The 72,089-nt window shown below is 43.7% G+C and overlaps 1 long non-coding RNA gene across 1 annotated transcript; it reads left to right on the top strand.

The window, feature by feature from the left end:
- The first annotated feature begins 25,814 nt into the window (after positions 1-25,814).
- On the top strand, positions 25,815-53,949 carry LOC128339933 (uncharacterized). Its single transcript, XR_008313342.1, has 3 exons — positions 25,815-26,270; positions 36,855-37,112; positions 52,827-53,949. It is a non-coding gene; the product is annotated as an uncharacterized LOC128339933 (long non-coding RNA).
- Positions 53,950-72,089: the final 18,140 nt, after the last annotated feature.

Below are 72,089 nucleotides of genomic sequence, written 5' to 3'. Positions count from 1 at the left end.
GGAAATAGAAAGAATATAATTGTCAGTCCCAGGATGTAACTTTTTGTTAGCATGAAGTTTTTATATTGAAAAATAAAAACATATTTTATTTGAAAAATAAAAACAAGAAGAAAATATATTACCATAACATAACTGTAGAGCAAAAGAAAAAAGAAGAAGATGGGGAACCCTTGTGTTGTACCCCAACAAAGGGAGGTTCTTTTCTGGGTCAGTAGCCAAAACACTTCACCAGCTGAGAAGGATGTAAAAGGCTTTATTTTGCTCTATAGTAGCAAAGGTCTTGGCAGCTATCGCTCAAGTCCAAGACCCCGACCAAGACCCCGATCATTTACAAGCATGATATATTTATAGCCTAGGAGATGGTGCATAGGTACTGCCCCTTTCCTTTGTCTGGACTTTCTGTAAATTTCCATCTAACTTCTGCGCATGTATTCTTTTAGGTGAATACCTCATCACCTTCTTATCTAGTCTCTCCTGGCCCTCCTTGGCACAGAAAAGCAACTCCTTATAAGGAATCCCCTAGGGCCCCCTTACACAGACAGAATATATGAAAGGTAACATGGCTTCGGTCTGGTTCAGGCCTACACCACTTGCTTATTCTATATTACAAAAATCCTATTGATGGACACAAAACATAAACATAAAACAGACTGAAAGAAAAGCTACTAACTGTTTAAAAAAGAAAATAAATGTATACGCAATCAAACAAACAAAAACCCTCCAGGGAATGAAAGCAATTGCATTAAAGCATAATCAGAGATAATATTCACATTTGTATTTGATTAGAATTATTTAGGTTCTTCACGACCTTTAGTATAAGAAGTAAATAAAAGGCTGACAATTCATGAGGATAATCACAATAGGTAAACTAACATGACGTGTTAAAAATTTCATCCTAGACAACTTGGAATTTAAGAGTATGATGCCATTGTCATTTTCTTTTAATACAATGAATTTACTGCATCCCTACAGCATAAATAGTTACGCAAGTCTGATAATACTGGTCATTTGTAATAGGAAACATGTGTCTTATAAAGTCAATAGAATATTTCCAGCTATGCTGTGTGTGGCAGAAAGACAACACAAAACATGCAAGATATAATGGAGATTCTCTCTCTAGCTTTTTCAACTCATCTTTTATTAATAGCTTCTATTTATATGGCATTTCAAAGATTTATTGAAGGACAAAAACAGGCTAAAACATTTTGAAACTATCATAAGACATACCCTTGAGGCAATAAGATTTAATTTGGAAGTAAGCTCTATTAGTGATCTTATTCAGCAACACAATTTTAAAAATAGGTTACACACACACACACACACACACACACACACACACACACACACACAGACAGTTGCCTGTCAAAATGACTTTTGATGAAACTCTAGGGCAACTAATGATTCACGAGCTAGTGATATCAGTTTTATTTTGGCCATGACATTTGCACATGTTGAATACTATCATAACATTTGCTTTTGTACAATTCTCATTGACAAATAGTTCCTACTGACTTTGAAAGGATCCCTGCCAAATCACAAGGGACTTATGCATTAGGCCTGGTCCAGTAATACTGAGCTCAAGTCGCAGGGCCAGCCTTATCATGAAGTGGGCCACATCAGGTGGTGGACTGTGGGCCATTTTTCAGGGACAGCCCAGCATAAGAACAGCCTTGCTGGATCAGGCCCAAGGCCTGACTAGTCTAGCATCCTGTTTTGCACAGTGACCCACCAGATGCCCCTGGGAAACTTACAGACAAGAGAAGAAGGCATGCCCATTCACCTGCTTTTGCTCCTCTGCAACTGGTAGTCAGATGCATCCTCCCTCTGAGCCTGGAGGTGGCCTATAGCCACCAGACTAGTAGTCCTCCATGAATTTGTCTAAGTTCCTTTTAATACCATCCACACCGGTGGCCATCACCACATCCCGTGGCAGAGGATTCCATAGATTAACTATGCACAATGTGAAAAAGTACTTCTTTTTGTTGCTCCACTCCTAAATTTCCTGGCAATCCATTTCATGGGATGACCCCTGGTTGTGAGAGAGGGAGGAAAAATGACCTCTTTCCACTCTCTCCACACCAAGCATAATTTTAGAGATCTCTATCATGTCCCCTGAAGTTCCCTTTTTTCCACCCAGCACCCTTCCTGTGAGTGGCTTGTAGAGGAAGGAGGGTTGGATGTTTGGCAGTGCAGAATAACCAACAGCATCACATCAGAAGCCGGATAATTGACAGCATCACATCAGTACCATGTGGCTCACTCTACAAAGGACTGTGCAGAACCCCAGACTGCACAGAGATAGCTGAGAAGGTATGCAGGGAATGGCAGGAGTCTACCCCTCCCAGCATTGAGGTGGTTTCCAGACTGTGAGCGCTATAGTGGATGGAGTTGGTGTAAAATGCTTCGGCTTAGCAGGATCGTATTCAAAATGTGAATAAAGGGTGGAAACCCTTTGTTGCATAATTCATGGTACCGCTGTGGCCATTCGTATTGCCACCCGTCACTGCCAGCAGGGATCATTCATATTGTTTGTAAGATATGCTCTCTGTGCCCTCCTACCACCCCTTTTTGGGCCAATGGAGTTGCAGAGGAGGTGGGGGATGATGACGTGATGAAGCTTTCTTTTAAAACTTTTTTTGTTCTTGGTGGCTTTGCACAAAGGAACAGTCTTTTCTAGCTTGGGCAAACTTAACGCAGGGGGAAGAGTCTTTTCTAACTTGGGCAAACTTAACTATTCCTTGCCATGGCTAACAATTAGTTTTTAAAACTAATTAAAAAAACTCACTAGCGGAGGCTGAAAGAGGAAAGGAAGAACAGAAAGAAACATTTTCACAGACATATACAAAGAAAAATAATCACAATAGGTTTAATATTAGCAGAGGAGGGAGAGGAGCGAAGAGCAGAAAAAGGAAAGGAAATTGCACTGTTGCACAAGAACACTCAGGATTTTTTTTTTTTAAGGATCATTTCAAAAGTTGAGAGGAGATTAAGATATTGAATCGTCAAATTGCTGAATGAACCCTCCACATTCTTACTTCGTAATTAGGAAAGGGGAAAGATTTGGGAGGGGTGATTGGGAAGGTATGGGAGGGAAGGTATGGGAAGGTATGGGAGGAGTGATTTTAATAGCGAAAACAAGGAGCCCCTATTTGGTGTTCCACTTCAGGCAGCAAAACGTCATGGTTCGGCAAAATGTCATGGTACAGAATAGGACCTAGAAGAAGGTAGGATGGACGCTACCTAGCATCCAGCCATATGGAGTGCTCCTTTAAAAGGTTCCCTTTTTAGGGAAGCAGATTTTAAATGGATTAATTGGTTAGGTCAATTGATCAAAACACCTTTAATCAGGGAAAAAGATGCCGCTGATTCAATGGGCAGCAGACATGTGTGTGTGTATACACACACAAACTATAATTTCTAAAACCATGTAGGCAGATGTCAAGCACCATCTTGAAGGAAGCATTTTCCCTTTTTTCACCCATGTAGGCATCATCTAAAAACAAAGAAAATATGCCTCTTGCTTCAGAGCTAATTTTTTTTTACTCATATGCAAGTGTATGCAAATTTAATCAATAGTTCAATTGAGAATCAAGTAGATTAATTGGATACGTTTTAGTCAATTAATTAATTACCCTATTGATTAAATGTCCTTAATTGGGTGACAGCCCTACTTTTTCTTTTTCTTTTCTTTTTTCTTTTTTTTTCTTCATTGGGTGAAAGCCCATACCCTACAATCCATCCTTACCACACTTATGTGGCTTTGCTTACTTTTTTGGCCTCCTTCCCTTCCACACTTTGTGTGTGTATTTTCCAGAGACAGAGGACTCTGGATGGAGGTTCACATTTCCCCAGCTAGAGGAGGATACCATGTCAAACACAATACTCACAGGGGTAGAACACCTGACTCTCCCATTGCTTGCCAGTGATGAGGTCAGTTCCTGTTATCTTAGGCATGTGCCTAACCCACTCAAGTTTTCAAATTGGGCACTGCTAGGAATGTCATACAGTGTAACCATGAGCAAGGTGCAGAAGGAGGGGGAGAGAATGTGGAGAGGAGATAGTTAGGAAAAGATAGAACTTTGTTGTTTCAATCTTCAAGCTTGTTTGCCATGGTTAAGTCAGCTGTTTGCAGGTGTCTATGTATCTCATTAGATGAAGGCCTAGTTTCAAGGATATGTGCATGCAGGTTTCCTAACATCATCACCTCACTCCTTTCTCTAGAAAAAGAAACTTTTTTTGTGTGGTTATAGGACATGTCCATATATTCATTATCATTGTGAGACTCCGAGGTTCAGTGTAAAAGATACTGAGGCCAGAAAAGCCCCTTTTAAAAAGAGAGAGGGGTGGGTGGGGGAAGCAACTCTCCTTGATAGATACGGTAGTTACACATGGCCTTCAGCTAGTGAGTTACATAGACACCTGCAAACAGCTGACTTGCTAATTCCATTGACATCTCCTCCCCCTCCCCCTCCCCCTTTCTGTTTGGGAAGAATCTGTCCGCTCAAAAAGTACAAAGCGGTGGGAATTCTGTTAGAGACCCCTCTTCAGAATTTCTGGTGCTCCTTTGTACAGCCGAGCTTATTTTAATGTAAACCACCCTGAGCCTTTTGGAAGGGCGGTATAAAAGTTTTAATAATAAATAAATATTTTTCAACCCATCCTTTTGATCCTGTTTTTCCAGCATGCATCTCTAGATACTCCCTTGCTCGAAACGATCTTCTGCATATGCAAAGAGCTATGCAGAGTATGCAGAAAGGGCACTGCAGGTATCCAGCTCTCAGATGCATACTGGCACACACTGCATAACCGGCAGGGGCAGGGACATGGGGGGAGAGATTGGCCTATTTATGTTAGTTGCACTTTTCTTCACCTAGAATCCTTAAGGAAGAAGGATGTATTTATAGTGTGGATAATAGAAAAGACACCTGCTCCCACTTCCTTAGAGCAGAGAGCCAATTCAGACGATACCATCTGCCAGCCTCTTCCACCATTTGATTATAAATGAAGAGATGCATGTCTTGCCTCCCCATGTGGTGTGCCATTCCACTCAGCATATCCACGTGGGGTGGTGGGGGTGGTGCAGAATGTCTGACCTGCCCCTGATCATGTGGTTCTGTTACTACTTTAAAGTAGTGTCAGAACCATGCGGTCTGGAGTGGTTTGAATGACCCCTCCCCCACGAGAGAGGTGTGCCAGTGGGATGTGGATCTAGTGGCAGCTTTTCTATAGGAACCTAGGAACATAGGAAGCTGCCATATACTGAGTCAGACCATTGGTCTATCTAGCTCAGTATTGTCTTCACAGACTGGCAGTGGCTTCTCCAAGGTTGCAGGCAGGAGTCTCTCTCAGCCCTATCTTGGAGAAGCCAGGGAGGGAACTTGAAACCTTCTGCTCTTCCCAGAGTGGCTTCATCCCCTGAGGGGAATATCTTGCAGTGCTCACACATCAAGTCTCCCATTCAAATGCAACCAGGGCAGACCCTGCTTAGCTATGGGGACAAATCATGCTTGCTACCACAAGACCACACTCTGGAAAGGGCCAGTATCAGAGTTGGTCAATCCGCCAGCATTCTGATTGCAGGAAGAATCTCCCCACAAATACAGTGTTTGTTTCTGCAGACAAACATAACCATGGGGAGTGGGGCAGGGGACAGGGTCCCAGAACTCATCGGCACGGGGTGGGGCTTGCAGGAATGCTCTTGGGAATGCTGTATGTGAGTATAGAGCCCCCAGATGCCATAATGACTGAACAGGGCTATTGTCTCCAGCAAACCTCACAAACAGCTAACACGATCCCTTTAGAGATACAGAAAAATATGTTTATATAACTTCCCTCAAACACAAGCTACATCTTAGCCTCAGCATTTTCCTCATTATAAGGGGCTTTCAGCCTTGGCTAGGGCCTCCTGACTTCCAGGCCCAGATAGAGTGCTCCCTTCCCTTCTCCCCAAGCTTTGGTCCTGAGGATACAAGAGCTGCTACACATTTGGTGACTTTGTCATTGATATAGGTAAGAATAGGGGCTCATATTCTTTAATCAGGCCAGCTTCACAGTCATGGCAAATAATGAGACTATCCTTTATTAGATCAGCCCTCTGAAGAGAGTTGTGTGGGGACCTAGTGAGGGAGTTAGGTTACAGAATCAGTATGAGTGCTGGGAGAACAGAGATTATAGAAATAGCATGTTGCTAAATAAAGCACGTAGCGAGAGAAGGGGCTTTTCAGCTGACAACAGGGGAAAGAAGCAAACAAACGAGCCAACTCCTAGAGAAGCAGGTGCTTGACTCCCTTAACGGGAAATAAACTCCAGCACAAAAACAGGGGAGAACAAGGGATGATGATGATGATGATGATGTGAACACTCTTTTATCTCCTTAGTTTTAAACCCAAAACTGAGTCAGAAGAATTCCATACACACAGTGACCCAGTTCAGATATAACTCAGAGCCAGGATTGAATGCAGGCTTCACGCAATGTCACCTAGCCTAGGATGCAATGTGCATCCCCCTCTTTTGTTGTCTTTTTTTGGACCAGGCCACACATATTCTGCAAATATGTTTCAACTTGTAACCAATATTGTAGTGAATTAAAAACTAATTTAGTTTGATAACTTATTTAATCTTGTGTTGTGCTCCTGTGTAAAGGCTATTTCATTGGAAATGAAATTTTAAAGTTGAGAAAAACAAGGAAAAGCTTCAACAAATGCATAGTTTTCTCTGTATAAATATATGCAATGTACTCAACTTGTGCAAAACAACAAAAAACCCAAACTTGCTCGTGTGAGTGTAGAACTGAGTGTAGAGCTGAGAGCTGTGTAGCATCTGACCTATGAATTTAAGTGAGATTGTGGCTCTGATATTACACTCCTCCTGCAAGCTGTGTTGAGGATCATGGTATTATCTCTTTAGTGATGTCAGTCAGGAGAATAGTTTGACAGGTGCTTAGGATGAATCAAGTGGAGTCTGTTGGGGTCTTTCCAGGTCTAGAAATTTATTTATTTATTTATCTGAAATATTTATACCCTGCCCCTTCAGTACATTACTGCTCAGGGCAGCTCACAACATTTATAAAACAGTTACAATATAAAATCAGACTAATAAAATTAATGAAATTAAACAAGTTAAAAATCCACATTAAAACCACAATCATAATTAGCTTTTAAAATTCCAAATTAAATTCTTAAAACTAAAAATGAAGAATTATAAAAGCTAAAAACTAAAGAACAGGTAAAACATTAAAAAGCCTCTTTAAAAAGATAGTTTTTTGGTTGTTTTTTAAAAACACTGAGAGAGGGAGCATGGTTAAGCTCTTCAGGGAGGGTGTTCCAAAGCTGAGGGGCCACAACCGAAAAGGCCCTATCTCTAGTCCCCACCAATCGGATCTCTGTTAGTGGTGGGGCCATGAGCAGGGCCTGAGATGACGAGTGGAGGGCCCTGGCAGGTTCATATGGGTGAATGCAGTCCGACAGGTACCCCGGCCCCAAGCTGTATAGGGCTTTAAAGGTCAACACCAGCACCTTGAATCTAGCCCAGAAGTGGATTGGTAGCCAATGAAGCTGACGCAGGATGGGTATATACCCATGAAATGACTTGTACCCACAAGCATCCTTGCAGCAACATTCTGAACCAGCTGAAGCTTCTGAACCATCTTCAAGGGTAGCCCCACTTAGAGCACATTGCAGTAGTCTAATCTGGACATTACCAAAGCATGAGTGACTGAGGTCAGGTCCGACTTCTCCAAGCCGGGTCGCAGCGGGCGCACCAGCTGTAGCTGGAAAAAGGCATTCCTGCACACTGCTGCCACCTGTGCCTCCAAGGGCAGTGTTGGGTCCAGTAGCATCCCCAAGCTGCGGACTTTGTCTTTCAGAGGGAGTGTGACCCTGTCCAAGACCAGATTTAGCTCACTACTTGGATAATCAGTTTTACCAACCCAGAGCACTTCCGTCTTATCTGGATTAAGTGTCAGCTTGTTTGCCCCCATCCAGTCTAGAACAGCCTCCGAACCATGGTTCAGAGCATCCACTGCCTCCCTGGTTTCTGCTGACTTAAAAGATAGGTAGAACTGGGTGTCATCAGTGTACTGATGGCACTGCAGCCCACACCTATGGATAACCTCTCCCAGAGGTTTCATGTAGATGTTAAACAACATGGGGGACAGAATAGATCCCTGTGGCACCCCATAGGCCAAAGGCCAGGGGGTGGAACAGGCATCCCCCAGCACCACCTTCTGAGTACGACCCCCAAGGTAGGAACGGAGCCACTGTATAACCGTGTCCCCAAGTCCCAACCCAGAGAGACGTCCCAGAAGGATATCATGATTGATAGTATCGAAAGCGGCTGAGAGGTCCAGGAGAATCAACAGAGTCACACTCTGTCTGTCTATCTCCCAGCGTAGGTCATCCACCAGGGCAACCAAGGCAGTTTCCGTCCCATATCCAGGTTGGAAGCCAGACTGGAAAGGATCTAAGTAATCAGATTCATCCAGGGCAGCCTGGAGCTGAGATGCCACCACACTCTCCAACACCTTGCCCAAGAAAGGGAGGTTGGAAACTGGTCAGAAGTTATTCAGGTCATCTGGGTCCAATGAGGGCTTTTAAAGGAGGGGCCTTATGACTGCCTCCTTCAGCTGAGGGGGCACCACCCCCTGCCTTAGAGAGGATTTCACCAGCCCCAACACCAGTGGACCCAGCCCCATCCTAAAAACCTTCACCAACCATGAAGGGCAAGGTTCAAGCATGCACATGGTAGGCCTCAGCCTTCCAAGCAGCCTGTCCACCTTCTCAGGCAACCTCATTTTAAAACAGAAGCTCCTCAGAAATACTCCTCAGAAATACTCATTTTAAAACAGAAGCTCTTACTGCTCCCTTCCAGGTGGTGTCCTTAGTTACCATGCAATTTTGCAGTGCCATCTTCTGGCCATTTGCTACTTTAAAAGTAATCTCAAAAACCTTGATTCTCATCACAGGTTGGCAGCAAATGGCTGGCAGATGGAGCTGTGGAATTGCATAATGGCGGAGGATGTCATTTGGACGCTGAGAAAAGAAGCAGTAAGAACTCTTGTCTTCAAGCAAGTATCTCTCCATCTGGAAACACCACTCTGGGAGTGCCCTTGGTGACAGCAGCAGGCCCTAGAGGTTGTCTAGGAAACAGGAGGAAGTGAATGGTGTTTAGTTTCCCATGATCATCTTACTAGGAGAGTTTTGCCTGAGGTTCCTGCTAGTGCCTGCAGTTCCCCAGTGGTGCGGCAATGAATAAGGTACGGGAATCTGGCTCTTGGAGCTCTCTGTCTGAGCTCTGTAGCACTTGATAGGAAACTGTCTCAAAAGAAAGAAAAACCATCCAGAAAAGCCATAGTATATGTATGCTTATGTTCAGCATGCCCAAAGAGGCTTTTTGGATCTCAGCCAAAGATCAAGGTCTCCACTTGTTTGTCACCAATTCATCTCTCCAAGTTTTATATTATATAACATGTTTCAAAATATCTTGCTGCTGGGCTACAATTCATTTTTTATTTTACATTGAAATTTCTTTTTTAGTGAAGAAAAATCAAAAAGAAGAATGGGTGGCAAAAGCAGAAAGAATACTGAATGGATAATAAAACATTTAGTGCTTTTCAATTAACTGTTCTGATGATTAGTACACTAGTATATTATAGCATAAAAATCATGTCTATTAATTTTTTGAAGCCATTATCTTGACTGTGATTTACTTGCCTCAAATAATTAACATTGCTATTAAAAAGGCGGATGTAGGTGAATGTCCTGAAGAGTACAGGGAGAGGGAAAAATTAATTCTGAGGTCATGGATAGGGCTGAAGAGGGACAGACTGAAGGGGGGGAAGTACTAAGGATGGGAGTGAAGAATAGATTGAGAAGGACAGGAAAGGAAGCAGAAGGAATATCACAGAAACCAAGGCAGCTTGAAATTAAATAGCTAAGGCTCGCTTTGGTACTGACTGCAAGTAGTTTTGGCTTCCCTGTAGTTTAATCTTAATACTGGTTAAACCTGACTTCTCTGTAAATAGCAGACTTTTGGATACCATCAGCTTTGCCTCATGGTGGAATTCTGTGTTTGTGTGCTGGAGATGATAAATATGTGTATGAACAGAAGTCCCTTGGGGTCCATTCTGAAGCAGCAAAGCATCCTTATTTCAGGTTGCAATGGCAGCTTGAGGGCAGCATTTCCATCCTGACGAAAATGGCTATGACTCCTCATAAAAACACAGGTCTTCCTACGAGAGTGAGAGAACTGCAGAGCCATACATATAATAATCAAGAGAAACAGCAGTAAGGAAGGAAGAAACATGGAAGGACCACTTAGGGATCAGGCTGGAAAGGTTACAGCATGAAAAGATAGGGGAAAGTATGGTGGGTAGTTACTCCCATTCTTTTTAGTTAGGGCTCTCCAAAACTTTGTACCAACCCAAAACAATGCATTCTCTTTCACTTCCCTTAATACCTCTCACTCTTCACATTGTGCAGCCTCGTTTTCTGTTGGCTAGGAATGTGCAGAACACTCCAACGGCAAAACATTTTGAGTCAAAATGGGCCATTTTGAGTGTTTTGAGCTCTAAACAAAATGCCCTCTAAATAAAGGTTTATGTTTCAAGCTTGGAGCAGAACAACCCCGTTTTGATTGAAACATTTTGACATTTCTAGCGCCATTTTGGAGGCCGGTTTTCCCCTTGCTGATTGGTTTCCTGGTACTGGCTTTTGTTGTGAACTATACCTGGTTTCGCACTCTGTACATGATCAGAGGGAAAGAGGCAAAGTCACATCATACACAAACTGAATTGGTTCTTGGAGATGGTGATCATGTAGGATCTGGGCGCGCAAACAGAGATAGAGAGAGACACACTCAGAAAGTTCAATGGGCTTTATTATAAAAAGTTGCTCATCAGGACAAAATAAAAACATGTTTCTGATTCAAAGTGTAGTGTAATGTGCCTAACTAACATATGTGTGCGCAATCAGTAATTACAGCTATCTAACAATCTAACAAATCCTAAATAAAACATTTAGAGAGAAGCAGAGAAAGAAGGGGGGGGCTTGGGGGGGTAGCAGTGATTAGTAAGGAGGAGGAAAGTAGGGATCCAAGGCTTGTGAAGGCAGCATATTACCAGGATCAGAGGCTTGAGAATGGTGGATCTATCAGCTGAAGGAGAGACGCTTTTGGCTGGAGACAGGAGCTCTTGGATCAAGCATGCAGTTTGCTCAGAGCACGGCTGAGAGTCAGAGCACCATGGCTGGGGAAGTCTTGACTTCTCACTGCACAGTAGAAGTCACAGACAGTTCCTGTCCATGGACAGAGTTCCTGCTTGTTGCCCCGCGGCTTAGCAGCAAACTCTGGGATTGCTAGTGAGCAGATCTGGCTTGTAGGCACAAGATTGCTCATCTGCCATGTCCAGAGACTCCTTTTTATAGTGGTTCCATCCTTTGATGTCCATTTGAGTCTTCTGGATCACAAAAGGCTATCCTGCTATCCTCTGAATATTGTCTTTTAATTACCAAAATTAGCTCAGGATATTTGGTCAGTCCAGAGAGATCTTAATCCCATCTTCTGTTAGCTGCTATCTTGAGGAGGGGACATTGCCCAAGGCAAATCTGCCTCTCTGAGCTGCAAATGGGCATCTTCTCTTGTCCCCAGATTTTGCTAGCCTGGTCCCAGAAGGTGTTAGTAAAAGGACTAAATCTACAGGTGTTCTCCTAGGGTGGAATTTCTATAGACTGAGTAATCCCCTTTGGGCATAGCAGAGCAATCATTGACAAAGATTAACATAGACTTCTTGCAACAGGAAAGGGGAGATCAGCCCCTGGCCTCTTCCACAGACATTATCTGATAGTGAGTTACATTTTAGCATTTGGATTGTTCGGGCCTGGCTTATGTGCTTCCTTGAGTACCCATTTCACAATACAATGCTGGATTGCCTCTTCCCTCAAAGACCAGTTGAGATCTGGCGTGTCAATTCACCTTGAGTTCAGGCATTAATTCCTGTCTTAATAAAATGGAACCAGACACAGGCCTGAATTCCACATACTTTGGGGTTGGTACCTTTAAGTCTAAGGTTGTGGTGCCCAACACTTTGGATAGGCTTGCTATCTCCTTGCTTCTTGGTTGGCTTGTTATCATACAAATCAAGTGTTGTCATGGACAACTATGGCCCCATTGGCTGGGGGAAGGGAGGGGGGAACACAAAAGGAGGGAATTTAAAAATGTATTCAGAGGGACTGGGAGGCAGAGAAAGACCTTATGTCACCATTGAAGAGGATAGTTCAAGAAAGGAGGAAAGGGAGGAAGATAAATTTGATTTCATGGTTTTCTTTTCTCAGCACTGAGTATAATACGCTGTGCTTTTGCTGCTATAACTATCAGGTTTTGCTGGATCATGGAGCCTGCCTCCCTTGACTTGTGGTTTGGTGTGTGTGTGTGTGTGTGTGTGTGTGTGTGTGTGTGTGTGTGTGAGAGAGAGAGAGAGAGAGAGAGAGAGAGAGAGAGGCATATTTCTTGGTGATTGCTTTATGAGCTCCATGTCTGGCCTTGAGACTAACCCGTGCTCCACTCAGTGCTCTGATCTGCTCTGGAATCTGCATTACAAGCTTCACTTAGTCAAAATGTGGCTGAAGTTGCTCTAGATGAGGTTATAACTATGCTTGCTGCTAAGGGTGCTGCTGTTGCTACTGTTGCATGCTGTTGCATGCTGTTGCATGCTAGGAATGTAAGGAGTCATAACTGTGTGTGAGAGAGCAACTTGTGCCATGATATGTCTACAGTGCAGGCACTGTGGCTGGCAATGAATTCTGGGTTAGTGATTCTCTTTTGTTGGTTTTTGGACTGTGTTTGAAATGTGTGTTCTATGTTGGGAGGGACAGATCCCTTTTACTGTGTGCGTCTGCAGTATTTTTCAAGGCATGTTGCAAAATGCATTGCACTCTGTGAGTACAGCTTGTTCCAGCCATAGGGAACAGTGGGGAAACTCAAAACACCTCATTGTTCCCCATGGGTAGTTCCTAGGGACACCAAAATGGGTTGTCCCCACTTTTACCCTTTCTCCTTGGATCCTATGGGGTTTTTTTGGGGGGGGGGAAGGTTAAACATTTGTTTAAAATTGCCCACTTGCTCATTTCTTTTGTGGGTTGGGTGGTAGGTAGCAGCCATCATGCCTTACAACACAACCTACTTTTGTGTCCCTAGGAGCTACCATGGGGAACAATGGGGTGTTTCAAGTTTCCCCATTGTTCCCTGAGGCCAAAACACTCAAAACATTTCGAGTTGTTTTGCTGAAACAGCCTGCTCGACCACTGTTTTGATGAAACATGTTGGCCCTGGTTATCAGTGACCCCAGGATAGTAGGGCCGTTGTTCTGCGCAAAAATAAAGTTGGATATGTTCTGATGGGTGGCTGGACTGGTAGAGGGCCTGCTTGGGCTGCTTCCTCTGGCAGTTGCCAAGACAGGGAGAAGTGTTGCTGGGGTACCATCGCTGCCGCTTGCTTGTGCCGAGCAACTAGGCTGGGCAGAATCTGCCATCCGGCCCACATGCATGTCTCTATGGCCTAACACTACCATGAGATTGCGGTCTGTGGGAGAAGGGATATCATTGAACATTATTAGCGATTCTGCCCAATTCCCCTTGTTCCCCAGACAGTTCTCCTCATGAGTTGTGAATCAGCATCTCTATGACCTTCAAATCTCATGAGAGAGTGGTCTGCTCTGGAGCACCATCCATCATCATCACAGAGGAGGAATCTCCCCTGTCACTTGAGGTAATGCTGCTCCTTCTGGATGGTTCTTCACATGAGTAAGCTTAGGGACCACACTCGTTAACCCAAGGGGAAGGGGCTGGACCCCCCTTTCTCAACTTCATTGTGCAAAAAATAGAGCAGAGCCATTCAAGGATTCCTGGGTGGGGCTGCCTTTTAAACCTGTCCCCAGGTATCGCTGCCTTTCCATATGTTATCTTCCCAGTGATGTAACTGGGTTGTGCGGTTTATGGTGCCACCACGACAGCATGTCCTTGTGAACAGACTTCTTTATCAATTCATTTTTGGAGAGCAAAGCACATATTGCCTGTCTTGCCATCCTGTCCCCTTTCTCTCCTGATTGCCAGGAGAAGGGAACCAGGGACACAGTGAGACTTTTCTCTTTGAAGCCTGGGATGGTCTTAGAAGCTTGGGATGGGATGTAGTGGTTTCCGTGTTGCCATTGCCAGGCAACTGCTTGAGTGGCTCTGAGACAGGAGGGAGGGCAAGTGCTCAGGAAGGTGGCCATCAAGAAGCATGGCAGGCATGGAGCGGGCACATTCCTGAGCGGGATTGGGCTGCCCTCTCTATGATTTCAATTCCAGAAACAGCATGAAACCGTGGTTATGGCAGCATCTGCGTTCATACATAACACTGTTGCCTCCAAACCTCAGGTTGGAGTGGTGAAACTCACTACAAACTGAAGGTTCAAATTGGAGTTTGGTGAGGGAAACTGCAGATTGTTTTTGCTACAAAACCGCAGTTTCACACATTTGGACATACAGGATTTCCAACCTCTGTCCCATTTAACTGCGGTTTTATGTTATGTGTGAATGCGGCCTATATATCTTTGATTATACAAAACCATATTATTATTATTTGTATATGTTAACAGGCATGTTTTAACAAACATGCAACTCTGGCACTGTTCTTCCAGGTCATGGACCACTTTAAACATCTGTACTTGAAAACCCCATGACTAATGTTTAATCTATTAATGGCTTCCCAATTAGATGTGGATGTTGCCACTAGCTCCTTAAACACATATGTGAAGCCACATTAAAGACATCTATAGTATACAGGGTACCATCTAGTTCTGTTATATGTCTTTTCACAAACTGGAACAATCAACAGAATTGGGTGGGGGAAAGTATTGCTTCTTGTTTTATTTTTATGCCCAGAAGGGCTGGCAGGAATATTAATGAAAAGGTATGGTAGGATTTATTCAACCCAAGGAGTAAGATAAACTGCTTTAGGCCAGATTGTGCTCCTGAATGTCTTCAAAGCAATTTAGTCAATGGATGCTGCTTTAGTATTGAAACAGCCAATACAAACAAGAGGAGAAGGGAGCTGGGCAGCCGGGGGGGGAGGGGAGGGGAGGAAGGGAAGGAAATGAGCTCATAAATTCAGAAACTTTCCTTGTTGCCAGCATAACTCTGTACTGGTCTGTATTAAAAGGACATGCCTATGTAAGGTTGCCATGTCATAACCTGGGGATTAGAATCACCCATACCTTCAGATTCACCTCTGATTTGGGAGGTGAAGTAGCAGGAGCTTCTCCCAACTAGTTCCTCTTCCACTGCCAAATCTTTTTTTTGCTAAGATTGCCTTGCCTACTGTATGGTGTCACATCTGGGGTCCTGCTCCCAACAACAGACAGGGGAAATTACTTGGGGAAAATGAGCAGCAAAAACATTTTATTCCTCACTTCAGCTATGAATTTAAAGGTACAACTCCAGGCTGCAACTTGACAGCCCTAACCTTATTCTTGAGTTCTATATCTTCTAGATAGATAGATAGATAGTTTTAACAGAAAAATAAACAAAGAAGAATAAGATAGGAAAAGCAAGTATATTGATTCTCGTTGCAATCTGTATACATTGACCTGAATTATTTTGACCAGTATATCTCTCCCTTCCTTCCCTTCCTCTAATCACTATATCTTTTGGGGCTCTTCCAGATGGTGATACTTTCCAACTTGAGGTCAAATTTTGATTAAAAAAATTAATGGGAAATCCACACTACATTCATGGATATCATATAATATTCTTAGCATCATCTGCTGGCAATCTCTGGCAATCAGTGAAACAACTGTGTGTTTTTCAAGTTACATTAAAAGGAATTCAAAAAACATCTTGTGGTAGCAAGCATGACTTGTCCCATAGCTAAGCAGGGTCTGCCCTGCTTGCATATTAATGGGAGACTTGATGTTTGAGCACTGTAAGTTATTCTCCTCAGGGGATGAAGCCACTCTGGGAAGAGCAGAAGGTTTCAAGTTTCCTCCTTGGCTTCTCCAAGATAGGGCTGAGAGAGATTCCTGCCTGCAACCTTGGAGAAGCTGCTGCCAGTCTGTGAAGACAATACTGAGCTAGATAGACCAATGTTCTGACTCATTATATGGCAGTTTCCTATGTTCCTATGTTTCACAGTAGTTTAATGGATTGCTGCAGATTGCCAGCAGATGGTGCTAAGAATATTAAATGAAGTCCTTGTACATAGTGTGGATTTACCATTTTATATTGTGTTGTAGATTGCACTCAGATCGGAATATATTAGGCATGTGCCCGAAATGTTTCGGAGGCCATTGTAAAGGCCTCCGAAACATTTCGGATTTGGGGCCGTTTCGGCGCTGGCGGGGGTAGTGCTTTAAGGGTGGGGGAGGGTGTACTCACCCCTCCCGCCGCATTTCCCCCACCGGCGCGCTGTCGGATTTAAGCCCCTCAGGGTGGCAGTGTTCCTCCCTGCCGCCCCGTTTCTGCCATCGGCTGGAAGTGGCCGGAAGTCGCGAGTGCATGCGCGCCCCTCTGCGCACGTGCGCCCGTCTGCCGTGCGCGCACGCATGCACAATGGGCACACGCTCACTTGCGACTTGCGACCACTTCAGGCCGATGGCAGAAACGGGGTGGCAGGGAAGAACGCTGCCACCCCAAGGGGCTTAAATCCGACAGCGCGCCGGCAGGGGAAATGTGGCGGGAGGGGTGAGTACACCCTCCCCCGCCCTTAAAGCGCTACCCCCGCCGGCGCCGAAGATCTCCGTGCACATCTCTAGAATATATCACTGTTTGGAAGAGCAATTTGTCCCATGTGCCACTTTCACTGATTGTTTTGCACTCTCACCAACATATAGAAGTAGTTGCATAGGCAGTGAAACAGAGCCAAGTTTTCCCTGTCCCATGAATGAATACATAGTATTCAATCTACATAGTAGTATACCGTGAAGGTCTCCTTGATCTTTTAGCTGTGCGAAATACCAGAGTTTTGTTGGGAATTCTCTCTGGTAGAGAAACCCCTTTTCAATTATAGCAGAGTGCACAGAGGCACAACACAGCGGATTTAGTTAGGCATGCGTGTATGCTGAGAATAAAGTAACCTGGAACCAGTTCATAGTTTCAAATCAATATAAGTGGTATTTATTAGAGAACTCCATTCTGTATAGGAAAGTGAGGAGTTAGGATCTCTAATCTATCTATCTAGCTGGATATAGATGGATTCTGCATCTCTGCACACATGGTGCAGGGAGAGGAGCTTGCTTGCATGTTGCAAGGTAGAAGGAACAGGAAGAGAAGAGAGAGGAAGGAGGAAGTGTCCCTAAGATTAACAATCTACATTCCAAAGGGGTAGTGTCAGAGCAGTAGAGAAGGGATAACCAATGTCTTGACCCTCTAGCCCTCTGACTCACTAGTCTGTCCTCCACTGTCTTTGAGACAAGAGACAGCGTATAGTCCTTAACTTCCAACAAGTTTTACATTTCTTCTCAACTTGGAACATGGTATTTTAACCCCTGCCCTAGAAAAAAAACTTTGAATAGCAACTCCTTTTGCTGCTTTTGAATCTTGAGGGAGTTCCAAAGAGAAACAGAGATACATAATGATGGGATGTTATTCCAAGAGACAGAGCTGCTGAGAGACTGTATTAACTCCAGAGCAAACACAAAGTGGTTCTTCCTTTTGAAATCTAGTGCCAATTCCTGAAAATTAGCACAAACTTCTAATAAAATGAGCTGCATTCCCTGTGCTCTAACCCAACTCTCGTCATAATCTGCCCTCTGCATACCATCCCTTTCAGCAGTTCTGGGACATGCAGAAGCTCTTGGGCACACCGGAAGGAGCAATGTAGATTGTGATCTAAGAAATGAGTTAGGAAATAAATGAACATGCAACAGAGTGTTGAATCAAATATAATTTATTATTGTACAGGAGAACCCCGTTATCCACTGGGATTCTATTCTCTGTGTGTGTGTGGGGGGGGGGGGCAGATAGCGAAACCATATATGATGGGGTGCCAGGGCAATGGCCAGGGCAGTGGGATTGGGGGGGTTTAGGTCCCTGGGACAGTGAAAAAAGGGACAAAAAGGACTGAAAGTGTGTGTGTGTGTGTGTGTGTGTGTGTGTGTGTGTGTGTGTGCTCTGTGTGTCTCCAGCTGTCCAGCAGTGCCCTCCATAAGTCCAAAACAGCAGTTTCCCCCACAAAAATATAATAATGTCCCCCCTGCACACATTCATACACAAACGAACCACAAAAATTGCTCCTGCCCTCAAAATGGCAGGAAGTCATTTCTCGGAGGTCATTTCTGCCCATCTCCGATCCATGGAAACTTGAGTCTTAACCCTTTAATTGCTGGATTTTTTCTGCATATACCAAGGTCGGGTGGCAATGACCTGACCGTGGATACATGGAACTGCAGATGGTGGGTCCGTGATTAAGGAGGTGTGCCTGTAATTAACAAATCATTACAAAAATATGGGTAGCATCAACTGAACAGTGAGTGGAAACAGTTCTTCCCTGCAGCCGGAAAAGTCATTCACATGGGTCAAAGGACCCTCAGCAATGGCAAGAGATACTACTGTGGGCATTGCAGGGTGGGGAGGGGGAACATTGGAAATGGAATGTCTTCTGTTATTGGGGTAGAGAAGATGGCTCTGAACTTCCCACCCTGCAGCCACCAGCATGACATTCTGTGACTTGTGGGAAAAGCCTGGGGCTGCAGAGAGGGGCTGGGGAAAAGAAAATTTCTCCCACTAACTCTTTATTTTGCATGTGCTGCTGTGGATGCAATCCTGTTAAAATAATTTATCTGCTATATTACAAGTGGTGCAGTGGAGAAATGCTTGACTAACATTCTCAGCTGCTGCCCCGAGATTGTGGAATGCGCTCCCTGCTGAGATATGATCCTCCCCATCTCTGGCAATTTTCAAAAAACACCTGAAAATCCATCTTTTCACCCAAGCTTTCTCAGTTTCCTAAATTTTTAAGGTTTTAATCTCTGGTGTTTTAAAATGGTTAAAGTATTTTAAGTTTTTGTAAATGTTTTAAACTTGTTTTATGCTATTGTTAACCACCCAGAGATGAAAGTTTGGGGCAGTGTACAAATTTGATAAACAAACAAACAAACAAACAAATATCGGGCAGCAGCAATATAGGAAGATGATGAAAGGCATCGTCTCATCCTGCGTGGGAGATGGCAATGGTAAACCCCTCCTGTATTCTACCAAAGAAAACCACAGGGCTCTGTGGGTACCAGGAGCTGAAATCAACTTGATGGCACACTTTACCTTTATATTATAAGAGTAGTGTGTCCTCAAAGAATTTCAGTGGGAATGAAAGGCTATCTGAACCAACTATGGAAAGAAATATACATTTTGTAAAAATTATAATAGCTTGAGACTGGAAGGTAAAGATATCTTATCATAATGAGGCAAACATTTAACTCCAACAGCAACATTTAGGTAAGTAAAATGTCTGTTGGATTCAGTAAGTTTTGTATGTGTATGCATGATTTTAGGGCTATATTCCTGAACAGACTTACTACTATGTAGTAAGCCCCATTTAACACAGTGGGATTTACTTGCAAGCAACAAGATTGTGCTATATATCTGTTTGCAGGATTGGCTGGTCTAAGGTTCTGAAGCTTATCAATGTGATCTTAATAGCTTCCACTTCCAACCTATAATGAATTTTATGTGGGTTAGGTGTGTGCATGGAACCATTTATAGCAGTTTGGTTCAAATTTAGACTGAACAGCCAGTCCGCAAACCATTCCATTTGATCGAACTGGGTTGACTTGGTTTCGACAGTCCAAGGGGCTATGCTTGCAAAGAGGATTCTGGTGAGGATTCCCCTTTACAAGCAAAGGGGAATCCTGCCTTTAAAAGGCTTCTAAGGGTGGCCAAGGGTTAGGGTTAGGGCCTTTTCTAGGGTTGCCCTAAGACTCTGGAACACGCTCCCAAATGAAACCAAACGTCCCCTAATTTGGCTGTTTTTAAGTGACTCTTGAAAACACACCTATTTTATTAGGCTTTTAGTTTATAATGTTTTAAAGTTGTATTGATGGTTATTTTAATTTGCTTTATAGGATTTAAGGTTTTAATTTGTAAACTGCCCATAGATTTTATATGAGGTGGTATAAACATGGGATAGATAAAATAGAGCTGAAGGCAAAGAAAGTGAAGAGGGCATTAAAATTATTGCACCACTAGGCATCTATGGACCTAAATATAATATAATATTTTCAAAGAGTTGCAATTTTAGAAATATCCTATGCTGCAAACACAACAAAGAGTCCTGTGACACCTTAAAGAGCTACAAATATAGTGGTGTAACCTTTCGTGGGCCTTTCATCCCATTTTGTCAGACACTGAAATTAATGCATACATATTCTTAAAAGGCATATTTTTAATTATGCTCTTTGGGAAAGAAAAAGCCCATCAAAGGGGAAAGCAGTCTCTAAAAAGGCTTAGTAAGGACTTTAAAACCTATTTGGCAGTGCAAGTTTCACACTTGGGTTCGATTATGTGATGATAGTGGGTTGAGGTGAAAGCGATGGAGTGCTAGAACCCTCCTGGAACTGTTAGTCTTTTTCCTGACTCATTTCTTTTCACCATCGCCTCTGTTAGTATGACATACAAAACTTTTTAACAATTTCCCTCAGCATTAGGGTAATCTAGAAGAAGACTGTTCAGCTAATGTAAAGTTTGCTCATTAGCAGTAGCTGCTTTAAGCCAAAACCTAGAGGTAACCTCAATGCAAATTTATCAACATATCGGGAGAAGATAAGCATTTTTCGCTTCAATCCTACAAAGATTTGACATCTTTTTCCCTGATAGAGAATCAGCACTTTTAATAGTACTGAATCCGGAAGAAATTCAACACTTGGGAGATTTATCCCAATGAAAATGAAAGAAAACTGATCCACATGATGGAAGGAGATTGCTGCTTGGATGGGTATTGGCTCCAGATTTTTGCTCTGCAAAAGGAAAAGGCCGTACGAATGCTCCCATAGGAATGGTATATAAAGAAGCCCTCATCCCCTGCAAATTAATTTTAAAAAATCAACAATAAACATAATGTCTATAAAACATGTTAAAGGGGGTAAGCAAACGAGGGGAAGTTGTACTGTTAGTCACTGTGAAGTAAAGTAAAGGTAAAGTGTGCCATCAAGTGAACTGCCCTGAGCCATGAACCGTGAACCGCCCTGAGCCATTTTGGAAGGGCGGTATATAAGTCCAATAAATAAATAATAAATAATAAAATAATAATAAGTCGATTTCGACTCCTGGCGCCCACAGAGCCCTGTGGTTGTCTTTGGTAGAATACAGAAGGGGTTTACCATTGCCATCTCCCGCGCAGTATGAGATGATGCCTTTCAGCATCTTGCTATATCGCTGCTGCCCAATATAGTTCCTGCAGGGATTCGAACTGGCAACCTTCAGCTTGTTAGTCAAGCATTTTCCTGCTGCTCCATTAGGTGACTGACTGTGAAATAATGTGCATTATTATTATTTTTTAATGCACATTACTTCACAGTAATGTGCATAATAATAATAATAATAATAATAATAATAATAATAATAATTATTATTATTATTATTATTATTAAATACATGCCCCAGGGGACTGGATTTGCTGTGGCTTCCTATCCCATGTTCACATGGTAGCAAATGTTCATTTGTGACCATGTAACATGTCACAAATGTGCGCTGGGAGAACAGATTTTCTTACGGGATGTTCTAGTTGGAGGAAAAGTCATTTGGATCCCCTACAACAGGGCTACTAAGCTTTGACCCCCGCCACCAGTTGCTGTTGAATTATAACTCCCATCATCCCTAACTCTAGCCCACTGTGGCTGGGGCTGCTGGGAGTTGCAGCACAGAAGCCGCTGGAGGGCCAAAGTTGCACAACCCTGCCCTACTTCTGCTGGGTAGCAAGTGTACGTTTACTGAGCAATACTAAGCTTGTTTTGGTCCCTTGGTTGTTGGGAAGAAGAGAGATTCTCGGGCATGACAAAGAGTGAGTAGGCTGCTCCAGGCATCCTGAAAGAGGCTTGAGTATTTGAGAATATGCAAATATTTCTCTTCTAATTTTCATTATAAGTTTTATTGTCCTTTCTTTCTATCCAAAACCTTTAACAAGATCTTGCTGTGCTTTGCCTCCAGCATTTATCACATTTCCCTTTGACAGAAGCACAGAAAAGAGCATTTGCAGTTATCCCTAAATTGATTATACTTTTTAAAGTCTTAAAGTTCTGTGACAGATCAACAAAAAACAGCAACCGAAAACTAATTCCTTTAAAAATATGAAAAGAGGAAGTGGTGCAAAATGGAGTAATTAATCTTGCAATAAAAATAATTGTTTACAGTTAAAATTAATGTAACATGCATTCCTCAGCAGATAATAAATTATGGGTTTTCTCATTAGCATTTGAATTGATTTCCTCTAATTTCTGAGGAACACATGAGCATGTGACTAGATTAAGTTTAATTGGACTACAGCTGGTACTGATTGTGAGTGGATAGAGGTGGGAGGTTTTCTGAATGATGGTCGTCTTTGCATTGTGTTCTATTGTCTCCTTTCTCCACCTCATTTCATCTTTTTTTGTGCCTGGGTATAATAAAAGATGGTGAGCTGAAATAATAGGGTATAAAGGTAAAGGAAAATCCTGTGATTTGTATACAGTGTAGGATGTAATGAAGGACATTCCTGGGGAGTTACTTGACATCAAATGAGTAAGATTCAGAAGAAGAATCTGTTTTTCTTTTTAGCGTTAGAGCCCCACAGACACGTGAGAACTAACATTTGAAATCAATCTACACTCAAACCTTCTGTGTGCAGCAATGTGCACTTGGGCTGATTTGTAGGCTTCACCACCCAGTCCTTCAAAGGGGATGCACACTGTGCAAATTGTGAAGATGTTCCCCCAATGTCACTGAAATCAATGTGGGAGCTCTTGCAGGTTGGGGCAAGTGGAACTCTCCTATCCACAAGGATAGGAGGCCAACAGATTTGAAAAAGTGAGCAGTCTGAACAAAGAAGCCTCCTGTTTGTGAATACTATATTGGTCTGGAATATTACGGACATATTTTTGAAATCTGATTTTATGGCTGTAACTTTGGATATATTTCTGTTGCTTGGGTTTATAGTTACTTTTGATGTGCTGGTCAAAGGCTGTAATAAAGTTTATCTATCTATCTTTGAATGAGAATGGGTATAATACTGTTTGATTTTATAGTAGTAATTTTGTAATGGTCTATGTACATAAAATAAATGTTTTGCTTTATGTTTAAATATATATTTTAAACAATAATGATCCTGGCTTTTCCTAGAGGGATATGCTCAATGTGAATGGGAAGGGGTGAATGATCTTTTTCACAAGAGAAGTAGTTTCTGTTTCTAGGTACAGTATTTCCAAATGGAAGGCCTTTTCATTAAAGTTCTCATGGGCATCTGCAAGAAACTGCACAGCGGGTTATTGCTGAATGTTTATACCTAGCAGTTGTTACATGAGCTCATCTCACTATTTTCTGTTCACTGTTCACACCAGAAGTGGAACATTGGGGAACATTGCATGTTGGAGTCCCTTCCTGTCCTTCTCATTGAAATTAACATTTTTACATTTAATGTTTGTTCTTGCACACTTCTAGCTTAACTCATTCTGGCTTACCAAACTTCTGCAGCATTTCCCCCTCTTTTCCCAAGATTCTATGGAGCTGGGAATGGAAGAAACCATGTTTGGAAGTGGTTTTCAGTGTTTCCTTGTCCTCTTAATAAACTGCTTCCTAAAATAGCGCTGAATCGTTCCCCTTTCCTCTACTCCAGTGTTCTTCATTGTAAAGCCTGCGAGTCAGTGGATCCCCATCAGCCCTAAATGAGGCCCCGTGACTAATTGTTTATTGGGCCTATGTGCAGCTTTGACCAATGCTGAATACTCTCCACAGTCCCCCTGGCACCATGCAGAGACAACCACTCTCACTGTGCATGCTATGCTTTGACCCATACCAGTGGGTTCCTTTAAGGAAAACAAAGCCCTCCTAAGCCTCTGCACCATCTTGGAAAGTGTGCATGGAGTACTGGGAAATGTAGTCCTTTCCAGCATTTACCCCATAGAGCTCTTAAGAGAGGGAAAGCTCCTTGTAGCATGGAGAAAAGTGCAGTACAGTGTGCAGAGGTCAGCACAGTGGGAAATGACTCTCACATGGAAGGGGTTGTTTTTTTTGGCAAAGTGGCCTCGCTTTAAACATAATGACGATAACTGCTCTACCCAATTGTCAGAAATGACTTGACTTCACTACAATCCCATGCACCCTTTCCTGGTAATAAATCCCACTGAGCTTAGTGGGACTTGTTTCAGAATAAACAAGCATCTATTCTGCTGTTGCAACCCAAATTTCCTTCTTTTTTATTTTTTGATATTATATTTCTGTTTGTGCATTGTTTCAGTTCCTAGAAAGGAGTGGGGGAGGGAGAGAATAAGGGATATAATGCAAATACTGCTTATATATGACTATATGGGAAATCACTATGTTTGTAGCTAGTTTATTTCTTCTCTGAATTAGATGAAAAACACATGCTTGATATGCTCTGTTGTGGCCATTATGCCATCCAAATTTCAGGCATAGGTATTGGGGTTTTCTCTCTCTTTGTGTACAGACAGTTTGAAGTTTTGAAGCTTGACTTGTGGTCATTTAAATCACTGTGCTTTCTGCAATCAGAGGGGAAAGAGTGGGAAACAAAGTTTCCAGTTTCCCTTTGATGTGGTTTTGAGCTCTACAGTATTTATTTATTTGATTTATTTATGACTCAGTTTTTATATCGTCTTTCATAAAGCGCCCTAAGGTGGTTTACAATAGTTAAAATACAATAAAATTGATGTAAACCATCCTGAGCCATTTCTCGAAGGGCGTTATATAAATCCAATCCGATAGATAGATTGATAGATTATTTAAAACCTTAAAATCAGTTAAACAGTAAAAACCATAGCCCCCCCACAAAAAAAACCACCATAAAAAGACAACAGAGCATTTTTCAGATTAGACCCTACAATGGAGTCATGATGTATCTGCTAAATGTGCTTCCATATGTCCTGTGTTGTGACACCACTGTCAGCAGGGTGCTATTCACATTTCCCATGTCTCCGTTCAGATTTTATCGCTGCGATTTAGTGCTATAACGTTGTATGTCAGTTGCAAAAAGAACAGCTGTATTTTTCCATTCTAGGATGGTTACAGCACTGTTTTAACGTTGTAAGTGGCATGGTGTGTGTATGGTTCAATCTGCACAGTGGCGTGCTGGCTGTGCTGAGCTGTTCTTGTCGCCACTGCACCCACCCTTGCCGCTGCTCATGCAGCAGCTTTTGCCGCCCTGCCCCCCACATCTCCTCTCAAGAAAAAGTGGACTGGGCTGGGACCTCTGCCAGACCTCATCACCAGGACCTGGCACAGAATTAGGGCTTCCACGTTTGAGGAACGCTGCTGTTCTTGCTGTTGCCCTGGAGTGAGAAGCCCAGCCAAAACGCAGGTGATGCTCTTCTTGGCGTGGAGATCATTAGCTGCTTGGGAAAACATTACCTGCAACATTTCTGGGAGATGCCGGGCAAGTCTGAAGCGAGGAGGTGGCGGAGGTGGGAGCCCTGCGTGTAACTCAGCAGCCAGCCTGCAGCAGAAAGTGGCTCCGGCCCTTGTACTGGAAAAGTGCTGAAGCTTCCCCTTTAAGGCCAGAGTTCGGTGGTGCGGCTGCCGAGAGGGAGGGAGTGCGTGCTTCCTCTTTCCGAGTGACACAGCAGCCCGCAAACTCCACCTTCCCGACAAGGAAATGGGGGCTGGGGTGAGCGCAGCAAGATGGAGTGTGAATCACTCGCAAACTGAACTTGTCGGGAACGGAGGAGGAGGAGGAGGAGAGGAGGAAGAGAGGCAGCCAGTCTGGGACCTGGCATCATTGGCGGAGTTGTGCAAATGTAGCATTCTTTTAAAAAAAAAATTGTTCTGGGGTTTGTGCAATTAATGCTTTGCATAAAGTCTCCAAGAAAAAATAGTTGAAAAACAAAAGCCAAGCCTCACACGTCATTCTCCCCTGCCTTCTCTGTGACCTTATTGGCCCAAAATGGGGCATAGAGAGCACACAGTATGGATGGATCCTGCTGGGAAGACACGTCATTCCACAGCCTATGTAACAAACGGCTTCAACCCTTTCTTTATGTTTTCAACGCGATCCTGCAAAGCTGAAGCATTTTACACCGCCCCAACTGCTGTAGAGCATGTAATCTGGTAAGTGCCCTGATTATACAGGAGAGCTATAAGGCCTGGCAACTCTTAAGGGGTAAAAGCTTGAACAAATAAGAAGGTCTTTACTTGTTTTTTAAAAGCAGCCACAGATGTCAAATAGTGGACATTCATTGGGAGAGTATTCCAGAGCCTGTGGGCAACAGCAGAGAAGGCCCGGTCCCGCATGCACAACAATGTTGGCACACAGAGCAAAGCCCCCCTTGATGACCTTGTTGGGTAGGCAGAAATCCTCGGGAGCAAGCAGTCCTTCAGGTATCCAGGACCCAAACCGTTTAAGGTAATAACCAGCACCTTGATTAGGATCAGGAAACAAACTCGCATTAGTTGCAACACTGAATCAAGAGCAGCAGCAACAATCATTTGGAGAGAGAGGAAGAGAGAGACTGGGGAGGCTGAGAAGAAAGATGGGGAGAAGGTATCTGTATCTGGAGAGAGAGAGAGAGAGAGAGAGAGAGAGAGAGAGAGAGAGAGAGAGAGAGAGAGTATATATATTTAAAAGAGAGCTAACACACTGGCAAGTTCACTATTATGTGTGTGTGACAGAAGACAGAAAATGATAAAAGAGGACCAAAGATAATATCAATCAATTAGCCTCAGTTTTTGTTTTAATGAAAGGTGGTATAGAAAATGAACAATCGAACAAATAAACAAACAAATAAATAAATGATGGCAGTATGGGCCCTCTATTCTCAGAAGCACAGTGTGCCAACTGAATGCAGTTGCTGAGGGACAGCATGGGGAAGGGCTGTTGTTTTCATGCCCTGCTGGGAAGCTACCCAGAGGCATCTGGTTGTCCACTGTGGGAAAGAGGATGCTGAACCTCAGATAGCTCTTTGGTCTGAGCCAGAAAGGTCCTTCTTATGATATTAGGAATAGGTTTTAGTGAGCAAATCCCCTAGGCAGAAACTATAGAGGGCAGGAGGGAATGAATTTGAGTTCTATACATAACTATTTTTGCTCTATTATGTTCCTAATTCTCCATCCATTTCTGAAGCTCAAGTCTATAATGTACTCTTTAAAAGGTAATTAGAAACATATGTGAACATTCAGACAGGATACATTTGCCACATTGAGACAAATATAGAACCTTGATGTTCAAGACTGTGAATAGCAGTCCTAGAATCTCTGCCGTGTTACAATAAGATTTTCCATGATTCATTCCAAAATAAAATTGTAGTAGTTCTCTCTTCTTCTTTCTTCATTTTATTAGCACCATATATGGAAAATATGTCCTAAAAGGCATAAATGTCCCCCATGAATTAAAGATCATCTAGATCAGAGTGGTAATTCAATTAAAAACAACTCCATTAATTGAAGAGTTATGACATAAGGTGTAATGTAAAAATGGGTTGATGTTACATTAAGGATAGGATATCCTGGCTGGAAACTAAAGAGGCCCAAGCGTGTGGGTGTCCAAGTGTTTCTCCTTCCATATCAGAGTAAGGGGTGGAGTCTCATAAATCACAATACTCTGTCCAAAGTCCCTTTATACTTACATTCTTTATTTTAATGCTGTATTCTTTTTGATCACAGGCACCCATTATTTTGCTCAGCCTCCCCCCCCCCCATCTAGCCAATATCTGGAAATATAAACAATGTGTGAGCGAAAATATAAATACCAGAATCTGCTACTTTCTCTATATGCCCCCCTAGTTTTCTCTTGTGATTAGAATGAATGCAAAATTAAAATATACAGTGGAGAGTCAAAAGATGGCCCACTCAATAATGTGAATCTCTACATGCTTTGTTCCTTTCTGGTGATGGTTATCAAGCCTTATATATTAACTATGCATTCATTCATAATCCATGGTAGACAAACCCTGATAGGAAGAAATGCGCATCCCATGCTTTCAGGTCTACCTCCATTGTTGTTCTATCTAATCTACATGGCTAATTAACATTAATCCCCACATGGTTCTCATGGGGAAAGTGTCACATTTTGCTCAAAGTCACATTTGCATGATAACGGCCAATCGGCAGGTTTTAATTTATGTAAAAAGCAGGGGTCACCTCTATTGGAATGTCATTAGCTTGCTGCCAAAAGACCCAAATTTAAGAATAACATGTGGCATTCCTGAAGCAAGGCTTGGGCTGCTTTGCTTTTTGCTTGGACTTAATACAGTTGCTTAGAAAGTGCATCGGTAAAGGATCTCCACAATGCTGCAGGTCTGCCCATTCCAGGTCCCGTGGCCCAATATAAAGACCTATTTGTGCCACACTTCCTTATTATTCTTGTCTCCCCTGGAGTTTCTTTAGCCATTTAAAGGTCAGCTAGGGGTGTGCATGAACGGTTCATGCCGAACTGGTTTGCCTTGAACAGGGGCCAGTTTGAAGGTTCGATCGCCAACCAACCCAGGGGCGGTTCAGTCCATGTTTGTACCGAATCAGGCCCAGCTTGAATGAACAAGTTTGGCACAGTAAGAGGAAGATGGGCAGGGGTGGTGGGAGACGTAATAAGCTGTTTACCCAGCCAGCACTGGGGATATGTGTTCGGCACTCCATTCTATGTGTTTGGCGCTCCTACCCGCCAACCCCTGCCCCACCTCTTTCCCCCCACCAGCGTTCTCTCTAAAAGTGGGCACGCAGGACAGCAGCATCCCTTCTCGGCACCTCGTTCTGTGTTGCCATGCAAATGGTTGATGCGCGTGCATGCATGCCGTGCCTACATGTGTCGGACATTTGATGGCAATGCAGAACGGGGTGCAGAGAGGGATGCTGCTGACCTGCACACCCGCATTTAGGGAGAGCTCTGGCAGGGGGAAAGCTGGCAGGGGGAAAGCGGGTCTGGCAGGTAGGCAGCACCTCCCCTGCCCCTTAAAGGAACCCCCCTGCCCTCCCAGGAGTGCATGCAACTGGTTCCATGCACATTCCTAGCCGGCACAGCTGCTGGCGCCACTGCTCGCCCTCCCAGCTGGGCCCCAAGCACACACACCCTCCTTTACCAAGCAAGGAGGGCAAGTGGTGGTGAGGGCTGGTGCCGGCTGAGTAAACAGCTTTCTCTCTCTCTCGCCACCCACACCCAGCCTCCCCTTGCCCTCGGAAGGGTCCCCCACCCCTAAAGGGGAATCCTTACCAGATGCCCCTTTACAAGCTATTGGCTGCATGGACTGGCTAAACTGGTTCGATCTAATGGACTGAGCCAGCCGGTCGGCTTGACCAAACCAGTTTGGAGCCACACAGTTTGGTTCGAATTGGTTGGAATTAGAACCAAACTGCATATTTTTGGTCTATGCACACCCCTAAGGTCAGGTCTCATATAACCCCCACCAGTGTCTGTTTCACCCTTGCCTAGAACCCCAGAATATAAGACAACTCTGAATGACAGAGCCCCTTTAATAGAGGTAAATACAGAGGTAAAATAATAGAGGTAAAAATAGAGGTAAATATAGGTGAAACTCAGAAAATTAGAATATTGTGCAAAAGTCCATTAATTTCAGTAATGCAAATTAAAAGGTGAAACTGATATATGAGACAGACGCATTACATGCAAAGTGAGATAAGTCAAGCCTTAATTTGTTATAATTGTGATGATCATGGCGTACAGCTCATGAAAACCCCAAATCCACAATCTCAGAAAATTAGAATATTACATGGAACCAAGAAGACAAGGATTGAAGAATAGAACAATATCGGACCTCTGAAAAGTATAAGCATGCATATGTATTCAGTACTTGGTTTGGGCCCCTTTTGCAGCAATTACTGCCTCAATGCGGCGTGGCATGGATGCTATCAGCCTGTGGCACTGATGAGGTATTATGGAAGACCAGGATGCTTCATTAGCGGCCTTCAGCAATTCTGCATTGTTTGGTCTCATGTCTCTCATCCTTCTCTTGGCAATGCCCCATAGATTCTCTATGGGGTCAGGTCAGGCGAGTTTGCTGGCCAATCAAGCACAGTACACTGTATACTTTTCAGAGGTCCGATATTGTTCTATTCTTCAATCCTTGTCTTATTGGTTCCATGTAATATTCTAATTTTCTGGGATTGTGGATTTGGGGTTTTCATGAGCTGTACGCCATGATCATCACAATTATAACAAATTAAGGCTTGACTTATCTCGCTTTGCATGTAATGCGTCTGTCTCATATATCAGTTTCACCTTTTAATTTGCATTACTGAAATTAATGGACTTTTGCACAATATTCTAATTTTCCGAGTTTCACCTGTACAAGAGGACTCTGAATTTAAGATAACCCCCTGATTTCTAACATCAAAGAAATGGGGGGAAACCTAGTCTTGGATTCAGATAAATACAGTATCTGCTCAGAAACCCCATTCAGACATTATGTTATGCCTGCGTTCCGATTTCTGTATACACATACATGTTTTTGAGTGAATGATTCCACTTCCATTTGGTATAAAAGTGACACTGGGTACAAGCCCCCTGAAATGCAGAAAGGCAGTGTACTTCTGTACTTGCATTCAGTATAATGTGAATAACTGTAACTGTGTACAGATCTTTATGTATGAACTTTATGTGTGCAGATTGTATGAGTGCTGAACATAACTTGTAAATAGAGAATGTCTGGGGCACTGCCTCACCACAAATGGTTTCCTAACCCCTTTCAAACCATGGTTTCCTGCTTTGATGCAGATCAATAGACAAAGGCCACATTCACATGGAATGTATCACTGTGGGTCCAATGAACCCATTGTTGCCACCCCCACAATCCTGTCCAAATTCAGTGAGACTGCAGGAAGGAGGAGGACCTGGCTATGTGGACTTCCTTCTTGAATGAAGGACAGCCCGCACAGCCATTCATGGCCGGAGTTGAGGAAGGAGCTTCCTCCCTCAACTCCAGTTGAAGAGGATGCAGCCTGAGGTTCCACATTTGAACATACTCCGGGCTGCACCCAACCATGGGTTGCAGCAACAAAACTCACAATAACCTGAGGGTTCAGATTTGAGTTCCAAAACTGAAACCTCAGGATGGTCACTGTGCCAAACTCCAATTGCTCATGTGTGCACATAATGCTCACTGAACCTCTGGCGCTTTCAACTGCAGTTCCACATTACAAGGGATAGCCAGGACTGTGTGTGTGCAGCAGTTCCATGCAAAGAGCTCAGACTGTGAAACTAAGTGCAAAATTCATCTTCCTAAGACTCTTGGCTTCTTTCTTTCTAGTCCTTATGGTTGTGAATGTATGCTTGAGAGTTTGTGGGTAGTGCCTGGTCAAAAGGGATGCTTGTATAACAAAGGTAGGCAACCTTGGCACTCCAGTTGTTGTTGAACTACAACCCCCATCATCCCCAACCGCAATGTATTAGTTCAGCAACAGCAGGAGTGCCAAAATTGCCTACCTCTGTTGCATAAGATTTTCAAGGATCAGGAGTTGGTTTCCAACAATTCTTTGCCTCTGCCCATGGCTTGTAGAAGCAGAATAAACATTCCAATAATGTAAAATCAATAAAAATTGCAGAATGAATTTGTATGATTTCTATAGGCCATAGAAGGCAGCTTTTTGTGTTAGAGAATTTGAGTTATCTTGATTCAGAGTTCTGAGAGACAATGTTATTTTATCACAGAGCATTGACAAACCTGGGAATGGCCACAATGCAATGGGCTAAATGCACTAGCTGAGCTGCCCAAGTTAGAATTTTTTTACTCTCAGGGCCTTCCAATCTCCCACATGGTCTCTCTATGTATTAAATCTTTCACCAACCACAAAAGGCCTCATTCCCTCACTCCCCTCTTGCTCAACTCTGCAGGAAAGCTATAATCCACAGTATTTGTTTGGTGGTGGTAGTGGTGGGCTATCATAAATTGAAATACAAGCACACTTAAATTTTCTTAATAAATAAAGTGCTATGTTGTTTCAAAGCTGTCTTTTCACCTCATTACAGGCTCCACAGAGTGGAGGGTGATGTCATGGTTGACCTAGCACCAGTATGCCCGTAAATGTTACAGTATGTTCTCCTTTTTTACTTCCTGGCTAAAGCACTGGGAAGCAGCTTAATATGAAATTCATGTTGTGCTGACAGATTTAAAAGTTGGCACAATCTGGAGCAGACAGTAACCAAAGTTTACAGACATATCAGACACATACCACTCTCTCGTATTCTGAAGTGATGACATTCTCAGTGAAAAGAGTTATGTTTTTGTCATAACTGCTGTCTGTCTACAGAATTAGCCAGAGAGAAGACAAGAGAATTGGGTGGGGGCGGGACTAGCTAAGTTTGCTACACAGCTTTATTAGGACAGTATGCGAAATATTCATGATCTGCTTGAGGGGCGGCACACAGTGGGTTTCAGATATACAGCCTCTGTTGTATTCCTTGGTGGCGGGGTGGGGGTGGGGAACAGACTGTTGGCCACAAGTAAGCGATGGATCCAGCTGGTGTGTTTCAAGTAGTGAAATGTGTTCCTTATACTTAGAACACTTAAGACTCTGAAAGTTCAAATGCTGCTAAACTGTAAATCTACAGGCAGGAAATGAACAAGATGCCAAACTCGAGAACCCCTGTTTCCAAGCAATTAAGTAAATAGCTGTCACCCAATATCTCCCGGGCGATAAAACATGCCACTGAGGTGAATTTACAGGAACGGGGCAAAGAAGGTTTCACTTCACAACAAGCTCAGAAATACTTCAGTGGTCCTTGGAATCCAGGCCACAGGGACTTTTGTATGGAAATAAAGCTCAGCTGTGGAATATAAGTATCCGTATCTGCATGCAACCTTGGCGTGTTCTTTCACCCTCCACTAGCTGCTCCCTTTCACATTTATTTAGTCTCACACAACATATGACAGAAATTTCTCTCAGATTTATAGGTGCAATGCAAAGTTATGCAAATAAATAAGCATTTATTATTAACACTGGCTTGTATCAAAAAAGATGGTGACATTGACTTTATTTCAGAAGGCAATCTTGCACTTCCCACAGGGCCCTTAGTAAACAATTGGTATCTACTACTGGAAATGATATTTTGATTAGCCATCAGATGGTTGCACACTAAAGCTGGTGTGAAATATCATACCTCAAGAAGAATGGTTCTCCCATTGAGGCAGAATCCCCCAAGGAAGTGGGAGAACACTGTGGGGGAGTAGGAACACATCCTTGGTCTTTCTCAAATCAGTTTTGGTTTATGTTTGATTTGTCTGGAACACAAACCTGACTTGACATACCCAGCCTGACCAGATGCAGAAGAATTAATATTTTCCAGGGGTGCCGTTTCCCGTTTTTGGGGGGTGGGTGGGGACTTTCTGTTTTAGTGATTTAATAGAAATCAAACAAGAAAATAAAAATCATCACTCTCTTTCTCCCACCCCCACTCACTCTTTGAAAGCTGAAATTTCCAGGTTGTGGCTGTTCAGAGGATGGGCTCTATTATGCCAAATCTTCATTACTGACTTGGGACTTGATCTTGATTGCATTCTGAGGTGCTTGGACAGCTTAAAGGCTCTCTAGCCTCAACTATTTTTTAACCCTAAAAATCCTTTTGCTATGTCAGGAACTCTGGCTTCTTGAAAAATGCACAGGATTCAGTAAAGGCATGTCACTCTTTGCTAGACAGCTTTTGCACTGGTACAGTTTTTGCACAATATTGCTGCTTGATCCAAGCAGAGGCCAATTTACTCCTAGCACCAACTAGTGCCTGCTCATGCTGTCTTTCCATTGCTTTCTGTGGAAAGCCAGAGTTTCTCAAAGACGCATGGAGACGGGAAGAGGTTTTCTGCTACCATGTGACCTTGGCAGCAAGGGAGCAGTGTCTTCTGTATGTTCATTTTGAAAAGGACTCCAGGAATAGTATCCTCTCCCATGGTCCTGGAGAAGGTATGCAGGGCTTACTGGGAACTGTAGCCTTTTCCAGAGCTACTGCAGTAGCACTTCTGCAGTTCTAATATCTCTGGAAGATTTGACCTCATGACATTTTTGACAAGGCTGGAATATGAGATGCTGGAAACCTCATGAAAAGCCAAAGCTCACAACCAAGAAGGTGTAGGGAAAGGCAAACGTATCTAACATATGAATGCTAGACACATTTGTGTACACCTTCTTCGAGAAAGGTTTCAGAAGTGTGATTTGATAGTACATATGAATCACACTTCTGAATCTGAAGCCTTTCTGATGCTCAGTCATTGCTAGGTGTAGGTTCCCCACCCACTAGTCTCTCTTCTCCACCCACTATTAAGATTTAGCCCTATCATTCAGGAAAAGGCATTGTATTTTTCCTGACATTTCTAATTAACATGTGTACATAAGGCATAGTGTCTAAAGGTAGGGCATTCCACGGCCTGTTCTCTGTCACTGCTGTCAGAAAAAGGGGACATATCCCTTTGGCCCAGCTTCCCCCGATCCATATTAATGTATCTTTGTCTCTGGCGAGGTCTCCCTCAGATAATTGTCTCTCATTTGTACTGTGACCTTTGGTAGCTGCTGGTTATCTTTGTAAGAAATGAAAGGGAAATCCTAACCATGAAGGTTCTCCTTCCTTCTTCAGTTCTGTGAAGAGAAACCCTGATATTTTTCTGCACTCCTTCCTAAGGTTTTCGCTTGGTTCTGACCAGGAATAGGCCTTCCAACATTTAATATAAAAGCAATGTATATGGAAAATGGCATTTATAAACAACTTATCACCTAATCTTTCAAAGAATTCCCTTTGAAAAATGAGATGAATATCCCTTGGATAGCTTCATGGTAGGTTTTTTTGTATGGTGGGACATAATGGGGCTGTTCCCATGAGCAGCCCTACCTGGGCTTGTAAGGCTGCTTGTGTGGAGCACCAGGACTGGGCCCAATCTTGGTGCTGCCCCGCCAGGTAGCCTAAGTATCCCCCTGGGCTTTTACTGAGGTAGAAGGGTGCAAGTGCGCCCTTCCTCAGTCGTGTGGCTGCTTGGGCTAACTGCAGCCTGAGCAGCCACAGAGCTAGGTGGCTAGAGCCCCTCTGCAGTGGGGAAATCCCTCAATGCACAATGCTCCTTGCACGGTGCATTGTGGGATGTGGGAGGCCACAGCCTGCTTTCCCGCTGCTCCCCTGCCACTGTTGCAGCTGCCGTGCCTCAGTTGTGTGGGCACATGGCGATGGTAAGCCTGAGAGCAGCGTACATCGTGTGGGGAAGTCAGGACAGCTCCTGCCTTTCCCCAGCCCTCTCCAGGCCAGGTAAGCTTCAGTTGTGTGAATGACCTTACTGTGTTTGACACCACCCAACCCCCCCACCACTTTTTACATTATTGATTTAAAACAGCATATATACATTACCAGCAATCTGCTCAATTCCATTGTTTTATGGCCCACAGAGGATAGTATTATTGTTCAAGAATTAAAATATTTTTTAGGGCAAGCATGGCTAATGTTGTAAAATTGAGAGAATGAGAGACTGTTTAACTCTCTAGCCTGTTTGCTAGACTAGGAGCATGGATTAGTAGCAGTGTGTAAAAAATATCAAATCACCAGGGATGAAATATTGACCCAACTAGCAGGTCCTCATCAACTGAGTCTAACAAAGTAGAGCATTATTAATCACTACTTCCCATGTGTACTTTGATTTTTTTTTTTTTAACGAAGCAATTTTGTTGGTAAGAAGTACTTTAGTGAATATTGTTTCTGTAAACATGATTGAGAGCTTGCTGTTCTGGGTATTTTTTATTCAAGCTGTGATATAGCCAAGGGGAGGGGCATTCACCTATCTGTAATCTCAGAATTACCAATGTTTGGGTGGGCTACATGATAGCAAAGGCCCTTCTGTGGCCCAAGGCAAAACATAGGGGCTATTCTCACGATCAGCCAAAATTGGGCTAGGAGAGCCCAGCCCGATTTTGGCTGATTGTGTAAACCACTGGGCTCGCAGGCAAGCCCGGTGGCTTACAAGCGGCTAGCCTGCTTTTTTAGCCCTCCCCTTAGGTCGAGTTTGCGGAGCGAGCCGCGGCTACTCACAAGGAGGCCCCTTGAGGGGAGGCAAAAAGCTACTTCCCAGCTCTGGGGGGGTCTCCCCAGTATGCCCTGCGCACTTGTGCAGGGCATACTGGAGCTTCTGGGGGCCACCCGGCCCCTGAGCTCCCCAGCCCCCACCGGCTCCGTCACGGAGCCGGCAATTGTGTGAGCAGCCAATCTGGTTGCCCAGGGCTCCCACCGGGATCATCTGCAAGGAGAGCAGGTTTAGCCCGCTCTCCCTGCAAAAGCGGGTCTCACTGCTTGTGAGACCCACCTCACAGTCTTTGAGGCATCTTCTTGCATGCCTCTCCCCGCATTGTCAATAGATAACAATGCTATTAGTGCCATGTGATTATTATGCAACTATGTCAGGTCTTGTCAGTTTGCCCCCTTTGCCACCCGCCCCTTGATCCTTTGGATGGACAATACAATTCAGGAGGATAATTGAGTTGCTTGGGTGTAATGTTTATGATAGATCCTTTCCTTAAACCTAACCAGCATTCCAGTGGACCTTAAGTAGTTGCATTTGTAGAATCCAGAGAATTAAGAATGCGGATATATCCTAAATCTCATATAGCATTTTTTTTTGGTAGTATTACTCCATTAAGCAGCTCACCATTAGGTAGTGTTGCAATTCATCCTACCTGAAGTTGTTTGTTTAAAACCCCCTTTAAAGATTCACATTTCTCTGACAGAGCAAAGAACGGTGTTCTCCCCTTGTGTGAGGTGATTATGATAACAACACTGCTCAACCTCCCTGCAGCCTTCTGAGATGTCTGAGAGGATTGACTGAGTTGTGTGGATTTGCTTTGCACTGATTACTGAAAATGATTGAAGAAGGATTTGTAGAAGGAAATTCAGGAAATCTGCCATTTGTAGAGTCATGAATGATTGCAAATTTCTTTGCTGGCAATGAAGATTATGTTGGAGTGGAGGGGAGTGAAAAGCACAAGGTTAGTATTAGAACTAGTTCTATTATTCAAAATAAAATCTCCCCTCCCAAAAATATTGCCCTCTTATAGAGCATGCCAGTATAGGGGATATTTCTCTCCCTTAAAAAAAAAAAAAGTGGGGGAGCAGCAAAGAAAAGGGGATGGGAGTGAACATTACATGTTTTCTACTTTGGGAGGGGTGGGTCTTTTATCCTAGTAACAGTTGAAAATAATTTCTGCCAGGGCTGGTGAAATCTGGTGAAATCTGTCCCCAGGGAATGATATATCTCTTGAAAATAAAGGGCAGCCATTATTACACTTGCGTGATTTAATTCATGTATCTGAGGTAAATAGGGCTACAGGCTCAGTCACATAGGCCTTGGCTCTTTAGCTGTGATGGTGGGTGGCCTCTTCCTTCATTTTTTCCTCAGAACTGCTAGGCCTCCGTGCTCCTGTTTGGCTTTTTCAAACGTCCAGCCTTGTACCTCATAGGCAGAAGGGGCACCTAAGTCCCTTGTAAGGGCTCAGGACTTTTAGGCATGACAGGAACTGGTGCAACTTTACCGACCATATGAGGATGGTAAAATGGAACAAAACGAAGGAAGAGGCCACTATCATATAGAAGCAACAACACTGCCACCACCGCTAAGCATTTGAGGCTTTTGTGCAGAACAGGCCCAATCCACCTCAGAGACATGAATCAAACCATTCAAATGTAATAATGGTTGTCCTTTATCTTTGAGATTTATCTTTCCTGTGATGGGGTGGGGGAAGTGTGGGGGCAGATTTCACCAGCCCTTACAGAAATTCTTCTCAGCTGTTACTAGGGCAAAAGGTTAAAATAGCAGGGAACAGGCACTATTCTTCACCACCATCACTACCACCACCCCTTAACAGTCACTTCCCCCCACTTTTTTTTTTAAGGCAGAGAAAAATCAAATAAAAATAATGGCATGTCATTTGCTTTTTATTTCATTAAATAAAATGCTTTTTAATTTATTCATAAATGTTGAATGCTTTTTAATTGATGAGTGCTTTTTAATTTATTCATAAATGATCTAGAAGCAGGGCGAGCAGCAAGGTGGCCAAATTTGCAGATGATACCAAACTCTTTTGGGTAGTGAAATCCAAAACAGATTGTGAGGAGCTCCAAAAGGATCTCTCCAAACTGGGTGAATGGGCAACAAAATGGCAAATGTGGTTCATTGTTGGCAATTATAAAGTGATGCACATTGGGATGAAAAACCCCAACTTCACATATATGCTGATGGGATCTGAGGTGTCGGTGACTGACCAGGAGAGGGATCTTGGAGTCGTGGTGGACAGCTCATTGCAAGCGTCGACTCAATGTGCGGCATCTGTGAAAAAGGCAAATTGCATGCTAAGGATCATTAGGAAGGGGATTGAAAATAAAAAGGCTAATATTATAATGCCCTTATACAAAACTATGGTGTGGCCACACTTGGACTACTGCATACAATTCTGGTCACCACATCTGAAAAAAGGACATTGTAGAACTGGAAAAGGTGCAGAAGAGGGCAACCAAGATGATCAGGGGCCTAGAGCACCTTCCTTGTGAGGCAAGGCTACAACACCTGGGGCTTTTTAGTTTAGAAAAAAGACAACTGCAGGGAGACATGGGAGACATTTCTTCTCCTTCTCACATAACACTAGAACTAGGGGTCATACCATGAAATTGATTGCCAGGAAATCTAGGACCAACAAATGGAAGTACTTTTTCACACCACACATAATCAACTTGTGGAATTCTCTGCCACAAGATGTGGTGACAGCCAACAACCTGGATGGCTTTAAGAGGCGTTTAGATAACTTCATGGAGGAGAGGTCTATTGACGGCTACTAGTCGGAGGGCTATAGGCCACTTCCAGCCTCAAAGGCAGGATGCCTCTGAGTACCAGTTACAGGGGAGTAACAGCAGGAGAGAGGGCATGCCCTCAACTCCTGCCTGTGGCTTCCAGCAGCATCTTGTGGGCTACTGTGTGAAACAGGATGCTGGACTAGATGGGCCTTGGGCCTGATCCAGCAGGGCTGTTCTTATGTTCTTATATAAGAGGTTGATTGCTGGGGGATAGGGATGGGCACAGACCGGTCCAGACCTGGGCGGTCCGATTCAGGTGGGGGGGTGCCTTTAAGAACGGGGGAGGGTTTACTTACCCCTCCCACTGCTTTCCCGCTCTGGCGCTGTGATTTCAGTAGTAATTGGGGCAGCAGGATACCTCCCTGCTACCCCTTCCCTGCTGTTGCTATGAAAAACTCCCAGGAGTCCTTTGCGCGCGCGCACGTCACAGAGATGTGAAGCGCGAGTGCGCACGATGTGCGCGCGTGCAAAGGACTCCTGGGAGTTTTTCATAGCGACAGTGGGGAAGGGCGGCAGGGAGGTATCCTGCCACCGCAATTACTACTGAAATTACAGCGCCAGCGGGAAAGCGGCGGGAGGGGTAAGTAAACCCTCCCCTCGCTCTTAAAGCCACCCCCACCCCAGTGCCGGACCGCAGTTTGGCGGTTCCGTGCACACCCCTACTGGGGGAGGGGGAAAGATTATATTTGAGTTATAAGACTAGCTCTAATACTAGTCTTGTGGTCTCCACTCCCCAGCAGTCTTTAAATGCTGGATTTCTAACAAACGCTACAAATCTGATCCACCCCAGTTTTATAACCCCTAAACAAAATCCCATGCGGGAGCAGTAGTGGACAGTGTACAATACTCACGTATGTACCATGCCTTCAAACCAAAAAGGGAGGGATTGCGCAAAACCAAACATGCAGTCATGAATAATGAACCGATCACAGTTCAGACAGAGGCAAGACAAAGTCAGGGTACTTCAGAGCAAACAGATTCAGAAGCAAGGCTTTTGCAAAGGCTTTTGAGACATAAGATTTATTTTTGTATAAAGCAGAGTACAATGTATACATGTGGTAATGGGAAACCTTAGTGCCATCTTGGTTGTGCAGGGAGTGAAGGCAACTCCTGGAGAAAAAGAGGGATGGGGACAGTTTAGAAGCTTGGTTAACCAGGCAGCTGGTAAATGCTGGAATATGGACAAAAGAGGGGAGGGAGAGAAGAGGGAGAAAGATAAATAGCAGCTTTATACCTGTCCTTGATCTGCTGTCTCATGAGTAATGCCAAAGGTGTTGGCATGGCAGTAATTTCCAAGGCTAAAGCACTCCATGTGCCAATAGCTAGCAAAAGTGAGCACTGGGATTCCTATACCAGCCAGGTGCAGGGGTTATCCTGTTGCAAGCTCACACAAGGAATGGTCCAGCCTCAGTTCTGGACTTTGCAGTCCAGGGTTCCAATTCTAGCCTAAAACCACTTTACTAGCAATGAAGCAACTACAAATCCCCAGGGATTGGGGTGGGCAGGATACCATCTGTGTAAGTCCATGTGAGGGGGATGAAGGAGGAGTGGAGGCTCGTTGGAGACTTGGGGAAGGAGACTCAGTGTCACATCAACCTTGTGAGCATACCTTCAGGGAAGCTGAAGTAAAGGAGTGCATTCATGGAGCACTGACTGGGTGGCTTCCCAGGAGATGTGGGAAGAGGAGATCTGGTCTTGTGGTGGCAAGCATGACTTGTCTCCCCAGCTAAACAGGGTCTACCCTGCTTGCATTTGAATGGGAGACCACTTGTGAGCACTGTAAGATATTCCCCTCAGGGGATGGAGCCGCTCTGGGAGGAGCATAAGATTTCAAGTTTCAAGGCAGCATCTCCAAGATAGGGCTGAGAAAGATTCCTGCCTAAAACCTTGGAAAAGCTGCTGCCAGTCTGTGTAGACAATACTGAGCTAGATAGACCAATAGTCTGACTCAGTATTCTTATGTTCCCCTAAGAGCAGAAGGACTGCTGCTATTCTGCATCTGAAAAGCATGGCACTTGGGTGTAAAAGCAAATGTTATTTAGAGGGGTTTTTTTTGGTAAGGTTTCCTAATGGGGCTGCAAAGACAGGATTAGAGTATAAAAGAGATAATGGGAAATCTTCTGGTGCAGGATTTGTAGGAGATGCTTGGGTGGAATGGTCATTATTTAGATGGATCCCAAGACAAAAGGCCTGCATTGTGCCAGATCTATGTAGCTGCTTGGAAGCTTGCCTTGACTGTGTTTTAGGGTGGGACTGTTCAAGTTCCCAGGGACGATCTTTTGTTCAAGACCTCTGGTTTGCTTGGCATAGGATTCTAGCTTTATCAAGATTGCAAATAATGTACCAGGCCAGGACCATGGGAACAAAGAGTAAAAATCTCCCTCCAGCCACACTATATTTGTGATCCAGATCAGGGGCTCCTGTGACTGCTTTTTAAAATATCAAGCACCAACTCCCAATCACATGATAGATGTATTTGGGCATCGTGGCCATGACCCAAGAAGGACTTTGTTGGGCACTATGGCCATGATCCAAAAATGTCTCTGCTATTCCGTGGGCTCAGTGAGAGCCCATGGAACACTATTGTGTTCTTGAATAGTAGCCACCATCCCCACGCCCCATTCTGCATGCCAAATTGCTTTTGGAATTGAATAGATTTTCAAAAGCAATTTATGATATGGCATGGTTTTTTGTGCAGCTAAAGGGAAATCACGTTTAAAAAACTGGGCATGCACAAGCCTTTTCACGTGACTAAGAAAATCTTTGGATCCCAGCCCTTGAGAAAACTGTACTGTTCCAACTATTTCAATTAAGCTATGTTGTTAAAATGTTTTAATGTATGACTTCACCCTTCATTTTATGGCATTCCTGGAATTCTGTTACAAATACAATAAATGCTCCTTTAATCTTGTACACTCTACTAGTTGTCATTTGTGAGACAGTGCAATAAAATGATCACAAGTACTAAATGGCCTATTTTATATAGAATACAATATCCTTCACTATAGCTGTAACATATGTTTGAAGTAAGCATACCTTAGGATTTAAAGTTAAGACATTTTTAAAAAGCTGTTCATATTTCATTTGGCACATGACTTCCAGTAGAAGTTAATCAATCTCTAAATCTTTGGTCCTTCCAGGTTTGTAATGCATTTTATAGGTGAAGGTAATTTATTCTAATGACACTGTTTGCTTTAATTTTGCAAAGTTTATTTTCAAAATCTGTTAACTATTATCAGCTAATATGAATCCCCAGCAGAATGGTTTCCCTGTGGTTCCACAGGGTTGCATAGTTTATGCATATGCTTTGTGTCGTTGTGAGTGACAGTTACCATTTGGCATATGATATTTACATTCGTTCATCAAACTGTCTCCTTCTTGTAAGCTCTCCCTGCAATATACATGATTATGGTAATTTGAAAACAAAACATATAATAGTTGTGGGGGGGGGGACCCATGATAAATGCATATCATCTTAGTCTTTATGACTCTAGTAAATTTCATACCCTTGGCTAGATCAAATTCATGCAACAATCATTTTGGAAATAAGTCAATCAACAGGCTTTTCCTTACTCATTATTACTTTGCCTCAAAATTTTTGAAATCGGTTTTTATTCCTTTATCCATTTATTTCCAAGTAATATCACTGCCTCTATCTAGCACTAAAATAATTATTTCCTTTCAGTTTATAACGGTTGCAAAAGTAAAAGATCTCCCTGTAACTCCAAAGACGTCTACTTTTGTGGTTGGATATTTCATTTCCCCCAAGATGTTTAGTTAAACTAAAAAAGAAATATTAAATAATTTTCTCCCCAAAGCAGGTAAATATTAGAGAAGAGACATGAAATATTAGAGAAGGAGGCATTTTAAAAATCTTTACCTTGATATACAACTCATGACAAACGTGGATGGAGAATCCCATCAAAGTCCATGGGAGCAAATTAGCTTGGATCCCTATACCTCAGTTTTACTGGGTCTTGGGTTGGTCCTTGAGCAATTAGATTATCTTGTTGCACCCTTTCTCATGATCCCATGAGCAGGGTTCAGGGCAGGTGGCAGGGAAGGCTGCAGCAGCTTACTTTCCTCGCAGACTACCTAGAATAGTTGCTGGACACGCAGATCGGGCGCCCAGATGAGCTGCTGCTGCCCCAGGCAGCGCACTGTCTCAGCCCCTGGAAACCCCACAATGCACCATGCGAGCAGCCGGCACTGACATATTATTATTATTATTTTTACATTTATATCCCGCTCTTCCTCCAAGGAGCCCAGAGCGGTGTACTACATACTTGAGTTTCTCTTTCACAACAACCCTGTGAAGTAGGTTAGGCTGAGAGAGAGAAGTGACTGGCCCAGAGTCACCTAGAAGGTATCATGGCTGAATGGGGATTTGAACTCGGGTCTCCCCGGTCCTAGTCCAGCACTCTAACCACTACACCATGCTGGCTCTTAGCAGTTAGCTAAGAGCAGTATGAGCAGTTAGCCTGGGTTAAGGATATGCTTGCGCTTAACCCTGGCTAACTGGCAGGCTCCCTAGGCAGGTTTACCGCCGAGGCGCAACCAGGAGCCACACAGTGCCTGGCAGTTCCCACAGCAGCCAAGGCCAAGCTTAGCTGCCCTAGCCCAATCTTGGCTGCTTGTGAGAACAGCCTCATATTGTCACCCAAAAAGACAGTTATGTTCAAACTCCTTGAAAGAAAATAGAAAATTAGGGAGAACAGCTCTAAGAACATAATAAGTTTGACCCTCCACTTACCACTGTAGACAGCAAATGGACTATAGGAAATAAGTAAACACTTCAGTCCAACAGGACTCCCATAGTGGCTTACAAAATAATATGAAGCATTTAGACAGAGAAGCAGGTAGTATTCCAGATTTAAAACAAGATTAAACCTAGCAGATCTAGAAAGGCCTGTAATATTTTTTTTAACGGTTTTACCTGGCACTGAACAGAAATCAGGCTCAGCATCAGGTGAGCTTCCCTGGAGAGAGAGAGAGAGAGAGAGAGAGAGAGATAAAATTGGGGCATCACAACTGTGAAGGCCCCATATCAAGTTGCCACCTGTCTCACTTTCAGTGGTAGGGGAACATGGAGAAGGGTCTCTGAGAATGATCTCAGTACTTCGGTTCATGTGTGAGAAGGAAGGCCTAACGGTACCTGAATCCCAAATCATTTAGGGTCTCAAAGGTTAAAAGCAACATTTTGAATTATGCTTGCCAACAGACAGGAAATTCAGGGCAGTTTTAAAACCGCTGAGCTAGGTTCCATTTGCCAAGACCCAGTTAGCAGTCTAGGCACTGTATTTTGAACCAGCTGCAGTTCTTCCAAGGTAACCCCACACAGAATGCATTGCAGTGCCTGGTGACATGGCCCAGAAGGGCCCCTGAAGGCTGGCAAGCCTGGCCTGCTACTGAGGCATGGCTGGGCAATTGCCTCAGGTGGCAAATTGGCAGTGCGGGGGGGGGCTTCACTGTGCCTCCCCACCCTGGTGCCACCTCACCCTACAGTGAAGTGCCACTGCCACTCTGCTTCTCTCCCCACTACCATTCTCTGGCTTTTGAAAAGGCAAAGGGTGGCGAATGGAGAGAACAGGAGTAGAGCAGTGGAACTGAGTGGTGGACTGTCTGGCTCTGCACACCACCAAAGGTGGGTTGGGGTGGAGGGAAAGAGAGGCATCCAGCATGCTCCATATACCACCAAAGGTGGGGTGGGTGGGTGGGTGGGATGGAGGGGAACATAAGAACAGCCCTGCTCGATCAGGCCCAAGGCCCATCTAGTCCAGCATCCTGTTTCTCACAGTGGCCCACCAGATGCCGCTGGAAGCCACAGGCAGGAGTTGAGGGCATGCCCTCTCTCCTGCTGTTACTCCCCTGCAACTGGTACTCAGAGGCAACCTGCCTTTGAGGCTGGAGGTGGCCTTTAGCCCTCTGATTAGTTGCCGATGATAGACCTCTCCTCCATGAAGTTATCCAAACCCTTCTTAAAGCCATCTAGGTTGTTGGCTGTCACCACATCTCGTGGCAGAGAATTCCACAAGTTTATTATGCGTTGGGAAGTCACTTGAGCTGTGGTTGGGGTTTGGGCCAAACTGGGCTGTAGGGACTGTGCACAGTCCCTACAGCCCACCAGCTTTCATATCCCCAAACAGGGCATGGAGGAATCAGTATTCAGTAGACAAATAATACTCAGACACCTTGGTGACCTCCCCGCAGTTCCTCGTCACGTGCAAATGTAACCATTGTGTATGTGTGTTCAGGGGTGTGTGTGTGTGTGTGTGGCTGTGTGCACACATGTAGTGCTGCAATGGACCCACGGTTCCGCTCCCCACCCTCACCTCGCTCTCCTGTCTGAATGTGGATGTAACAGAGAGCTGGAAGCCTGCAGTCAGTGAGACTGCAGAGAGGAGGGGAAGCTGGCTGTGCAGGCTGCCTTCTTTCATGAAGGACAGCCCCCACATCCAATGACAGCCAGAGAGAAGGAGGAGCTTCTTCCCTCAACTCTGGTTTGAGGAAGCACAGTCTGCACTTCCAAATTCAGCTGTAATGCAGGCTGCATTAAACCTCATATTAGGGTGGTGAAACTCACTACAACCCGAGGGTACAAACTGGAGTTTGGGGAGTGAAACCTTGGGTCGCTCTCCATGTGGAACCAGAGTTCCGAGGGGCTGTCCTGCATTCAGACATAATGGTCCGGCAACCTCTGACCCCTTCAACTCCGGTTCCATGTTATGTGTGAATGCAACCATCACAAAAAGGTAAGCATAATCAATGGAGGGTATTGCTTCTTGTAGCAGCTAGTATATTGGCTGACAACTGTGGGCAGTGCAGAGTAGAGGGAATGCTTGAGGAGGAACTCCTCACTTAAAAAAATTTTTTTTTGAGGAGGCGGAAAGACACTTTTGTGGGGAGAGCCAGCATGGTGTAGTGGTTAGAGTGCTGGACTAGGACCGGGGAGACCCGAGTTCACATCCCCATTCAGCCATAATACTAGCTGGGTGACTCTGGGCCAGTCACTTCTCTCTCAGCCTAGACTACTTCACAGGGTTGTTGTGAAAGAGAAACTCAAATATGTAGTACACCGCTCTGGGCTCCTTGGAGGAAGAGCGGGATATAAATGTAAAATATATATATATATATATATATATATATATATATATATATATATATATATATATATGAATTATTAGGCTTTGGCAGGGAGGAGTTCAGCAAAATGAGGAGGGAATTCAAATGCTTAGCAGGGGGGTCTGCACCCCTTGGCAACTGGGCCCTGAAATTCTTTCAGACCTCTGGCTGAAGAAGGCAGAGTCCTTGTCTGGGTTCAGCTGCTGACTTCCAGTCTGTAGGTCACTTGCAACGTTAGTTGTGGGCTAGATGACTGAAAGCAAATTAGAACTGGGTCCCCACTGTATGTCCTGTCACAGCTCCTCTCATGAATGTCTCTTCCGCCATCCCTGTTAGGGCCAACATGAACTGCCTTCTTCAATGTTTCTGTCCCATTTGCAGGAGAAATTTGATGGAGATCTAGCTCTGTTTTCATCCCTGCCTCTCCACCCTCCCAATTTCAAAGGGAAGGTTTTCTCATGAGAGCTTTTATCTTAGTCTCAGCCCCTGATTCTCTAATGATTTTTCTTCATTAGCCCCACTCTAGGACTAAGCTTGATGGGATGTGGCTTTCATTCAAGTGTCTGCCCCGTTTCCAAAAACTGAGAATGGAGATAAGTGCTGGGAGCAACCAACTGGGAGTGGGGTAAGGTACAGGAGCAGGAGAGTTCATTGCCCCTTTCCTTCGTGCTTCTTTTACTGTTAGATCACCCCTGCTCTACAGTGAAAAGTGTCTACCACTATCACTTCTACTTTGGCTCTTAGACTCATCTCAGATCTGTGGTTGGATCTCCCAAAGCATGTTTCAAAGCCTAAAAGCAACAGTAGGAGCCCCAGATTGTATGACAACCACAGCACTGGGGAAGGTTTTTTTAAAAATGCAAATAGCCTCTTGGGGTACTACAGTACAGTATTGTATCTCTGTATCCCCCCACCCCCAATGCTCCCAGTCATAAAAAATGGAAAAATCCATATCTGTGTAGACCTTAAGAAGCGAAGTGAAGTAGTAATTAGAGAGAGAGAAAATACGTACTCCCAACGCTGGGAGATCTACTTCCAAAAGTAATTAGAGCTAAAATATTTTCCAAATTGGATGCTTCACGTGGCTTCTGGCAAATATTTCTGACAGACCAGAGTGCCTAGCTAAAAATATGTATAACAGCATTTGGCATATTCTGTTGTCAGCGCTTGCCATTTGGGATCACCAATGTTGGGATTGCCATTTGGGATCACCAGTGGCGTAGTGAGGACGCCGGTGGCCCCTGTCCAGCCTGCTGCCAGCGGTCCCCACCACCCCAGCCATGACCCCTGCATCTGACATCAGGCACAGGGGGCATGGCCATCTTAGCAAATGGGACAACTTGCCCTGTTTGGAAGTGAAATTCAACCAGCGCCGTGTTTGCAGGATGACTGGGATGGCTTCTCTCTGCTTGCAAAGGCAGGGAGAGGCATTCCCAGCCAGACTGGGAGCCACATTTGCTAATGTGGCCACGTCCCCTGCATCTGACATCAGATGCAGTGGTGTGGCTGGGGCACCAGGTGCGGCCCCTGGAGCACGGTGGCCCAGGTTCTTTGAACCTGTTTACTCCATGGCTGCTACTCCCCAGTCAGTGCTCCTGAGACCTTCCAGAAGAAGATGCCAGAACTCCTCAGGAGCGTAAAAGGGGTTATTATTTTCATGGATGACATTTTAGTACTTAGCACATCACTAGAAGATCATGACAAAACTCTTACCCTTGACCTATATCTTGATCCAGGAGTCTGGACTCAAACTAAACAAAACAAAACAAAAAATGCATTTTCCACAAAATAAGATAGAGTTCTGAGGACAAATGTTTACAGAACAGGGCATAAAGCTATGCCCAGAGAAAGTAAAAGCTATTAGAAACTTAAAAGCACCAACAAACTTTGCTGAACTGAGATGCTTTCTGGAAAAGGTGAGTTATCTCATTGGATACTTACAAGATCTCTTCATAGAGAACATAAGAACAGCCCTGCTGGTTCAGGCCCAAGGCCCATCTAGTCCAGCATCCTCTTTCACACAGTGGCCCACAAGATACCTTGGGGAAGCCCACAGGCAAGAGGTGAGGGCAAGTCCTCTCTGCTGCTGCTGCTCCCCTGCAACTAATATTTAGAGGCATCTTGCCTCTGAGATTGGAGGTGGCCTATAGCCCTTGGACTAGTAGCCGAGGACAGACCTCCATGAATTTATCTAAACCGCTCTTAAAGCCATCCAAAAGCTGATTAATTGATACCTACCTTCTGTTTCCTGTCCTTCAACCAGTTACCAATCCACACATGAACCTGTCCCGTTATCCTATGACTGCTTTATCAACTATCTTTGATGAGGAACTTTGTTGAAAGATTTTTGAAAATCCAAGTACACTGGACAGGTATATGTGTATACCTGGTATACAGGTATTTATCATAAAAATATGATAAATAATAAATACTATAGCAACTGGAACATCTTTATCCATATGCCTTTTAACATTCTCAAGGAACTCTAGAAGGTTGGTGAGACAAAATTTACCTTTGCAGAAGCCATGCTGGTACAGCAGGGCCTGTTCTTCTATATGCTTAACAATTTTATTCTTAAGATTTATTTCCATCAATTTGTCCAGCACAGACCGGCCTGTAATTTCCCAGATCCACCCTGGATCCCTTTTTGAAAGACGATGTTACATTGGCTACTTTCCAGTCCAGGGGCTGTTTGTAGGGATGAGTTCTATATATTTTTGAAAGGGGGTCGGCAATTTCACATATGAGTTCTTTAAGGACTCTTGGGTAGATCCCATCTGGCTCTGGAGATTTGTTAATTTTTAATTTTCCCAGACAGTTTAAAAGGTCACCTCTTGTCTCCTCTAGCTAATTCTTTTCTTTAGCCTCTGTCCCTGAGAAGCTTGGTTCAGGCACAGTTATACGCTCAGTATTCATTGCCATGTCCCTCAAACTCTCTTTTCACCTCCTTTATTGTCTCTTTGCACTTCTTTTGCCAGAGTTTGTGTTCCTTTCCATTCTCTTCATCAGGACAGGACTTCCAATTTCTGAAGGAAGTCTTCTTCCCATTTATAGCTTCCTTGACTTTACTTGTTAGCCATGCTCAGATGATTCTGAGACAAAACAGTATTCATCTGCATTCAGCCACTAGGGGGCCACGCTTACAGAGTTATACTGGCAAAAGGTGAAGGTTCTGCCCTCTGGAGTGGGACAGGGGTTCTTTATTCTTTCTCCATGTGCGCCTTCATTCTGCTGCACACATCCAACATCCACTGGGGGTTACGTTACAGGGCTACACAAAATACTCTCCCCCCCACCCCCCGCTGCCCACAGTCACGCTGAATTGCAGGAGCTACCAGCAAGACACCAAACACATTCTGCAAAAGCTGTGTAGTTTAGACCTCCACTCAGACACAGGCTGCAGTTTAGCTGTCGAGGCACTATCACTCTCCTGAAAGGTGAGATGATTTAGAGGCCAAGAGAAGCTTAATTTTTCTTGATCACCACGTGCAACCTCCAATTTTAATGGCAGGCATAATTAATTCTTCTGATGTTAATCATCAGGGCTGGTCTCCACAATTATCAGCCTTGTGCAGCTGGGGCATGGTGCAGACATGAAAAATTAGGAAAATGAATCTGTAATAGGGTGGCAGATTTAATCTGCATCATGAAAACAAAGTTAAAAAGAAGGGAGACTGGGAGAATTTCAGGCGAAGCTTTTGTGCCAATAAGTGCTGACAGAACTGAAAAATGTTGCCGATGTCCAAAGTGATTGGTAATTACCAAGCCATTGAATTTTTTATTGTCAATTTATCATTGCACCAGAGGTTAAATTTAACATCTTCTTCTAAAGCCATCACTCTAAGCGGAAGGCAAGCTTTGTATCACGTGATTCCAGGAGTCAGTGAAAGGTTAATCAGGTATCCTTTAGCTGGTATATATTTCCAAATAATCCCCCCCCCTTTTTTTTGGTATGTCCTTGTGTGTGTTTCAGATGAAGAGGCATTTTCGAATTTGCATCAGTTGTACATTTCAGACTAAATATTTGATTACAATTCTGGCAGAATCTAGAGCATCTTCTTTATTTACATTGCTTTTTATACAAACCTGCCAGCATATATTCTACCCTTCTCAAGTGATATTTTACACACACACACACACACACACACACACACACACACACACACACACACTTTGATGAATGCACTTCAGCATGAAATGCAATGGAAGATACTTTACAAATCCCACCCCCGCTTTTAAAAATAACATCTTCAATCTCTAATTGAATCTTAAGAATCTTGTACTGTACTCCCTTGAATCTCAGAAATTCTTTGACAGAATCTTGAGTATTATTTTGTCCTCATTTCCCTAAAGACTCATTGTTGGACTGTCTATTATGGTAAAAAAGCCATATTTTTAGAATGGAAAGGTGCTTTTCAAATGTAAATGTTTTAGGGCTTATTTACTTGCTCTATACAACCCATCAAACAATGATGCTTAAAGAAAAGGGTGGTTATCCTTGGTTATCCTGTCTAAATTATTCAATTGAAGTCTTATTGAAATTAAGTAGTCCTTCAGAGTAACTCCTGAATAGTAATACTGAATAACTTATCTGGATGTCAGCCAAGGGACATATAACATGATCATATTATTATTATTAAGCATATTGTCACTATAATTGAAACATATAGGGTACAATTCAGCCAAAGTTAAAACTTTTTTGTCCCATTAATTTCAGTTGAAGAAATTTAAGCATGTACTTAATAGAGATGTGCAAATCTATTCAAATTTAAATTGATTTGAACTCAAATCAGGCTGTTTTGAATGATTTGAACTCTAAACAAATTACCCTTAAAATAAAGGGCCTGTTTCAATTTTGAATCAAAACGACTTCGATTCAAGCTCAGATAGATTTGACTGATTCAAGCTCGATTTTGAGTCCTGTCGCACCCCCCCACCCCCGCCACTTGCTGATTGGTTTTCTGGTACTGGTTTCTGATTGGCTTGAGATCTCCTTGCTTCTTGGTTGGCTTGTTATCACATAGATCAAGTGTTGTCATGGGCAACTGTGCCCCCATTGGCTGGGGAGGGGGAAACAAAAAAGTAAGCAAGAAGGGGAACAAAAAAGGAAGGGATTTCAAAATATTTTCAAAGGGTCTGGGGAGGGCCAGCAGAGAGAGCCCTTAGTGTGCCCCTGAAGATGATACATCAGGTGAGGAGGAAGGAAGGAATCAAGGAAGGTTTGATTTCATGGTTTTCTTTCTCAGCTCTGAGTATAGTATGCTGTTCTATTGCTGCTATATTATTAACTGGATCTCAGATTTTTCTGGATTTCAGATTGACAAAGGCAGACCTTGGGTGCCTTCCTTCCTTCCTGGAGTTCTGGTTTGGTCTGTTTGTGAAATATTGTTATGGTGAAAAATGTACAGCGGCAGGTGTGTTTTTGTGTATGTGTGTGGCGACTCTCTTATATTTAGCAAGGGGAGAACAACTAACCGTATCCAACCCTGCACAGCATCCCTCCAGTGGCTGTTGCTGGTATCTGCCTTACGTTTCTTTTTAGATTGTGAGCTCTTTGGGGACAGGGGACCATCTTATTTATTTCTTGTTTATTTTTTTATGTAAACCACCTTGGGAACATTGGTTGAAGAGCGGTATACAAATATTAATAAATAATAACAAAATAATATTTCTTGGTGATTGCTGTGATGAGTTCCATGACTGGCCTTGAGACTAGCTTTTGCTTAACTCACTGCTCTGATCTGCTCTCCAGTGTGCATTCTGCATTGCAAGGTATACTCAATCAAAATGTGGCTGAAGATGTCTAGCTGAGCTTATGGTTATGCTTGCTGCTAAGGGTGCTGCTGCTGTGGCAGGTGTTGCAATGCTTGGAAGTAACGCAAGGAGTCATAATTGTGTGTGAAAGAGCAACTTGTGCCAATGATGTTATTGCAGTGTAGGCATTGTGACTGGCAGTGGATTCTGCGTCAGTGATTCTTTTTTGGACATTTTTGGACAGTGTTTGGGAAAAAAAGTGTGATGTTCTGTGTCAGGGTGGACGGATTCCTTTGACTGTGTGCTTCTAATCTGCAGTGTTTTGCAAGGCAGGGATGCAAAATGCATTGCAAATTGCAATGCGAAACTTGTGGTCTGCAATCTGTGAGTGCAGTTTGTTTCAGCCATAGGGAACAATGGGGAACTTGAAACATCCCATTGTTCCCCATGGGTAGGTCCTAGGGACACCAAAGTGGGTTTGGTGGTACGGCATGATGGGTGCTACTTACCACTCAACCCTCAAAAGAAATGGGCAAGTGGGTGATTTTTAATTTTTTAATCATAGGAGCCTATGGGGTTTTTTTGGGGGGGAAAGGTGTGTGTTGTTTTTTTAAATTGCCTACTTGCACATTTCTTTAGTGGGTTGGGTAGTAGCACTCATCACACCCTACCACCTGACCCCCTTTGGTGTCCCTAGGACCTATGCATGGGGAACAATGGGGTGTTTCGAGTTTCCCGTTGTTCTTTAGGGCCGAATCACTCAAATCAATTCAAGGTTGATTAGTCAAAACATCTGCTTGGCCACTGTTTCAACTAATTGATTTGAGGATTTTGTGATTCATTTCGAGCTTGAAATGAATCACAAAATCTGATTCATGAACAGTACTCAATGCTCAAACTGAGATTTAAAATTCTTAACTTTGGTAGGATTATGCTCACAGTCTTAATAATGCAATACAGGCAAACCTCTTTACTTGCAGATTCATTATCCACGGTTTCGTGTATCCGTGGTCAGGAAAATGACACTCGACTTCGGCAACACAGAAAAAAGGGAGAAAACACGCTGACCTTGCATATCCACGTGTCGAGGGTGGCCAGAAATGACCGCAGAGATAATTTCTGGCTGCCATTTTAGGGATGGGAGCCACAAAATGGGGTGGCTCATCCATTTTAAAATGGTTAAAATGGATTAAATCCATTTAAATCTATTTTAAAATGGTTAAACCATAAAATAGCTCAGCCACAAAATGGGGTGGCCATTCCTAAAGTTGGTCTTGTGAAAGAAAGTAAAAATTGTGTAAGCACGAATGAAGGGAGCCCTGATGGGACAAATGAAAGGAGAAAAGGTTTTATGCCATTTTGTACAAGTTACATATTTTCCCAATGTGTGGGTAAAATACTAATGTTAATATAGCTTTGAATGATATGATAGTTCTACAAATCTCCTGTAAAATAATGTAAACAAAAACAACTTTGTATTTGTAAAAAGAAAAAGAAAAAGCTTTGCATTTGTAAAGACAACCTGTTCTTTAGCTGTGATCTTGCTTCTTTCAATGTATGTAACTGACATGTTTATGATGATAAATCATTTTTATCAAATCATCAAATCAAATCAAATCATCAAATCATTTTTATGATAAAATGTATTTAAATGGATCTAAATGGATTTAATGATTTAAAATGGCCCAGCCATTTTACGGATGGGAGCCATAAAAACAAAAGAAAAACAAAACATGATTTTTGGTTGATTTTCTGCCATTTGGGAGGCACATTGCGACTTGGAGGAATCAGCAGAGCAAGGGAAGAAGCCCCCCCCCCCAAAATACTGGCCTATTTTCAGCCATTTTCGGGGCCATTTGGGGGGCCATTTTCAGCCACTTTGGAACCTAGCCCCCACGATCCCATAGGGATCAATGATCCTATATTTGTGGTTTCTAAATCCATGATAAAGCCGTGGAACGGAACCCCCATGAATATTGAGGTCTACCTGTATATAGTACTCATTGAATAGCACCACCTAGTGGTTGGAGTTGTTTAATATAATTATTAGAATATAAAATTAGCATTTGATCATATATATTATCCCCCAAGTCTCCAAATTACGGTTCCAGTTTCAAGGACCAATCTGAGTGAAAACTGATGTATTTTTAGCTGCTTGGTCTGCAAACTACAAATAAAAACTCTCTTATGCATTATGATTTAATTATCTTTTCATATGATATGAAATCAACCTTTTGTCCACCTTTACTCAGTGCTGTAATCACTCTTTCATTTTTCCACTGAATAGGTGCTGTATTTATTATTTTCAAATTCAAGAGTACGTGCCAATGAAAAGGAATTGTATGCGTTTTCTATAAATTAAATATGGAAATGACCTTTAGGGGAAAGTTGGTAAAAGAATCAATGTGTGCATTAATTACTGCAATTCATTACCTAAATAAATGCAGGACTTTGCTTTTTGCTAGATACAAATGCAGGGACGGTGGATATTTACAAGAGACAAAGGCTTTTGATCCTGCTATGTTAATCTGCGGATTTAAAAAAAAAGTGTGACTTCAGCCTTAGTGTAGACTCCTCTGGGGATATCCTAGCTGGGATCAATTCCCACATGCAGGCAATGAATTATTGATAACGAATACAAAAGTTGTCCACGTGACATGCACTGCTATCACCTAACAGTGCTTTGGACAGTCTTGGTGCTCAGATACCCTTTCTTATATATTATTAAGCTGAACACATAAAGCAGCAACTCTACCCTGATTGCTCTTATAATCAAAAAGATAACTTGGCTCATTGCAGCTATTCATTCATTTGTGAGGAGCAAAATAAAAATAAATAAATAAAAGTACAACATGGAAATGTAATCTTTTGCTTTCCAGAAGATTTCCTCTGCTCCCAGGCTAGCACAGACAGAAGGCTGGAAAATATATAGCACACACAATTCAATGGAAAAGATTCAGTGAATTACTGAAAAGATTTCCTTGGCCTTCTTCAAAATTAGTATAATCTATTCCTTCCTTTTTTCTTAAGAAGAGTTCTGCAAGCATGTAATTTTCCTCATGGTGTTTGGATGACTTTTTTTGATTGTGTTTTATAGCTCAATGACAAATTGCCACAGGAAGCTTTTTTATGCAAAACCTGACCGCGAGGTATGATTTTAATTCTGCAGGACTTTGCAGAGCAGCCATTGCTGTGGCGGGGTGCAACGCACATTAGACCATTTCCCCCTCCTCCTGGAAACTTCAGCTATTTTAATTGGATGCTGTCCAAAATTGCAAGTAATTAAGAATCAATTTGGGGCCATTAGTCAGTGAGGCTAGCTAGCCAGTGTTGTATATTTCAGAAGAGTTAGTTCAATGGGAGGAGTTCCTAGATGGGGAGGGGGTGGGGAATCAGAGGAGATTAAAGATAGTGTAGGGATTGTCTGCTGCTAAACTAAACAACTAATGGGACATGGAAAGATGCTGAATTTGTAGTCCTCTAATTGATCTACTTGCTGTTCTTGAGAAAAGTTTAAAAAATGAATGTGGGTATTTACCATGCATTAGTGGTTCAATAGCTATTTATAAACATTAGAAACTGGTGCATCTCTCAGTCCCTTCCCCTTCATCATGGAAGCACATATTATCTTTTTTCAGACATACTAACCTTACAGCTGTCAAGTCATTTTCACTTTTCTAAGCTTTGTAGTCGTGCGACATCCGTTTGTTTATACTGTGCCCTCCTACAGATGGCATTTTTAAAAAGAACCATTTTAAGCATTTAGAGTTCCATATATTGGACTGGTGGTGAGGAAGCTGTTGCCTTATTTTGCCAGTTTTGCACAACATGTGGTGCTTTTGAGATGTGGTACATTTGATTCATAACTTATGCTTGGTCAGATTTAGCTTTCTTCACCTCCTCCCCCCATTCCACTCTGCAGCCTCATAATATGGACTAGGTGTTTATCTTTTAACAGAAAAAAGGAAGAATGTAGCATTAAATGCTTGCCTGGGTTTGAAGGTTACTGACTGGAGGTGTGCAGTTACATTGGGAGAGTCAAATCTTTACCATTGGAGTGGTAATGCAATAAATCAAGTGCACAGACCTGAACATGCTCTCGATATTCCTGTTTCAGACTTCACTTTCCCCCATGGATTTATATCCTGAGAATTATTTGGGGTGAGTTTCTTAGTTTGAGGCAAAACACACACAATTGCAACGCTACAATGACTGTGTAGAGCACACTCACATGCACACACAACCCTTTGGAGACTTGTTTATATTTCCAGCCTGTGAATAGAAAAGTACATTGTTCAGTGAAGTGCTCAGGGAAACAGGTAATGCCTTCATATAAGTGCTAAGTTGTCGAATAAATGTAGACAACAAGAAATTGCAGATGTTGTAATAAGGAAAAATAAAGGGCAGCAATTAACAGAGGACAGATGAGAAGATCCTGCAAATGCCAGGAAATAGTTTACTATGAAGACATGAGCCCTGTTCACAAGTTCTGTCCAATGCACATATAATCTATGTACAGTGTACACATGTACAGATCTGTATGCATGAACAGTTATTCACTCATTATGTTCAATTTTGATTGATTGATTAAGTGCCTTCAAGTTGGTGTTGACTCTTAGCGACCACATAGATAGATTCCCTCCAGGATGATCTGTCTTCAACTTGGCCTTTTAGGTCTCTCAGAGGTGCATTCATTGCTGTCGTAATCGAGTCCATCCACCTTGCTGCTGATCGTCGTCTTCTTCTCTTTCCTTGAAGTTTCCCCAGCATTTATGTTCAATACATTTACAGAAATATACTTCATGTCTGTATCTTGCATTTGAGGGGGCCTGCACCCAGGTTCACTTTTAAAATGAACGTATGTACAAGCATTCACACAAACACAAATACGACATGTACATGTTACAGTGTTCCCTGTAACAAGGATTCCCAGATGTTGTTGACTACGACACATATAATTTTCAGCTGCAATGACCCTTGGCTGATTATTGTGGGAGTTGTCAACATCTGGGAATTCCTGTTACAGGGAACACTGCACGCCACAGCACAATATCCGTATAGAGCTGAACTGGAATCGCACAAAAACAACACAGTCTTGTGACAGAACTGAGCATACCAAGTTGTTCCCAAAGGATGGTTTAAACCTGCAATGCACTGGGCTACAGCAATTCCTCATAATAAATGTTTCCTAAAGTGACAACCTCTCCTCTCTTGTTTTATAGAGGTGTTGCAATGGGGCATATTTGTGCCATCAGTATTCTAAACATGAGTTCATGACCACAGCAGGAAAATTGCCTTAATTTAGATTCCTAACGAGTTGGTTTAGAAAATGAAGACTTAAATTTTTTTTAAAGGTTTTTTACCGATATTACCAGTGTGGATATGGTTCTTAGAAACCTTGGCATGATAATACAGTTATTGGGTTGTTAATTCTCTTTGTGTGGTGGTGAAGCAGGCATGTGCTTCTTCCCTCCACCACACACATAACACCATTTGTGAGGAGGCTGCACTCTGTGGAGGCCTGCATACATTAAGGCCAAGTTCAAGGAAGTCTTCTTCCTTCAAGTTTGAAAGATCATTCAAATCATGCTTCTGTCATGATTCTGTCTGGTCAGTACAGGTGGCCCTCATTATCTGCAGTTCCAGCAACTGTGGTTTCACGTATCCATAATGAGGTCCTAGAAACCTGGTTTCCACATCCTTGGGTGCAAAAATAGGCAATTTCCACCTATCCGTGGTTTCAAGGCCATCAGAAATGACTTCCGTGATCATTTCTGGTGTGGAGGCAGCACGGATCCACTGTATGGCTCTTAAAAAATATCCCATGATTTTTTGCTAAAATTGGAGGAGTTGGGCATGCGGGGCATTGCTGGAGAGCTAGAGCACAAGGTAGGGTATTTTACTTCTCTTATTTATGCCCCCGCCCCCGATTTTTAGGCTTTTTGAGTGTGTAGCAACCTAATCCCTGGATTCCCATAGGAGTAAGGTTTCATTATTCACGGTTTCCATATTCATGCCTATAGGAGAGAACAGAACTGCCGTGAATAACGGGTCACCTGTATAGGCCTTCTCATATCATGTCCTGCCAAGATGTGGCATAGCAGTCCCGTGCCACAGAGTCACCCACAGCCTGTGGGCCACAGGTGCAAAGTTGGGCCACCAAATGGAGTTCAGGCTGCAGGGGCTGATTGCCAATAATCAAACGTAGCCATGGTCAGCAGGCCAAAGTCAGGAGCTAGGAAGTAATAGTCTCAGAGAGGAAAACAGGAATCTAGGTCACACAGGCTGAGGTCAGGAACTGAGGAATCCAACAAGGGGCAGGCAGAAGAGGATGTCAAACATGTTGAGGTCAGGAACCAGCAAATCAGATCTATGTAGGAGATAGGCTCAGAGGTGCACATAGGTAATTTGTGAGCCTGGACCTAAAGGCCTTTGGAAGCCACCCACCCCACTGCAAGTTAAGCATTGCTTTTTAACACATAGGTTTTTGAGGGCACAAACCACACCACCCAGGAAAGACTAAAGAGGATTTGGAGGCCTCCAGGTACTGTGGAGGCCCTGGACTTTGGCCCCAAAGCACATCCCCCTTCTTTATCACATGGGCAGGCTGGGGGGTGGCAGGAGGTATGGGAGTTCAAGGGGGAACCACAAGCAAGGATAGATAACTCTAGCGTTTGTTCAATAAAGTTATGTTACCGTTTGAAGCAACTAAAGGTGTCTGATCAGTTCTTCATTAACAACACTATAGGCCCTTTCACACAACCATTTGGAATTGGGTTGGAGGCTTGGACACTCCCTACCCCATTAACATACCAAACCCAGGAAACACACAATTAAGCCAGGCACAATGTGCAGTGTTGAAACTGGGAGCTGCAAGCCCTGGTCTTCCATGGAAAGTCCTCCGATGCCTTGCATCCTTCATAGCATGTTTTGCCACCAGACTGGAAATTTTCATGACATCAGTGGCTGTCCTCTGATTGGTCACAAAGGAGCAGGATCATAGAGTGTGCTTCTCAGAGTGTCACGTCCATGGATATTCAACCCATGAATAGAGTCCTTAGCAGCTCTCTATTGTTTCCATGTGAAGGAGGGCCTGCTTGGTAGATGAGGCAAGTGGGTTCATACAACCAGAAAATCATGGTAGAAGAACTCTCCTCTCCTCCTGTCTTGGTTACAGGCAGGGTAGGAAAGCTGGATTACACTGCTTTGAGCCACCTGGGTTGGAGGATTTTTTTGTCAATTCACACGAGCATGCAAATGTGGGTAGTGCAGCTTCTACCCTGATTTTGATGATTGTGTAAGCCAGACCTACTGTATGTTTGGAGAAAAATAGAAAAGAAATATAAACCCGTTGACAAACCGAAAAAGCAAACAGGCAAGGCAGCCTTGCTTTATGCAACAGAAATGAAGAACAGAAACCTGTGTGACTTCTCCAGTTCTAAAATGATTGCTCAGAGCTTGCCAGTATTCTCATTATTTAAACTACATGTAGATGGTGGTGTAGGCTCAAGGTAGAAAAAATGGATACTGAGATTGAAAACATGTTGTTGGCCCTAAGTATTATTGATAACTAGTGTTTTCAGGCCCGTTAAATAACGGGCGCTAGTAAGTGCTCCGGGCCCACCCCCACTCCCTCTTGCTCTCCCCCCTCCCCCCTGCCCAGAAGACTCTTTTCCCTTTTATTCGCTCCCTGCGGCGGGCCCCGGCTTTCCCCGCGGCAGGGCCGGTTCCGCCGCAGGGAGTGGTTGCGCCGCAGGGAGCTTCGCCGCTACCTCAGCCGCACTTCCGCGGCAGCGGCCCTGTCCATCCTGCCGCGGCCCCCACCCCCGCTTGCCAAGGCCGCGGCTTCGCCGCCGCCGCCTCGGCCACACTTCCGCGGCAGCGGCCGCTACCGTTGGGGCCAGTCACCCCGCCGCCGCCTCACCTGCACTCCCGCCGCCAGTTGGTCCGCCGCGGCCACCCCCACCTCTGGCCGTGGTCGCAGCTCCGCCGCCGCCGCCTCGCCCGCACTCTCCTCCCGGCGTGGGCGGCGGCCACTTCTCCTTCTCCCGGCCCCAACATGGCCGCCGGGTGCTAGCGTTCGCGGCCGCCTTGCTCTGTTCTGGGCATGCGCTTTGCGCATGCCCAGAGCAGGCCAGGCACGAACGCACGCTTGGTGTCCGTCCACTGACGGACACCAAGTGTTTTATTAGAGAGGATACCAGGGACAGAACTGGGACAGAACTTTGCTTTTGCATTATGAAGAAGATACTTGACACACTTCCAAACCCAGAGGGTGAAGAGACCTAAAGAGGGTCTGCTTAGACTACTAAGCAGACCTAAAATGCTTCAAAGAATATGTTAACCCTAAAACAAACACTGAGCAAATATATATGTTCAGGTAAGCAAAACAGCAAGGAATAGAAACATAGGCCGCTTTCAGACAAAAAGGAAGTGAACTTGCCAGAGGTTCGATTTTGTGGTTGTCTGAATGCGTGAAACCACAGTTTTGTCACCCAACTGACCTGAGGTTTTCAACCTCAAACCATTATTTGCACCTTCAGTTTGTAGTGAGTTTCGCGGCTGAAACCTCAGGTTTGAAGGAGGTATTGTGTTGTTTGCATTCTGCCGCCTCTGTAACCTGGGTTTTGTATGCAAGCTCCTCCCACTACCATCGAGAGGCCTGCTCAGAGCTGCCCAGAAATGCGTCAGTTCTAGGGTGGCTGCATTTCTCGCTGGCCACCTCTCGGAACTGATGCCCTGCCCCCGTTTCTCCTCCCACCACTGCTTGACAACAGGGACACCACGTCCTTACAGTTCCCACATTTAAAGGGACAGAAATGCATTGGAGACAGCCAGCGTTCCCCTTCGTCTTTTGGACCTCCCCTGTTCCTTGGATTAAAAAAGGATGGGAGGACAAGACCACAGGATAGGTCTTGGAGAACACATCACTGTGGGGCTTGTTGCACAAACACATTGATCCCTGCTAAGAGCAATACTTTAGCACATTTTTGACAACAGACATCTCAATCACTCTCAGTTCTCCCATTGTAAGGGACTTCTACCGGCAATCCCTATAGGAAATGTTGTGACAGCTCCCAATGGAACAAGGAGAACAGGCACACATGCAGAGAGCCCTATCAGTTGCCTAACACCTGACCTAGCATGTCTGCTCACTCAGGGGCCCATTCTGTTAAAGGTATTCCTTGTGTCGTTTGGCCAGGCAGCACTACCATGGGTGTGTTCCATAGCTAGATATTATCTGTATATTTACTGTGGACATAGACAGCCTTGTTCCCTCTAATTATATAGACGAATGTATATGAATTCTTGTATATAGTGGTATCTACAGATGTATAGCCTGGCCCCGTTAGGAGGCGTCCCTGACAGCTGTGGTAGAATGAGTTCCCACAAAGTCCCCAACAGGCATGGATGGGGTGACAGATACAGCCAGTCTATCTTTAAACAGTTAAGGTGGGAAGAGAGGGGCCCAGCCCCCTCATCCCAAGATGGGGGGGATGAAGGGGGCCCCCAAGTCCCTTCTTTTCAACTGGGGAAGACCGTTTTTCTTTCCCCACGGAGATCAAAAGAGGACTCTTACAAGGGGAACGCAGGTATCCTCATATTAGTGAGCAACTGTTTTTCTGGCTGTTTATTGATACCCATGGCCAAGTTCAGAAATTGATTCGAGTCCCCTTACTGCTGTCAGGCTGCCATCCAATGGCAGGTATGCTTCAGCACTGGGATAACTGAGTACACCAGGATAATAACCAGCTGGAGTAAGATCCTGTTATGATGTGTGGCCCAAACACAGCCCATTAATCCAAGGACTGCAATGGATGTGGAACTGATCCAAAAGGGGTGAGACAAGCTTTCAATGAACAAACACTCAAATTTATTAAATGAGTATTGAAGTATAGAACTTGATTAGGAAATTAGTCCTCTGTTGTTTGGATGATGAGACGGATAGTCAACTGGGTTGTCTTTAAGTGGGTTGTATTTCACACTCTCATAGCATAACAGAGTGTCTCAGGCATAATGCCAAGCCACAGTTGGCATCAGGCGAATGAGCAGGGATCATGTGCACCCTCCTCTCCCCCTCCTATTGAACACCACAGTTACCTCCCTTTAATCTTGATTTGTAACAATCTATATTTTCCCATTGCTGCCAAGCTGACAAAGAGGTGAGTCGCATGATCAGTGAGGCCCGCCTTAAAAGGGTTTGCAGGGAGAGCAGGCTTAGCCCGCTCTCCCCACAGATGATGCACACTGCGGGGAGAGATTTGAAACATTCAAATCTCCTGGATTCAAGTTGAATCAATTTGGCCATGAATCAATTCACACATCCCTAACAATCAATTTAAAACCATACAAAAACTAACTAAACCAATTCCTAAAACCATCGGCAATAAATAAATGTCTTGCTCATAGGCACCCTCAGTTTAGACAACAATGCAGTATTTTTAAATAATAGATGCCTAACTATATTTAAAGCCACCTAATGGCACAGCAGGGAAGTACTTGCCTAGGGAGCAAGAGGATGCTGGTTTGAATCCCCACTGGTTTGTTTCCCAGACTATGGGAAACACCTACATCGGGAAGCAGTGATATAGGAAGATGCTGAAAGGCATCATCTCATCCTGCGCGGGAGATGGCAATGGTAAACCGCTCCTGTATTCTACCAAAGAAAACCACAGGGCTCTGTGGTCGCCAGGAGTTGACACCAACTTGACAGCACAACTATTCTTAAAGCATATGAGCAATGTTGATAAAAAATATGCCTCCTCCTCCTCCTCCTCTGTTTTCCCTCCTTCCTTCTGGCCATTTAATAAGCATTATACATTTCTTCAGCTTCCCTCTGAGTTGATCATGGAATCTGGTGCAAGGGTTATAGTAAAAACTAAGCACCTAGTACTTATGAAGAAAGGCGAGAGAGAAAAGCAAAATGTTGAAAATTAAGCCAGTATAAGAAATACAACCAAAGGGTCAGCCAAGATGGTAATTTTCTGGTAGGTGCACACATGTTAAAACATGTAGTGAAAATGCATGCTTCCCATTCTTCATGCTTAGAGTCTGGCAATTTATTTCATTTCATACCCTTAGCCGCACTGTGCTGGAAAGGCACACATGCCATAAAACCACAAAGACTGGGGTCTGATCCAAACCTGTATTATCCATATGAGAGTACAGGGGGTGGGATTGGGAGAGGGAGGTAGTCAGAGCTCTTAGGTCCATGGAAATGCAGAGCATTTGAGAATGGATTGTGATATTTGTAAGTCACAGTAAATGTGGTGGGAGGGGGGGGAAAGGGTAGCCTTTAGGTTGTCTTTAACAGGCTGGGTAGGCTGCAGCCCATTTTGGGCCTCTGTGCACATGCAGCCACCATCAGAGTGACCTCCGCATGTGCACGGAGACCATTTGCTTTATCCAAAACCTGCCGCAACATGCCCAGCCGGTCATTTCGGACGCCGACGGGGTGGGGTTGGGAGGAGCCCTCGCTGCTGCTTCTGCCATCCCTGCAGCTGCCATGGTCACAGTCCCTGCCACCAGCAGCGGCTTTTTTTCAAAGGTAAAAACAACCTAAAGGCTACCTTTTCCCTTGCCCCAGCCCTGGAAAGAAAAGCCCTTTACAAGTATACCCATCGAGCCCCTCGAGCCAGCTCGTGAGGTGGCATGACGACCGGAGCGGGTCTGGCCGGGTTTGATTGAGCCTGAGGCCAAGCTTCCCAGGGAGGCTCAAATCCAGTCCAGATTCGAGCCAAACAGGGGGAAATGGTTCCGTGCACATCTCTACTTCTGACTAAAGGCAATCTGTGGCAGAACAATGGCCAAATAACATTAGTCATCTCATATATATTTATCACATTTGTACTTTGCTCTCTTCCAAGAAACTCAGATTGCCATTTGTGGTATTTTTCTATTTTACCCTCACAAAAACCCTGTGAGAAAGATTAAGAGGAGAAATCTGTTGCTCGTTTAAACTTGGGTCGCTCCAGTTCAACTCTTCAACTGCTACACGCAAGCTCTGTGCAAGTTGGTGCCACTTTCTTGGGCTAGCTTTCTCCTTCGATTCTATTGTTAGTTCTACAGTTCCTTATCAAACATAAGATGGACAACCTGCTAAATGGCACCCAAAGTTTATCCTGAATTGCTGCGATCTGTGCACAAGGGGCCCATGTTTGTGTTCTTTGTCTAAAATAATATTGATGGGTAAAGAAAAAGGACCAAATTAAGCTTTCCTCAGAATAAAAAACCATTGATCAAGTGCTAATGTGGATATTTAAAAAGACATAAGACTGCATTCAGAATGCAATTCTATGCTGATTTTTGATCAAGGATTACTTTTCCTTCTTAAATTTTGATATGTTTTGGTCCATATTTTTAAAGCAATAAGTCATGACAGGTGTGAATTATGTTATCTTCATTCATTCTCTCTTTCAGCACAACTGGATGTAAATTAATGTCATAGTTCATTTAATGGAGTGTAGTGTCCAATTACAATTATAAACATTTATTAGAATTTTTTAAAAAAATATTTATATTTTTAATGAATTGATGATGAGTCCCATAAATTCTGGGCAGTGAATTAAGTTGTATTAGTCACTGTTCAGATTCCACATTTTAGCCAATCAAGAGTCTTGTGTTATTTTGCTATGTCTTGATTTACTGGATATTAAGAGCTGACATTCTCTGTGCAGAATTCGTTGTTCAAGATCTTCCTTTGTTAGCAAATCATGTAGCAATTTGATGCACACTAATGTGCATTAAAGATGCTGCTTTCTTTAGTAGATACAAAGGACATAACCCTCTAGGAAGTTTTCCTGTGTAAACTCCACAGAGTTGAATGGGAACTGTGCAAATGTGTGACAGTTTGTACTTGATGCTGCCTGAATTAGAGTTGGTTGCTGCTGCCCCCCCCCCCCGCCATGTTGCAGCCCCATTTGAAGGCCATAAACGTGGAGGGAGCTTCAGGGATTTCCAGGTTGGGTGTGGAAGGGCAAACCTCATCACCACCAGTGAAGCTCCTCCCAGTGGCCACCAGTTGGTGGCTGCCATTTTCCTCCCAGAAGCACTCAGGGGGATAATACAAGAGAGCATTGCCTTGATGGGGGCTTTTGCAAAAGAAATTCCAGCCACCAGCTGATGGCCGCCAGGAAGAGCTCTGATGAAAATGGCTGATGTGCTGCGTAACCTTATAACTGCGTAACCTTATGTGCTGCGTAACACTGGAATGTAACATTTGTGCAGATGCGCAAGAGTGTTGTGCAGTTTTTGCCCTTGTGCAACAGTGCTCTTTTGCAACTGTTCAAACATTAGGTTCCAACACATGCATAACGTTGCACAGTATGGCAGCCAGCAATTATGCCCCTATCCCCAAATCTGAACTGAAAATTCTTATTGGAGAACTTTTGATTCGGTTTTAATAGGGCTGAGAAAAAGTTCTAAAGTTTGTTTCCTTTTAGACTGTGATCCCCAATAGGACAGGGAACCATCTTTCGTTTTATTCATTTTGCTATGTAAACTGCTTTGAGAACTTTTTTGTGGAAAAGCAAACAAACAACAACAGGAACTGATCATGCAACTTCTCAGCAACTGATCATTCATTCATCACATTTATATACCGCCCAAAGTTTCGTCTCTGGGAGGTTGGCTTTCTAATGGAAGAGAAGGGAAACGTTTCTTAGGATTACATAAGCCAAATCAACTTCCAGATACAACTTCATCATCTTCTAATGTAGAAGACTTGTTCTACATATTTAGAGTTCTTTCTGAACCTATCAGTTGTTTGTGTGCCTTTCCTGTTTCTGTATGTGTATATCACCATGAAAGAAAGGGTGGGGGGATCATTCCTGAAACTGTATTCAAGGATGCAGTCACGAGAAGCTTCAGGTATGCAATGAATGCAAAATAGAGCCCCTCATAGCTCTAGCTTTAACATAGAAGAATGGGCTTCAATCCAGCCCACATACTTTAAAGTTTGAAGGATTACTTTATTTATTTATTTATTTATTTATTTATTTTTGAATTTCTATACTGCCTAATATAGAAATTTCTAGGCAGTGTACAGATTAAAACACTATAAAATACTAGCTTAACCTGCACAGAGCATCTGCGCACTAGTACATGATTGCTCCCCTAGCCACCTGCCACAGCCCCCCCTCATATCAGAGATCTCTCTATCCTCACCTGAGCCTCACTCCTGCTCCTCTTCCTCCATCCTATTGCTTCTGTCTCCCTCACCCCTCTTGGTCACTCCTCCTTCGCTTTACTCCATCCCCCTCACCACTCTTGGTCACGGCTGCAGCATTGCTGGTGCCTATTGGCCAAGCTGCAGCCTCCTATCCAAAAAGACCTCCCTATCCTCACCCGAGCCCTGCTCCTCCCCACAGGAGCAGCAGCAGCAGCAGCTGCGGATGAACAGGCCCTTCTTTGCTGCCGCCGCCGCCATGGCCACTCATTATCCTGAGGCCACTGACAGGCTCTGGTCCATCCCTTGCCTGCCTGTCTCCCTCCACCAATTGCCTCAGCAGCCCCAAACAGCAGCAGTGGTTGACTGGGCCCTTGCTTGCTGCTGCTGCCATGGCTGCTTGTTCCCCTCAGGCTGCTGACAGGCTCCGGCCCATTTTTCTCTCTCCTCCACTTGCTCTTCCCCTCCATCTTTCTTCCCCTCCCCTCACTCCCTTCCTGAGTTAACAGATCTTGTTCATCTTTTTTCCTCATCTAATTCACATAATGGCAGCCTCCTTCTTCTGAAGCGGCTCTTTCCTCCCTCACAATGCCTCTCTTCACAGACCCCTGCCAACTATCCTTTTATATAAATTCCTCTCCTCTGCAATCAAGAACAACTTCTAACCAGTAATAGTTGCATTCCAACTGACCTTAAACATGACAGGCTCCTCCTCCCTATCTGCATATGGAATCCCCACTGCCCAATCAGATGTTTCTCCTTGCGAACTCTCGCGAGAGCTGCCACACACAGGATTAGCCACAGGTACACCTTAGAGAATTATTGGCAGCAATCTAGCCACCCAGAAGGGAAGTCCAGGAAGATAGTCCACAATACAAACTGGGCTGCAGAAACGAAACACGGCTCAGAATAGTTCTTTATATCAGGCTTGGGCTGAAAGCTGTTGACACGAGGGTTGACAAATGTTGTCTTCCAACAGCTAACAGAAAGCTGCTGACGTGCTTTATAGTCCAAGCTGATAACACTCAGCTGGCAGGGATTCAAGGCTTATCAGCCCTCTGCAAGAGGCGTTTACTCCTCCTGATAGTTTCCAGCTGTGCTCTCCACCTTGTGACACGCCGTTGCTGTGGAGTCAGTGGAGGTTGCCTGCACAGCTCATCTTCTAGTCTGTCCACCGTTGTCTCTGCTGCCTCAGACTGTTGTGTCTGCTCTGACTGCTGTGCCTGCTCTGAAACATCAGCTGGACCTTCCTCCGCCGTCTCCTGGGAACTGACAGCTGGGCTCTGCCCCCCAGGCACCCCTGCACTGGCTGAAAGGTTGTCAGCTTCCCCTTCCTCCTTACTATCTGAGATCGAGGGCATGAGAATTATATATAATTGATAAAGCATTTAAAATTCATAAAACATAAAAATTACAATAGATAAAACACATTTCAATCTAAAAATTAGATTTCAGTTTAAAGCCTGGGAAAATAGGTACATCTTCAGGGTCCTCCTAAAAACAAACAGAAGGAGATACTCTTATTTCAGCAGATAGTGCGTTCCAAAGCTCCGGGGCAGTCACAGAGAAGGGATGGTTCCAAGTTGCCACCAAACAAGTTGGTGGCAACTATAACCGGACCTCTCCAGATGATCTTAATAGGCGACAGGGTTCACGACAGAGAAAGCACTCTTTTAAGTACCCTGGACTTAAGCCATTAAGGGCTTTATAGGTAATAATGAGCACTTTGTATTTCTTTCGGAAACATATCAACATCCAGTGCAGTTCTTTTAGAATCGGTGTTATATGGTCCCTTCGTGTTGTCCCAGAGACCAATCTGGCTGCCGCACTTTATACCAATTGTAGATTCCAAACTACGTATAAAGGCAGCCCCACGTAGAGTGCATTACAGTAGTCAAGCCTAGAGGTTACCAGCATATGTACCTCTGTTTTAAGGTCATTTGTCTCCAGAAATGGAGATAGGATGGAGCCTTGTGGAACCCCACACTTTAGCTCTCGCTTTTCAGAGCAACAGTCTCCAAGTGACACCATCTGGAATCTGCCAGAGAGGTAGGAACGGAACTACAGTAAAACAGTGCCACCCAGTCCCACCTCCTTCAAGCAAGCCAGCAGGATACCATGGTCAATGGTATTGAAAGCCGCTGAGAGATCCAAAAGGATCAGCAGAGTCAAACTCCCTCTGTAGATCGCCAACTGGAGATCATCCATCAGGCTGACCAAGGCAGTCTCAACTCTATAGCCCACCCGAAAGACAGTTTGGAAAGGATCTAAATAATCTGTGCCATCCAAAACTGCATGGAGTGAAGAAGCAGCCACTCGCTCAATCACCTTGCCCAACCAAGGAGGATTAGAGATAGGTCTGTAATTAGCTAACTCTGAGGGATCCAATGCAGGTTTCTTCAAATAAGGTCTAATAATAGCGTAATAATAAGGTATAATACTAGACGTTGGCATGCTTCCCCACCATGGAAGGCTAGCCTTAGGATCAGTAGTGCCCTGAGCAAAGCATGCCTTTAACACCCTTGCATAGTTTGGTTACTTTATCAGTGTTGCTAATTTGCAAAACCGGAAGGACGCTTCGGGAAGGTGCCCTATGATAAAAGATTATGCCCCTGCCAGAACGGGGTAGTGGAGACTATGGAACATCTGATGCTGAAATGTAGATTTTATACTAAATTAAGGGGAAAGCTTCTCTCCTCTCTATTAATTCATTACAATTCTAATTGCCCTTCTGATGGGGACAAGGTCCTTTTTCTGCTTACTGCTAAGTCAGAGTACGTTTACAGGAGGGTAGCAAATTTTTTTTTTCCCATAGCAAGCAAGATTTTGTTTAGAGTGATTGAGGCATGAGATGCCAGGCTGTGCATTTCAGATTAACTGGTTTCATTTGAATGAAATTAGTCATGTATACGGTATTTGAAGGTATTAATGTTTTATATATTTTATGTATTTTGTTGTTGTTGTTTCTTTTTCTTGTATTTATGCTGGCCTTGGGCTGAAATAAACAAATACATACATACCATTTGCAAAACCTGGTAGTGTGAGAGACCCTACTGTTGTCCCCAGGCTTTCCCAGCAATGCCAATGAAAAGGGCCCAGAGCTGCCTCTCAAGAATTTGCTGCCTTGCTACCAGTGCTCTCCTGCTCCAATTTGGGACCCCACTAAAGACTCACAGGCCTTCTGGAGCTTCACTGCAGGCAATACATTCAACATACAGTGAGTTACCAAGTTCAGATTGACGCCCCCTTCAGGTAGGTGCCCTGGGTGACTGCCCGGCTTGCCCATCCCTAAAGCTGGTGCTCCCATCATGTTCTTATTAAAATATCAAGATGCATGGAGAAGCCATCCACCCTATCAGCTCTGCCCCCTGTAGACAAATGCCAAACATGCAGCTGCTGGGAGATGTGGCTGGAAGGTGTGTTGGCTATAAAAGGTGTCGTGTGACCAGTGGACGTGTGGTCCTGCTCTCCCCATGTTTACCAGATGCCAGGAGGATTCCTTGAGAGCAGGACTACTGGTTTTAAGGAATTAATCCTGCAAAAAGCTGCTGTGAAAATGTAAAGATATAAGGTAAAAATCTGAAAAAGTGTTTTTTTTAGAATGGCAAGAATGAAAAATACAATCTGAGTTTCAATCTGAAATTTATAAGAGTTTGGCACATACGTAAGAATAATGAGCAGGTGGGCTGGACAGCAATGCTTCATATGAGCCAATGTAGGTGAGATTTTGCCTCTGGTTTTCAGAACAGTATTGACATAAGGGCTCTGCTCATGAATTTGTAAATCTACCGTTAATTACTGACAATACAGTTATCACATTTTGTCCTGCCCCAATTATGCCTGATAGGACAGTGTTAATTCACTAGAGGTCACTCCATACTAAAGGAGCAGTGAGATGGACCTGGCATCTAAATATAGCTTACAAGCATTTAAGCAGCCTATTTCCAGCGAGACCACCAGGGATTGATCAGTAGAGCTTCAGTGATTCTAGGAATTTGTTTTAGAATGGGTTGCTAAAGTCCTGTGTCAAGTGTGCGAAATCACTAGGAAGATAAACTCCCGTAGTGGCTGATCTACAGACTGTTAAGAGAGCCTAAGGACGCAGTTGTTTGCTTGACTGGAAGATATCCAAATAAAGAACAGAAGGTGATTTTTAAACAATAAAAATTAATTTTAATTGATTCTGCCTCACATGATGCAACTGTTCCTGGACGGGAACAGATGGGGGGTGGAGTGCCTGAATGTCCCCCCCCCTTTAAAAAGCCCTCCAGGCAATGCAAGAACTAGCATGCCAGGGAGAACGTTTCAGTCAGGGCTGCCCTGGGAAATGCCCCCTGACTTCACCAACCCATTTGTGGATGGCAAAATTGGAGGGGCCATTTTGGTGATTTTTCAGAGGACCTGAAACAGGAGTGAAGGGGGACAAAATGTTGCAAACCAGTGCAGCACTGGTCTGGAATGCAAACTTGCACCTTAGTGGAACTAGATAGCACAGCATGCTTGCACTAGTGGGGCATATTTGCACTAGTATAGCATCAGTCTGGATGTCACCCAGTGTATTTCAGCTGGTGGCAGCTACATTTATCTGGATCTCCCAAACAATATTGCTCTCGTTTGATCTGCAACAGAAATAAAAGAATTAACCAAGCTAGAGATGGGTTTTATTTTGAATATGTCATGGTGCTCCCAGCCTGGGATTGTTGTTAAATTAATCATGGAAGAAAGCGACAAACATTCTGGTATTGTTCTGAATTTCCCTTTTAATATTTGTGGATCTAGAGTTACAGTATGGTTAAACCTAGTATAGTGCAATGGTTAAGAGTGATGAACTCCCTGGTTCAAATCACAACTCAGCCACAAATGTTTGGGTGATCTTAGGTGAGCTCTGATTGCATGTTACATTTATGAAAAGTAATTGCAGAGCCAACTGGAAATACCAAATATGACCATTTATGACAGTTCTAGGCAACTTTGGACAATAGGATATTAAAAACAATTCTGTTTGCAACATGGAGCTTCAAAGGAAGAAAGCAATTGAACCATAGTGGTTTGCTTGTGCAAAGGGAGTAGGAATATCTAGCATGCTGGCTGACTATCGGTGTTTGTAGAATGAGGATGGAGGGAATTTGGGAATGACTGCAGCTTGATGAAACGATTAATATTCCTTTCTTTGCCTCTTCCTTGTAGGCAACCAATGTTTAGGTCTGCACCATCATTGGCATTCATCTCACACTCTAGAAACTGGTGTTTTAATAGATAATCCCCCAGAAATTCCAGCAGCGTGAAAGCTTTTCTGTAGCATAGTCTGTAGCGTAATGTGTAACAGAACCACTTGAAGGAAGCTCTGTTTCTGATGGGATATTTCAGAGCTGATCTCATTCATTTCAGAGCTGATCTCATTCTCATGCTTCTGGAATCATTACAAAATCCCACGGTTGAACTCCTCTGTTGTTAGTTAAATTGTTTTTTCATACTTATGAAAGCAGTAGAAATAGAAAAGAAAAGAATAACTTCTAGCCATCTTCCAAATAAGCGAGGAAGTCAAGATGTGGATCATTTATATTAATCAATGGGCTACAAAGTGGAAAAAAAAAATCTAGATTTTTAAAGGGAGGCACACTATTGGGACTACATTTTGGACAGTGTTTGTGAATTGATTTTCATCAAACTGTACACTGAGCTGGTGGCAACTGCAACTGGACCTCCTGCGATGACCTCCCCCAATTAACAATCTTAAATTGTTAATTCTGCCTTGAATGCCTTGGCAAAAAGGCAATAAATACATGACAAAATACCAATATGATGAAAGATTTTTCCTCCCCAGGGTATCACACTATTGGAGGGAAAATGTTACCTTTTAACTGGTCTGGTCCAAGGACCCCTAGCACCGCAGGCAGCATGGCTGGATTCAGATGCAACTTGAAACTAGAGTTAAACGGGGCAGAAGTTGGAACTCTGTTGTGTCCAAATTCATGCAACCACGGTTTCACAGAGAAAGTGACCTGTGGTTTGCCTCACCAAATTTCAATTTGAATCTTTAGTTTGGGGAAAGGTTCGCCGCCAAGACCAAAGGTTT

The sequence above is a fragment of the Hemicordylus capensis genome, chromosome 1, assembly GCF_027244095.1.
Source record: "Hemicordylus capensis ecotype Gifberg chromosome 1, rHemCap1.1.pri, whole genome shotgun sequence".
Lineage (NCBI taxonomy): Eukaryota > Metazoa > Chordata > Lepidosauria > Squamata > Cordylidae > Hemicordylus > Hemicordylus capensis.
Note: the sequence above shows the minus strand (reverse complement) of the source record. Positions and strands in the feature narration are given on the sequence as shown.